General features: G+C 36.1%; 1 protein-coding gene and 1 non-coding gene across 3 annotated transcripts; both read right to left on the reverse strand.

Annotated features, from left to right (window-relative positions):
- Window positions 1–22,301: 22,301 nt before the first annotated feature.
- On the reverse strand, window positions 22,302–29,589 carry LOC112796611 (oxysterol-binding protein-related protein 4C). Of its 2 annotated transcripts, XM_072235494.1 has the most exons (8): window positions 29,362–29,432; window positions 27,699–27,756; window positions 26,455–26,622; window positions 25,527–25,772; window positions 24,426–24,522; window positions 23,637–23,931; window positions 23,431–23,533; window positions 22,302–22,627 (listed from the first exon to the last, which is right to left on the reverse strand). In XM_072235494.1, exons 3-8 carry the CDS (start codon window positions 26,572–26,574, stop codon window positions 22,376–22,378), a joined length of 1,113 nt encoding a protein of 370 aa, XP_072091595.1. In that variant the 5' UTR covers window positions 26,575–26,622; window positions 27,699–27,756; window positions 29,362–29,432; the 3' UTR covers window positions 22,302–22,375. The 2 variants fall into 2 exon arrangements, with proteins under 2 accessions (XP_072091595.1, XP_025694942.1); XM_025839157.3 differs by lacking the exon at window positions 27,699–27,756 and having other exon boundaries at window positions 29,362–29,589.
- Window positions 29,590–45,262: 15,673 nt separating this feature from the next.
- LOC112798642 (small nucleolar RNA R71) lies at window positions 45,263–45,366 on the reverse strand. The gene has a single exon (XR_003200245.1). It is a non-coding gene; the product is annotated as a small nucleolar RNA R71 (small nucleolar RNA).
- Between the last annotated feature and the right edge of the window lie 26,723 nt (window positions 45,367–72,089).

The following is a 72,089-nucleotide window of genomic DNA, read 5'->3' on the forward strand; positions in this document are numbered from 1 at the left end:
CTCCAGGTCAGAGATTGTAACGCCTGGGTAGTAGCGGCAATAGTGGTTATTCCACTCGCTCCAGGTTGAGCTTTTAAACACCCGCCTGGGTAGTAGCCGCAGTAGTGGTTATTCCATTGGCTCTGGGTTGAGAGGGTAGTAGCAAGGGAGTTATAGTTCAAACCTACTTGCTCCGCGATGGGTGTTTCTGTCCATGATTAGCTACCAGGACATGTCGAGTTGGCTATATAACCGACAGATGATATCATCAGCCATAGGACAGGCATACATCATATACATATGTTTGATTTGTTTGGATTTGCCTATTTATTTTGGACTACTATATCATATATGCTATGTTACCTGATTATGTGCTACTTGTTCTACTTGTACCTTATTGTGTATTACTTGCCTGTATTGCTTGTGTTTGTACAACTGAGAGGTCCCTCATGCTGGTGTCGGTTGACGTTGAGGGCTGTTCTTGTTGAGATGGAGTAATGATATGATTAATTTAAACTGATGATTATTGAATGAGGTAATTTAAGCTCCCTTGGTAGACACAGTGAAGTGATCTCACTTGCTCTAGGTGAGGATATGAGGTAATGATATATAATTGTTGAGACAGAATAGCTGGGGATGATTTTGCTTATAATTCTGATTGTGAATTGTCGGAGAGTTAGAAAGCTGGGAAGCATGAGGAATATGAATTAGATTTAGCATTCTCTTATGATAGTTGCCTGTTTATGAATTAGCGAGAACATAGGATGAATATTTGGTGAAAGGAATTTTAGGATGCTTAGTGAGTTTTTATTACAATGCATTGTATTTATTTGACACTTTTACCGTACTGGGAACCCATGGGTCGGGGGTTCTCATTCCGTATATATCTCTTGTTTTTCAGATGCAGGTCCAGGTGCTCAATAGTGAGTTGTGGGTTGTCTGAAAGACGACGAAGACCTCTAAGATCTCTTATTTACTTTTTCTTAGATTCTCTCCACTTTTGTTTTTAAAGAACTCATGCTATGTATTTAATCCTTTTGAAACTTGCCTATAGAGGCCCTTGTGTATCATTTTGGAGAGATTAGAAGATATGGTTGTCAAACTGCTTTTATACTATACTCTAGCCAGCCTAAACTTCGTGGGTCGCGACTAGTGGCTAATTATATATATATATATATATATATATATATATACAAATTTTTGTCTTTTTAAAATCTGCTGTAGACACATGCTGTTTTTATGTGGCTGAGCAAGTAACTCTCAGAAAGCTGGGAAGGTTCATGGAAGGGCTGGCTGAGCCGGTTAGATAGATCAGCTCAGAACGGAGTTCTCGTTGCAGAGGGTCCCGTTAGTGCCGTTGTTGGGCCTTGAGGTTTGTCCCAAAAAAGAGTGGGGGTAGGTAAGGTAGTTGTTGCTATGGGTCAAGCATGAGAAATGAACGCAAGCTTTATTCCCCATGTGAAAGACTATGAATGGTTAAACCAACGCAGGCCCCAAAATAGTTAACCGTTGAGAAGGTAAAATTAATTTACTTGCCACAGTCTTCTAAAGCAAAATGGATTAGTAACACAACTCGGGCCCAAAAAAAGAAAATTCGAGCCATTATTAAAAATGGATTACATAGTTTTGTTGTTGTTTTTAGACATTATTAAAAATAATAATAATAAAATAATTATAAAAAATTATTTTACTAAAAATAATTGCAAAAAATTATTTTCTATAAATAAAAATAATAATAAAACACTAATTATAAATACAGTTAAAACATTATTTTTCTGTATTTTTTTAAAAGTTATTTTTTAAAATTATAAAGATAACTATAAAAAATAATTTTGATAAAAATAATCATATATAAAAAATTATAAGAGAAAAATTATTTTTACTTTAAATTTAATTTTTTTATTATGTGTTAATATTTTATTTATAAGTCAAATTTTTACCATTTTTAATCACCAAAACTAATGGCATAATAAAACTTCTCTAATTACTATATTTTAAAGTTGAAATACTTTACTTTCTTTCTGTTACTAGAGTTACTATCATTAGAAGGGTCAAAGCTTACATCCTCTTTCAAGTAAAATACTGACGAAAATTATTAACGAAAAATGTTAACGGAAAATGGTATTTGTACAAAAAAAAATTCAAATTTAGGACCAAAATAATTTTCTTTCTCTCTCTTATAATTTCTTATGATTACTTTTATCAAAATAATTTTTTATAATGATGTTCATAATTATATAAAATAATTTTAGAAAAACAAAACAGAAATAATGTTTTTAATTATATTTATAATTATTATTTTAATTTTAAAAAATCTTTTCTTAAAATTATTTTTCAAAAATAATTTCTTCCAATTATTTTACTAACATGATTTTCTTGTAATTATTTTTATTTTTACTATTCTTAATAATTTCTGAAATAACATCAAAATTATTTATATTTTTAAAAAATAATTTCTTATAATAATTTTTATTATTATTCTTACCAAAAAAACTTTTTTATAATTTTTTTCTCACAATTTTAAAAAAGTAACACTTGTCTCTTATAATTTTTAAAATTTTTTTTAAACTGACACCAACAGACAAAATATCATTTTGATGTTAGGTTCTCAAAACAAAAAAATAATTATAAAAAAATTATTTTCATAAAAATAATAATAAAAATTATTATAAAATAAGTTTGGTGTTATTTTATAAATTATTCAAAATAATAATGATAAAAATTAATTAAAAATAAAATAAATATAAAAACAAAATAATTATGATAAATTATTCTACAAAAATAAAAGTAATAATAAAATAATTATTATAAATATAATCAACAAATTTATGTTGGTGTTATTTAACTTTTTTTAAAATTTTTTATAATTTTAAAAATAATTATGAGAAATTATTTTAATAAAAATAATCATAAAAAATTATAACAGAAAGAGAATTCTATTGCTCATAGATTTATTTTGCCATTTGCCAGTAGGGGTGTTCGTGGTGCAGTTTGGTTCGCTTTTAAGGAAAAAAGTCATCCAATCCAAACGCTTAATTTATGTGCGGTGCGGTTTGGATTGGATAAAATTTCTTTGAAAATCCGATCCGATCTGATCCGATTACAAGCGGTATGGATCGGTTTAGATTTACGAGTTTTTAAATAAAACAAATTAACTACATATAACAACTCTTAACATCAGATTTTAAATAATCAACAATGGCATAACAAGTCTTAACATATCTTAAAAAGTCAAGGATAACCTAACAATAGAAATAAAATTATAGGTTACTTAAAATAAATAAATTTATAAATAATATTTTAAACATAAAATTCTTATTAAATAATAATAATACAAGAATAGTGGAAAAATGTATAACAAATTGAACACGTTATAAATATAACTGTAAATATAATAATAAATTAATAATACTATAGCACATTGTGTGGTTTGGATTGGATTGGATTGATTATGAAAAGTAGATCTGAAATCCGATCCAATCCAGCGGTTTGCAAAAAATAGAATCCAATCAAATCCGAATTAGTGCGGTTTTAATTGGTTTTCGGTTTCGATTTGATTGGATGAGCGGTTTAATTTGGATCGATTTGAATTTTAACATCCCTATGTGTCAGTATTTTACTTGTAGGTCAAACTTATGTCATTTTTAGCCACCAAAACCAATGCCACCATAGAACTTCTTTTTAATAATTATACTTTGTTATTATAAAATGTAATTGCTCTGTAATTTATTTCTTTAAGTTACATGAATTTTTATTCTAACAAACACAACATCATAATTATAGACGACGTACTCATAAACCAGAATCTAAAATACTTACATTCAGTGTGATAACAAACATCCTACATATTTAATATGAAAAAATACTATACATTTATAATATTCTTTAGTGATAACTGAAATATAAATTCGTGAAAATAAGTTACTAAAGTTAGAATGTACTGGCAAAAATATTACTGAACGCATCTATCTTAAATTTTAAATTCACAATTTTGACTATTTTATCTTCTTTATCCAAGAAAAATGAATTTGTCGGTTCAACAAGTAACTTATCGGTTAAACCAATAAAATTATGAACCAATAACTTTGCCGATTCAACCCTTTCATCTATGATTCAACCTACTCTACTAACGGGTTTATCGAATCCTGGTTTAAGATTAACAGAATTTGGAATACGAATTCCGATTTACAAATTCGGGTTCCAAATACACATCTCATTCTACACGGTTCAAGGTTCACGGTACAGCATACAGGGTTATGGTGTTCTTTCAACAAACGGGATAAACAAATCAACTGCGATTTCAGATTTCAGGTAGGGTATTTATGGAAGTTGGTTCTCCGGGTCCCACAACATGGTTCGCCATTTTCATGGTTAGAATTTTCTGAGTTTGACATTCGGGGTTCAGCTTCCGGAATTTCTCTCGTTGTGTACTGTCCCAGAAAAGAATAAGTAAATCAACTGAATTTTTATGGTTCAAGATTCCTCTCCTACGAATTTGTATATAGCGTTTCGTCTTTCACGGATATACGAATTCCTATTCGTGGATTAGGGATACGGTTCCTGTTTCTTAATTTTGAAAGGAAAAAATTAATTTTAATTATTATAAAAAATATCTAATGACACATTTTGATCTTTCAAAATACTAATATAAAATATAAATTACAAATTATATATAGAGTGAGAAGAGTAGAGAGAAATAGAGACAGGGAGAGAGATACATGAGAGAATTTAAGAAGGGAGTTTATTAATTTTCGAAGTACATGTTTTTTGTCAATTTGAATAACAGAACATCATGTGACACATTTGGTTGTTAATTTGAATTCAATTACAATGAAAAAATGACAGGTGGTACATTTTAGTTGCAAAATTAGATATATACAATAGACAAGAAGGTATCAGGGTAATGTAATGTTAATGGCCCAGTTTTCACCCGGTATTTACCCAGTATAATCGTGGCCCGAAAGTAGGCATGACAACGGGTACCCATGGGGGCGGGGACATGCCCCCCGCCCCCGCCTCCATATCCAGTCCCCGTCCCCGTCCCCGTCCCCGTCCCGTCCCCACCACGGGTAACGGGGACCCCGTATCCGCCGGGAATCGGGGACTCCACGGATATCCGTGGATTTTTACAAAATTAAAAAAAATTGAAAAAATTAGAAAAAAATGAAAAAACCATACCAATCATCATGTTCCTTATCTCCAAAGCATTAACAACAAAGACATTAACAACATGTTCCTTATCTCCAAAGACATTAACAACATTAACAACAACAGAGACATTAACAACATTAAAGAAATAAAAATAATTGGGTAATTTTATCAATGAACATGAGTAGATTATGTGGCAGAAATATTCATTTGATCAAAATAAAATATAAAAAGAATTATTTCATGGATAGTAATTGCAGACAAGAGTAAAAACTTCATCTGCATCAATGTCAAACAAGCTGGTGCATCTTTTCTGTCTAAACACGTTGTTTTGCCTGATGAAATACTTTTGAGCGTGACTAACCACCTGAGTAGGGGTTCTTGATATAACATAGTTTTTTGCAATTCCACGCCAATCACCTTTGCCCAACTTTTGTAATCCAAGTAAAAATATTCTGTTCCTCCTCAGTTCATGGAACCTACATATTAAAAATTATAATTTAACTATAAGAAAATGCTGCATGAATGTGTTTGCTTGTCTTCATTTAGGATATATGGTAGCATTGTTGGAGTTATGTGCAATGTAAAAATGAAATTAATTTAGAACAAATAAAAACAAAACACCCATTAAATCATAGCTAAAACAGGCATCTCAGCTAATGCTTGAACGCCATTTAGAATCTAATTACCCTAATCACAAAACAGAATCAGAAGTTCATAAATTCAGAAATCAAAATCTAATTACCCTAATTCAGAAATTCAGAATCTAATTACCCTAATCACAAATCAGAACTCAGAAATTCAAAAATAAAAATTTAATTATCCTAATTCAGAAATTCAAAATCTAATTACCTTAATCACAAATCAGAATTAGAAGTTCAGAAATTCAAAAATCAACTTACCTGAGGTAGAAACCGCAGGGAAGACCGGCGATTTGGCAGACGAACGGCGAAGATGAGAAGATGACGACCAGCGACGGTGAGCTCGGGATCTCCAGTGAGAGACCGAGCCACTCAGGAGGTGGGAGGCGGCGCTGGGTCGTGGGAGGTGGCGGTCGGCAGTGTTTGGGAAGGAGACAAAAGGGACTGAGGTTTTGAACTTTGAGGAGGAGTGGAGAAGAGACGAGACGAGACTGCAATGCTGAGGGACACAGAAGGTGGGAGGCGACGGTCGGCGGTTGGTGGTCAGCAGTCGGCACTCAACGATGTTTGAGAAGGAGAGGGACTAACGGTTTGAGTTTTGAGGAGGAGCGGAGAGAAGAGGAGACGAGATCACGAGACTCTCACTTTGTCTCTGAAGCAGGGATTCAGGGAAGCATATGTGTGGCTAGGGTTGCTGTCCAATGGCTCTGTCATATATTATATATATAAGGGCATTTCCGTCATTTCATCTAAACGGGGATTTAACGAGTCTTTACGGGGCGGGGACCTCTACTCCTGCCACCGCTCCGTTTATTATACGGGGCCCCATCCCCCGTCTCCGCATGTATAAATCACCCCATACCTGCCCCCCGGTGGGTAAATCCCCGCAGATACCCGCCCTACCGGGGATTTTTGCCATGCCTACCCGAAAGTGTCTAGGTTTCATCGGGTCTCGGGTCGGGTTCAGGTCTCACAAGTAGGCCCGGTACATATTTCGGGTTGGGCCTGAATCACATCAAACCCAGTTTCACCTGACTCATGAACACCCCTAATGTATGGCACAAAAGATTTATAAAATCAAAGTACTTTCACACAAAAAAGGCCTAGGTTAACAAAAGTCTCTGACTAAGAAGACCAACGTATCTATAGATAAAAAATCAAATAATCAGATTTTTAGTTATTATTTTTATATCAAAATGTCTAATTTATTATTAACAATTAATTTTAATATTCGTTATCTAAAATTTGAAACAACTTAACGTGTATACCTTTATATTTAATTAGGTGTTAAGTCTGTTGCACAAATACAAATATCTAATTTTTATACTTGTTATTTAGAGATAATATTTTTCTCTCTATGTATATAAAAATATAATTACATATTAGCATAAAAAATTATATTGATAGTTATAAAATTAATTCAAAATTATTTTTTTTAAAAAATAATTGAATTTTGATTCTCACTTTTAATTATAACATTAGTATTCTCTCCAAATTATATGTAATAAATATTTGAAAATATTTGAGAGAACTCTTTAATTTTGGAAGGAAAGAATTTATTTTAATTGCAATGAGGGAGTGACATGTGGCACCTTTTTGTTGTAAAATTAGTATGGAGGAAGGGTGGACTCTTTAATTTTGGAGGAAAAGATTTAATTTCAATTGCAACGATGGAGTGACATGTGACACATTTTGGTTGTAAAATTAGCATGGAAGAAGGAAGAATTCTTTAATTTTGGAAAAAAATATTTAATTTTAATTATAATGAGAGAATGACATGTAGCACATTTGGATTGTAAAATTAGAAATATATAATAGATAATAGATTTTTTTTGTTCCATTTGATTCATAAGGCCTTCAACTATATATTCTTCATACAACATCATCTCATCACTCTTTTGTTGTCCGGCCCAGTCATTGCAAGGCCATCCGTTCATCAAATTAAAACCAAACGGAGCCATCCCATGACCCAGCGTAGGAGGCTCGGCTCCGTGGTGGGCACACCTCTTGCTCCACTCAATTCCACGCTGCACCACACTTATGGCTCACGGACACGTATTGCTGCTGTGTTCTTCCAATCGAAAATCTGTACATCTTTACACACTTGGGATCTGTACATTATAACTGACATATATATATATATATATATATATATATATATATATATATATATATATATATATATATATATATATATATATTGTTTTATCTTATTCTTCTCGATGAAATTATCTTTATATCGTCTCAGTTCATGCTTTATCTTCTTTTGTCGATACGTGAGCGTTACGAATTCGCGATTTTATTTTTACTTCTTTTCAGACTTCTCGATTAATACTCATTTCAATAATACTTATAAATTTTGTATTAAAAATCTACCTTAAAATTTGTACCACTTTATTATCATTGACTTATAATTCGAGTATAAAGATTTGAATATTAGAGTGTTACAAGGACTATCACTTTTTTTTCAGTTAAATATGGCGATGGCAGCCCTCCACACAAAGCTGTGTTTCTTCTTTCGTATTCCTAAAAGAAAGAGAGAGATACTTATAAGTCTCTAATCATCGAAAAAAAAAGACATACAATTATTTTTACATACAAATAAATCTTTTTGTGAATTTTTTTTAAATATTAGAGAGAGAGAGAGAGAAAGAGAGTAGTATTATACCTTAAAATTATCAACACGTCGTGTAATACGCTGTTGTGGTAGTCATTAGAAATAACGGACAAAACGGCGACGCCATTGTGATACAAAACAGCATTGCCATTTTTCACAAAAGATCATTGACATTTTGTGTATATGCACAACATATGTCAAACTCTCTCTCACTCTCATGTGTTACATTAGTTTTCCTTTTGTTCTACTCATTGGAACACTCATTTTTTCCAGTTCTATCTTTTTTTTTCTTCGGTCCTTTTTTTTCTTCTATTACTTTCTAAAATTTGTTCCAACTCCACTTACAAATCATCAAAGTGGAGTAGTAATTGCATATAAATAAGTATTTTAATTTATTTTACATAGTTATTAGTAGGTAGTTAGTGTTAGTGAGTGGATTTACTGAAATGTTAAAAAGAAATAAGATTAAATCTGATTATTAATATTTATTTTGATTTGTGTTAGATTTATTGAAATGTTAAAAATATATAGGATTAGAGAGTTATTAGTAACTATTATTAGTTGTTGTTAGTTATTGTTAGTAAGTAATATTAGTTTGTTTCATTTTATTTTAATGTTTATTTTTCTAAAATAAATTTATTGGTAATTATTATCAGTTATTTTAGCTTAATTTAAAATATTTAAAAATAAAACTAAATTATTACTTGAAAAAAAATATAGAAATATGATTATTAATGTTTAGCATATAATTTTACTAATTTTAGATTTATTTGAAATATTTATTAAAAAACAAAATTATTATTAATGCTTAGTATATGTTTTTAGCAAGTTATCTTTTCTTTTAAAAATTTAATTATAAAAAATATTAATAATTAATAATTATAAAAACAACAATATTATTTTATTAGCATATGTAATAAACTATGTTTAAAAAACAATAATATTATTAATTAACAGTTATATTATTTTAATTTTGGATTTATTTGAAATATTTAAAAGAACACGGATGTATAATAATAATAATAATAATAATAATAATAATAATAATAATAATAATAATAAGTTCTAGGATATATTTTTAGTAAATTATATTTTATTTTAAATATGTAATTATAAAAAATATTAATTACTAATAATTACATAAACAACAATATTACTTTATTAGCAGCATATGTTATTAGCTATGTTTACAGAAACAATAATATTATTAATTATTAGTTAATTTTATTTTTAATATTTGTTAAAAAATAGTATTGTTATTAATTGTTATTATTAACAATAATTAGTATACATTTTTAGTAATTTTAGTTTTATTTTGTATAACAATAATTAATAATTATTTAATTATGTGATTTGTAATAATTTAGTAGTTCTTAATTACAGTTCTTACTAAACTTAGGAGTTAGTAATTAATAGGGTTAAGTACTGAAATCATCTCTAAGGTCTGGGGTAAAAATCAAAATCGTCCTCGACCTTTTTTTGTTATTAAAATCATCCTCAACGTTACAAAACGTTATAAAATTGTCCTTTTCCACTTCAATTTTATTTTTTTACCATATTACCCTTCATTATTAATAAAAATAATTAAAAATAATATTAAAAAAAATTAACCCCCAAAAACCCCTCAACCTCACCCTCCCCCCTCCCTAAACTCCCTCACTCACTCCCTCACCCCACTCCCTTACTCACCCTCCTGTAACCCCCTCAGTCCACTCCTTCACCCCTACCCCTCATCCCTCACCCCTCACTCGACTCTCGACTCCTGACTCCCAACTCACACAGAAAATCAAACTGTTCCAAGAGATCCAAAGGAGTAAAATACTGGTGGCCAACCAAACTGATGAATAAAAAAGGGTGAAAAGGCCAACCCTGTGACCGATCCAAGGTACATGCCGCTGTAGACCAGTGCCAGTGACCTGCTTCTCTCTGCCACAGGAACCCATTTTGACAGGATATTATTCATGGCTGGCATAATAACACCCTAAGAAGGGTAAAAAAAAAAAAAGTAAACTCCTTATGCAAAAAAAAGGAACATCCTACTATGTTATCACTAATCAGATAAATCAATGCATTACTAAAATCAGAGACAATTTTTATTACAACAAAATAAACAGTTCAATTATTTTCTTTATAATCCTTTATTTTTCCAACAAACTAGAAACTATAGTTTTTCCTCATCTCACCGATCCCCATGAATGCACGAGCAACAAGTAGAAAAGGCAACCCAAGTTTAGCAGCAATAGGAGTCAGGACTGTTGCGACAGATCACCAAACCACGCCAAATCCTAAAACCTGCTTTCTACCTACTGTGTCTGCCCATATTCCACCAGTAATCTACGAGAAATTTCTATCTATGATTTGGAGGTGCACCTTCAAGTACGAAATTGTCAACTATGAAACAAGTTTTTAATCAAACTTAGGCTTTTCAAGGTGAAATCAGATCCACCTGGGTGAGGAGGTATTCCCAAAAGAAAAAGGATTGTATCAAGCCGACAATGCTGGGGCTCCAATTGTACTCAGCTGACATTAGAGTACTTGCCTTTTGTGAATATTGCTGTTAATTTGTTTTGTTATGAGTAATGAATGGCTATGGTGGCAGTGGTGATGGTGGTGAGAAAATGGAGAGGGAGGAGGTTGGGGAAGAGTGAGAAGAGGAAGGGGAAGAGGGGTGGATTCTGCAACAGACAGTGCGAACAGAACTGAAAGAAGGTGGAGAAGGAGCCACGGAACCAGACGGTGGTTTGGAGGGTGAGAGAAGAAAGGGAAGAGAAAGGAGTGGGGGTGCAGGTGGAGGGGGAGAGAAGAAAGGGAAGAGAAGGGAGTATGGGTGGGGTTTTTTTTAGTTTTTAATATTTTTTTATTATTTATATTAATTATTAATTAAGGGTAATTTGGTAAAAAAAAATAAAATTAAAGTAGAAAATGACGATTTTATAACATTTTGTAACATTGAGGATGATTTTAATAACAAAAAAAAAGCTCGGAGACGAATTTGATTTTTACCCCATACCTTATGAACGATTTCAGTACTTAACCCTAATTAATATGAATACTAATTTATATTATTAGTCAAAGTAATTTGTAATTGTTGACCGTTAATTATGATTTTTGTTTTTAGAGTTCAAAAAATCTACACAATAGATACTTAAATCAAGTATACTCATATAATGTCAGAGTGGAGAAACAACTGAGAGAGAGCTGATTTTCTCATATATCTCATATTGGAAGGATGATAACTTACAGTCTGACTGTAAAAACATTAGTTGAAAGGTGGCATCCTGAGACTGTAGAACCTATGCACAATTACTCAAGAGGGGGGGGGTGAATTGAGTAAACCAACAACAATGAATCTTTTTAATAAATTTAAAGATAATATGCAAAAGTGTTATTGTACTAGTATTTTTCCAAGAGCTTAACTCAATTGCTAAGCATTTATAAGGAGCTTTTACTTTCCAATAGACACCAACTCAAATAAATTGATCAAGTTTTTCACCAATCGGACTTAAGCCACTCCTTAAGTACTTACGAAGCTACTTCACGATCACAATTTATTTGCTTTAACGGTAAAAGACAATAATATTGAAAAGATGAGTTTGGAGAGATGCAAACGCTATTTAGAGTGGTTCGGCACAATTCTTGTCCTACGTCCACTTTCTTTCTCAATCGCAATTGAGAAGTTCCACTATTGCCAAGCTTCAAGGTGCTCGCGCAAAACCTTTTACAATCCGAGTCCTTAGTTTCTAACACCTCACGGTATATGATCACCACTCGTATACTAACCCACTCCACTTAGAGATACTTTCTCTAAGATTTGCCTTGAGTACTTAGTATACCTCTTTGGTATCCTCACTGACTATAGTGTTTGTAACTCTTGACTCAACCTTGGAGATCACACTCCAATTTACAATGTGTATAAGAAAACAATTCTCAAAGAATTGTTGAGATGAAAAGAGTGCTCTCTAGAAGAGTGTGTGATTACAAGTTTTGCACTATTGAACCAATTGATATTGCTCTCTCAAATTGTGTATTATATCACTTAAAAATGTGTAGAATGAAAGAATATGAACAAGATAGTTTCCAAATACTCAAAATTATGAAATAAGGCTTCAATCCATCCATTTATAGATTCCCCAAACCTTAGAAACGTTGGGGAATTAATGGGATGGAGCATTTATGTCAAAACTAGCCGTTTTTTATGTTTTTGAAATATTTGCATCGATGCATAACACTTTGAATCGATGCAAATGTGTCTTTGATGCTGAAATTTGAATTTTCAGCTAGGTTGCATCGATGCAAACATCTTTGCATCGATGCAACAAGTCGTTGCATGCTTTGCATCGATGCAAGATGAGTGTGCATCGATGCAAACCTTAAAGAATGGCTTAAAATCACTTCAAAATGCTTAGGATTGATCTCAAACTTGTTGGAGTCAATTCCTATGCTTTTGTACCTTTGAAAACAAGTTTTTAAACCTTTTGGCTAGCATCGAATTGTAAGATGTGCATCAAAACATTTTGTGAGTGTGTGTTGAGAGATTTAGCAATTGGTTCTTAACAAGAAGTTACCTAAGTCCTAAGACTCTATACTTGTCTTCCAATGTTGTGGACTTGAGTTTCTTGTTGTTGTTGTGTTCGCTTTCAACTCTTCATGCTTGTTCATTCAAGTTGTTTGTTGGTATGTCTTTTCATGTCGTTTGTTGGTTTGTCATTCATCAAAACCTACGAATACAAACTTCGCATACAAGCAGCATGATTTACAATTTCCCCCTTTTTGATAATGACAAACCAATTTTGAGGATATGCATTTATAAATGATTTTGAAAGCAACAACAATGCACTTTGTTTTTATAGAAGCAGGAGTTCCCCTTAAATATGTGCATTTGTTCCTTTAAAGGGCGTTTATCAAAGAAAACGATTTAGATATCAAAGTTTTTGCTTAGCGGAAGTCTTTTTGAAATCATTGTTTCGCAAACTTATTTCTTCTTTTTAAAACCTCAAACTTCTTCTTTTTCAAAAGTTCACAACTTCAAATATCCTCAAACTTTTCTTCCCCCTTTTGACATTATCAAAAAGAAGGGAGTTTGAAATGTGTCATAGAAGCATGGATGAGATATTCCCCTTTTCAAAAAGAATTTGATTTCCTCTTTTTATATATAATAAACATGCATAATTCCCCCTAAAATATATCAAGACATGCATATTAACTTAAAATAGGGGTACCAAGCCTATTTTGAGTTATTCACCAAACAAGCATACAAGCATTAATCGTTAAACAAAATTATGAAGGAAATATCAAAGTATTTAAACCATAATAGAAATCCTTAGCTTACTAGGAGTTAGTTTAACAATTCATATAATCAAATAAAGCAATAAAAAAGTGACTTTACTCAAAAAAGGGGTTTTGTTGCTCAAAAATGCCAAATTCACTTGTTTTTGTGTAATTTGGTCGTGTTTGCATCGATGCAATAGTCTTTGGTTGCATCGATGCACATAGCACGTCGTGTGCTTTGCATCATTTTGCCCAAAATCACCAAATTTTCATCCTTTGGTGGTTCTTTCTTCAGTCCTTTGAGTTCCATCATGTATATACTCACTTAAACCATTATAAACTTCAACTTGTTGATCCTCCATTGTTTATAATCTTCAAATTCTTCAATCTACCTCAAGATTAATCACTCATTCATCAACTCATAAACTTTTCCAACGCCGATTACTTTGCCGGTGTTGTTGTCTCCATAGATCACGTTTCCTCCGTTTGTAGGCTCTATTGCGGTGAACTTTGATTCATCGCCGGTCATGTGTTTGGAGCATCCACCATCAACATACCAATTTGTATCCTTAGTTCCAACACATACCTACAAAATAATTAAAATTTGGTTTTAGGTACCCAAGTGAATTTGGGTCCTTGATGGTTAGTATGAGCATAATGCCCGTAAGGTGCCCATCTCGTATCTTGACTACGAAAGTTTATATGTTTAATTCTAGTAAAGCATACGGGTGCTATATGACCTACTTTATTACAATAATGACATATGACATTTGGATTATGCATCCTATGCATATTTCTAAATGGTTGCCTAGGTTGTTTCCTAAATGCAACATCTTTTGATCTATATACATTGTGATTATAATTTCTAAATGAAGCATGTTGAGGAGGATGTTTAAAGGCTTCATTCCTTTTAGGCATGCTTACTTTTTGGGCTTGCGGTTGCCTAATAGGAGTTTTAGCATTTTCAAATTTTCCTTTTTCAAAACCCAAACCTTCCTTATTATGAACATGCTTTTGGTTTTTCAACATTTTATCTAAGTTCTTTGAAGATTCATTGAACTTAGCTAAAGTGTTCTTAAGATTTGTAATTTCATTTTCATGCATTTTACAAGATTTGTATGGATCACTACTTGTGCTACACTTATCTTTTCCAAGATTGATATTCTCGTTTTTCAACATCTCATTTTGTTTTAAAAGTTCCATATTCTTTTTCTTTAGGAGAGAATAATCTTGGGTAAGTTTTGTGTACACCTCAAGTAAGGCATCATATTCATCTTGTAAATTAAAAAAAGTGGGGTTGTCATCACTAACCTTTTCTTCGCTTGCCATTAAGCAAAGATTTGCAACCTCGTTGTCATCGGAGTCGGATTCATCCTCGTTCTCCCGTGATATGTATGCTTTCTCCTTCTTCTTAAATTTCTTGTTTTTGTCCTCCTTTTGAAGTTTTGGACAATTGGGTTTGATGTGTCCAACTTCTCCACACTCATAGCATTTTGGTACCTTTGTTTTGCTCTTGAAGTTTTTCTTCATTGCAAACTTATTGAATCTTTTTAATAAGAGTACAAATTCTTCATCTCCTTCTTCTTCATTATCATCACTCTCTTCTTGCAGTGATGTTGTTTTAAGGGCGAGACTTTTCTTCTTGCTTTCTTCACCTTTTTGTCTATTTAGCATGGTCATTTCATAGGTGAGAAGATTTCCTCGCAGTTGATCAAATGTAAGTTGATCATAGAGCCTTCCTTCCACAATGGCGTTCACTTTGGAGTTCCATTTTGGTGTAAGGCTTGTAAGCACCTTGGTCACAATTTGTTTATCATTGTATTTTGTGCCAAGCATGCTTAGATTGTTGAAGATCTTGGAGAGTCTTTCAAGAGCTTCTTCAATGCTCTCTTCATCTTTCATTTTAAAATTTTCCCATTCATGAACCAACATAAATACCTTTGATTCTTTAACGTGGTCGGTTCCTTCGTAGGTGATTTGGAGTTTATCCCAAATCTCTTTAGCAGTTTCACATGTAGAGATCTTCATATAATCATGCTCGTTAAGTGCACAATGAATGAAGTTGATGGCTTTATCATTCATTGCCACTTTCTTCCAATCATCGTCACTATATTCATCTTCTCCTTTCGGTACTTGCTTTAAGACGGAGACTCCTTCTTCTTTAGCGCTTGTTGTCTTTGTTGGAATGTGATTTCCATTCTCAATTACTTTCCAAATTCTCACATCTTGAGAACGGATCCAAATTCTCATCTTATTTTTCCAATAAGAGTAATTTGTTCCGCTAAAAAGAGGAGGTCTAGCGGTTGAGTTACCTTCGCTAGTGTTGTTGTTGTTAAAGCCTGTGCTTGCCATGATCTTTTCCCTTAAACGGTTAAGTCTTTCAAATGGTTAAGCTCTGATGCCACTTGTAGAACCTATGCACAATTACTCAAGAGGGGGGGGTGAATTGAGTAAACCAACAACAATGAATCTTTTTAATAAATTTAAAGATAATATGCAAAAGTGTTATTGTACTAGTATTTTTCCAAGAGCTTAACTCAATTGCTAAGCATTTATAAGGAGCTTTTACTTTCCAATAGACACCAACTCAAATAAATTGATCAAGTTTTTCACCAATCGGACTTAAGCCACTCCTTAAGTACTTACGAAGCTACTTCACGATCACAATTTATTTGCTTTAACGGTAAAAGACAATAATATTGAAAAGATGAGTTTGGAGATATGCAAACGCTATTTAGAGTGGTTCGGCACAATTCTTGTCCTACGTCCACTTTCTTTCTCAATCGCAATTGAGAAGTTCCACTATTGCCAAGCTTCAAGGTGCTCGCGCAAAACCTTTTACAATCCGAGTCCTTAGTTTCTAACACCTCACGGTATATGATCACCACTCGTATACTAACCCACTCCACTTAGAGATACTTTCTCTAAGATTTGCCTTGAGTACTTAGTATACCTCTTTGGTATCCTCACTGACTATAGTGTTTGTAACTCTTGACTCAACCTTGGAGATCACACTCCAATTTACAATGTGTATAAGAAAACAATTCTCAAAGAATTGTTGAGATGAAAGAGTGCTCTCTAGAAGAGTGTGTGATTACAAGTTTTGCACTATTGAACCAATTGATATTGCTCTCTCAAATTGTGTATTATATCACTTAAAAATGTGTAGAATGAAAGAATATGAACAAGATAGTTTCCAAATACTCAAAATTATGAAATAAGGCTTCAATCCATCCATTTATAGATTCCCCAAACCTTAGAAACGTTGGGGAATTAATGGGATGGAGCATTTATGTCAAAACTAGCCGTTTTTTATGTTTTTGAAATATTTGCATCGATGCATAACACTTTGCATCGATGCAAATGTGTCTTTGATGCTGAAATTTGAATTTTCAGCTAGGTTGCATCGATGCAAACATCTTTGCATCGATGCAACAAGTCGTTGCATGCTTTGCATCGATGCAAGATGAGTGTGCATCGATGCAAACCTTAAAGAATGGCTTAAAATCACTTCAAAATGCTTAGGATTGATCTCAAACTTGTTGGAGTCAATTCCTATGCTTTTGTACCTTTGAAAACAAGTTTTTAAACCTTTTGGCTAGCATCGAATTGTAAGATGTGCATCAAAACATTTTGTGAGTGTGTGTTGAGAGATTTAGCAATTGGTTCTTAACAAGAAGTTACCTAAGTCCTAAGACTCTATACTTGTCTTCCAATGTTGTGGACTTGAGTTTCTTGTTGTTGTTGTGTTTGCTTTCAACTCTTCATGCTTGTTCATTCAAGTTGTTTGTTGGTATGTCTTTTCATGTCGTTTGTTGGTTTGTCATTCATCAAAACCTACGAATACAAACTTCGCATACAAGCAGCATGATTTACAGAGACGAACACTTTTCATCTTCCACATGGTGAATGCATGATTACTTTAGAGGATGTCGCTATGATCTTTGGACTCTGGACTCATAGTTTTTCAGTGACTGGATCTACTGACCACGGTACAAGCGAATTAGAGATCGAGTGTAAGAACTAGTTTGGTTTTGCTCCTGGACCGCACGACCATAGAGGAAGCGGAATCATGATGTTATGGTTCCGCCAACTAAAGCGGCGCCAACATTTAACAGACCGAACAATTTAAAAAGTATATATAAAATCTCACATAATGTTGTTATTTGGTACAACATTATTTACTGACAAGTCTGGAATTACTGTGCGCTGGAAGTATTTGTCATTTTTTTTCCGATTGTTTGTGTTACAAGCTCGACGCAAAAGGAAAAAAGAGTTCATGAGGTGACATATATTTAGCTAATTGATCTCCTTCGACATTGCCATCAAAGACAATTAGCCTCCTATATGCCAATACCTTCCATAATACCTGTACTACAATAATATATCACCATATAATACAATTCAAGTCAAGTAATGCATCAATGTTGGACATCATTCCATGTTTTCCACACTTCAATCTTTTCTGTCATCATTTTGTTCTCAATTGCTTCTTTCCTTGAAGCACCCTTCCACCTTGTATTCAAGATGAATAATATGAAATAAATGCTTCATGCACTTTGTTTTATTTCTCCAGAACCTTAGTTTCTAGTTTGTTTCTTCCTTTCCTTTAATACAGTCAATAATAGCTTTGTAATCAATGATCATTTTTAACTCTTCTTCTCCCGCGTCAAACTCCTCAAGTAAAATTTGTGTAGCTCCTTGCATGCCTTTAAGTACCGCCTCACTTCTTGAATATTTAGATACAAGATTTTCATATAACATTTCACTTGACCTGCATAATTTGTTATATATCCTCCAACTGTATATATATTAGTATTGGACATATAATTGACACATTGCCACCATATCAATTTTCTCTCATCCTCTTTCTCAAATCTCATCAATCTATCAATCTTAATATTCTTTTTCTTCCTTTTCTATTACACCACCAGTCCCTGAATCTGTTCTCATGCACTATTCTAAGGTATTATTTTCTTTTCAAATATCACCTTATTTCTACACTTCTATACAACTCATATAATGTTAAAAAAATAAATTATCCATTTTCTTTTTTCTCCTATCTACATTCTGAGACATCCAATATTCAAACTAAGTTTTTATCTCTCTACTACCTATCCAACATACATTTTTCCAACACAAAGTATTCCACCATATATTTCCAACATTGCAAGAACAAATGGTTCATCGTCTCTGATTTACCACCGCACATCACACACATTTTATCACCTTGATTTATGATACATCTCATCAAGAGAATATCCTTTGTATTTAAGGCTCCCAATATCACGAACCACGATAATATTTCTACTCTTGGTGGAACCACTCCTTGCCAAATGTTGTCAAACACATACTTCATTGTTGGCTCGCCATATATTTTTCCTGTTGCAATGTCAGTTAATGACTTTGTGGTGTACTTTTTATTTAATCTAAATGTCCACGCCAAGCTATCACTGTAACCTGCACAAAGAAATACATTATCCAATATATTTTGTAATTCTATAATTTGTATTTTTTCTCTCTCAAATAATTTTCTTCGTCATTGGAAGTTCCACATCCAGGTTAACCCTTTCCATACACCACAGTCACAGATTTTACTCCCCTTCATGTTTGACACACTGAACAGTCTAGGGAACCTTTCTTTTAAAGTTTTGTCCCCAATCCACAAATATTCCCAAAATCTTATCATTCGACCATCTCCTACCCACATTTTTCATCCAACTTTACTTATTTCTCTCCATATGTCACTATTCTTTACAATATTCACTATATCTTTCCAAGGCCCATTTGAGCCTTTGCCATCATGTTCAGCCACCTTGGTGTATGTATCAACATTATAGCATGAGCTAACTACCTTTTTTCACAAAGAATTATTCTCATCAGAAAATCTCCACCACCATTTAAATAACATTACTGCATTTTTTATTGTCATGTCTCCTACACCCCAATCCTCCATGCTTCTTTGATTTTTGTATGACGCTCCATTTAATTGTTGGCATTACTTTTCTTTCCCTTTTAACCCCCCTAGAGAAAGCTAGATTACATTGATATAATCTTCTTTTTCACTTTTTTCGGCATCTTGAATAGCCCAAAAAATATATAGAAAGGCTATTGATCACCGATTTTATGATAACTGCCATATCCGCCTTTGACAACAAGCTTGCTTTTCCAACTCCTTAGTTTCTTCTTAATTTTGTCTAGAACTGACTTCCACATACTTACTCTTCTTGGACTTGCTCCTAATGGGATACCAAGGTAAGGGATTAGTAGCTCTCCAACCTTACATCTCATAGCCATTCTCATTTTCAGCACTATTTCTTCCTCACAATTTACTAAAATGATGGTTGATTTATCAAAGCTTTTCTCCAACCCATACATCGTGCCGAAACACTTCAATATTTTCATATATCTCCTTTGAATTTTTGGACTAGGTGGATAGAATAAGATCGTGTCATCCACAAACTGAAGGTGTGTAAGCGACACTTTTCTTTTGTCCACCTCCAACCCTTCTATCATATGCGCTCCTCATTCACAGTCAATAAGCTTGCTTAACACCTCCACAACAAGAACAAAAAGGAAGCGTGACATTGGATCTCCTTGTCTAAGTCTCCTTTCCATCCTAAATAGCTTAGTTGGGGAGTCATTTATCATAACTGACATTGTTACTGTTTCAAACAATCCTTGTATCCACCTTCTCCACATCACCTCAAATCCCATTCTTTTTAACACATGATCGACAAAACTCCATCTTACCGAGTCATAAGCTTTTCTGAAGTCTAATTTAACTACAACCCGGCCGATTTCTTCCTTTTTAACCATGCAATCGTCTCACAAGTTATCATGGCTCCATCAAGTATCTAACGTTTTTGTACAAATGCAGTTTACTCTTCAACCAAATCACCCATAAGTGGTCTCAGTCACGCCACAAGCACCTTTGACACAACCTTATACACGCTACCCACCATGATAATTGGTCTTAGATCCTTAATCTCACTGTCGCCTCCTGGTTTTGCCGCCAACGTCACCCATGTGGTATTGACTTCTCTCAGCATTCTTGCTTCTATAAAGGATTTTCTAACCATCTCCGTAAACCCCCCCAATTGTCTCCCACATCATCTTTATAAATCCTAAATTGTATCCATCAAGCCCTGGTGTTCTTGTTGATTCACAATCTTAAACTACTGTGTTTATCTCCTCAAAGGATAAAATATCTTCTATTTTTGCTGCTTGCTCTACTTTAATTTTCTTTACAATACTATCTTGAAACAATATATCTGGCATTAGTTTCTATGAGTATAAGTCTCGAAAGTATCTTCTTGCTATTTGCTTTATCCTTGTTGGATCCTTCACCATTCTTTCTCCCTCCTTGACCTTTTCAATCCTACTTTTTTCTTTGTCTAATAGTAACCTTCACATGAAAGTACTTGGTGTTTTTGTCGACATCCTTTATGAATTTATCTTTTGATTGTTGCTTCCAATAATCCGCTTTCCTCTTATACCATAGCTTCACTTGACTTTTCAAAGCCTCTCTTCTTACCAAATTTTCTTCTTCTTTTATCCCATCTTCCAATTCTTTCTCACTCTTCTCAATCTAGTCCTCAAAGGACTTGATCATTGCTTCTATGTTGCGAAACTTTTTCTTATTCCATGCTTTGATTGGACCCTTTATGTTTTTCATTTTTTCTGTCACGCTACTACCCTCCACTGTCCTCCATTCTTGGATGAACATCTTCTTGAATTGCGGATGAGAGAACCACACATCAAGAGACCTAAAATGTTTAGGACCTCAATCCACTAACTCCTCTTCTAGAATAATTGAAATGTGATTGGACTTAGGGCACTTCAGTGCCTTTACCTTTAGAGTAGGAAGTTTTTGAATTCAGTGTAGATCCAAACAGAATCTATCAATTTTACTAGCGTTCTTCCCACTTCTCCAAATATACCTACGTCCCCCCTATGGAATGTCCACTACACCCAATTCCTCCATCCACAGTTTAAATTCTCGCATACCAAAACAATATTGCTGTATTCTATTTTTCGGTTTAAAAAAAACATACCAAAACATAAAATGGCTTTGCCATTTTTAATTTTAATTTTTTTAAAATAATTTCTTCACAAAATGGCATTAACATGTTGTACTTAATCGATTAAAAAAAATAATAATAAAATGCCAATGATGTTTTCCATCTTCTAAAAAGTAAAACTTTTTTCATAACAATGTTAAACTCATAAATGACAAAATAACGATGAAAAATATACATCTCTTTGCAATATTAAAAAAATTGAGCCTCGTTCTATTGTTAACAAAAAAAATTAATATAATTTATTTTTTTAATAATCAACAATTTATAAGTATAATTTTGGTTAAAGACTTATGTGGTGCTTGTTTGGATAACATTAAAATTGATAAAAAAAAAATTTAACAAAAAAAGATTTTTTTATATTTTTTAATGTGTTTGTTAAATTTTTAGTGGTAAAAGTAAAAATACTAAAAAATTAAAAATATTTTTTTGAGATTATTTTTATTTTTTTATAAAATTTTTTAAAAAATAACTCAAAAATGATTTTTGTTAAAAGATCATCCAAATAAATGTGATCTTATGAAAAATAATCAAATACCTATTTATTCTTTACTATAATGGAAAAAGTTGTACTGAATGCTTGAAAAAGATCGAGATATATAATATATAGACAGACTTTAGAATATAAATTTTAGTGAAGATTATTGTGCTATGATGGGGGCATTTGATACAAAGTTATGTATAGGTGAACAGTCCCAGCCATGTTCTTTGGTATTAGACACCAAAAAATGGTTAGGAATCCATGTTTGACCCTTTGACTCTCTTTCTCTTAAGAGTTCCCTTTGTCTCTCTTCCACTGCATGCTTTGCTTCTCTTGCTTTCTCCCATTCTTTCTTCATTATGGCTTCACTCACTTCACTCCAAACATAAGCCGATTCGGTTGGCCACACACTCTGATCATAAACAACACAGTCTCATGTGATACATATTTAAGAAAAGGTTTAATTATTCTATGGTCTCTATAATTTTATTGAATTTTCAATTACTTCTTTATATATTTTGTTTTGATTGAGTCTCTATATTATATTAGATTTTGTAATTAAATTCCTACCGTGACAAAAATACTGGAGTTAACAAAATATTTCGTTAAACAAAACGAATATGCTTAATATTTGACTGAATATTCTATATAGTTTAACAAAATATTTCGTTAATTTTAACGTTTCTATCACGGTAGACACTTAGTTATAAAATATTATATGATATAAGGACTTAATTGAAAAGAATAAAAGTATAAAAACTTAATTAAATATTCGGTAAAACTATAAGAACTAATAGAATAATTAAATCTTAAAAAAACGTGACATATTATTATTTAAATCACTATCTAAAAACACTATATTATCGTTTGATGTTTTTGTGATTAGCTTTATAGTTTAAGAAATTTGTAACCTAAGTTTCTATATTTTTCTTTAGAAAAACAATATATGAAAAGAAAAAGAATAAAAAAAAGAAAGAAAATGTAATTGTTTTTGTGGTGGTTCAATATGTAAAAATTAAAATGCTACGTAATGAATTATAAGTTCTTGGGAGAATTATTACCACAAAAACTAGCTAGTATGATGAAAAACTATAAGATCTTATAAAACTCATTTTCAGGTGTTGCCTATACAATGTGAATCTTACGAGACAAATAACATGCAATATTATCATAGTGAAGAGAAATAGGGGTAGAGAATAGTCTCATATATGTTACCTCTGCATCCTTAACAATTGGTGTTTGCAGCCCATTAATGACTTCTTTTGCATCATATATCACTTTCACTTTTCCGTTATTTGTATCCTTTACTTTTATTGTACTGCACCATCAAAATGGTTATGAAATTAGCATAAATCTAAACATAGAATAAAATTAATTGTTTAAGAATCGATAAGTGAAAAATTTTAAAGACAATAGAATACCTATCCCAATGACCATCAACTTCATACAGAACATTCAAAGTTGATGAATTAAGGATCTTCCCTTTAACCACTTTCTGATTTCCACCAAATCCAAGAAAAGAAGGAGTTGATTTGTAAGATAAATCAGCTTCAAGTCCTGTCTCTATGCATTTTATATTAATTTTGCCAATCCAATCAACAGCAGGCACTGGAATTATTCTGAATAAAAGATGAGGACAATTCATTTCATATGTTTCTCCATGATTCAAAAGCTTCAATTGCCGTTTACCATGTACTTGAGCTTCAATTGATGTTCCTGCATATTTGTTACATTTGTGATGAATCTATGTGACTTATTAACATTTTTAATTTGTTAAGAATTTAGTAAAACTAGTGAATAATACCAAAGTTATTATCAAATTCAGGCATTTTGAGCTCCTAGTAAACTTCATTATTTGCTTGAAATTATCAAATTCATAGCACTTGATTAAAAAGCTGAGAGAACTAATTGTCTAACAAATGTTAAAAATCTTGCATTTTGACATGGACAGATTTAATTCCCTGTTTTGACATGTTAGAAAAAAATAAAAAAAATAAAAAGCCAAGCAAATGTGTAATGTGAAAAATTTTGTCCCTTAATTTGATTAATTCTTTAATGGCATCCAGTTAGTCATTAATATGAAAGAAATAAGGTTAATTATTTTTTCCTTGGCAAAGCTCAAAACATGGGAAAAACTTTTTGTTGTGACGTTATAATTCATTTTGGTGTAGCTAAATGATATTTGTTCTTTATCATGGGATAATTAATACCATAAAATTTTGGGATAGGTCGCTGGCACCAAATTATTTCTATGTTTTCTTTTTTATCTGTTGCATGAAGGGCAGTTACTGGAGGGTGGTGTGAAACCTGCACACATGAAAACCAAGAATATATTTATTTTAACTAACAAATAAAAGGTCGTGCTTACATCATGGTTTTACATTTTTTGTTCTAGAGTAACACTTGGATGATGCATTAGAGCTAACGCTCAATTTTTTTAAGAATATTAATATTGCATTTTCATAGAATACTTAGATAAATTGTACTTTATCTAATCATAAAATGACATTTCAAATAGAAATATGTATCCCATTATAATAAATAGTCATAATTGTCATTCTAATAGATAAAACACATTTTATCTAAAAAAAAAATGGATTTTGGCACAGTTGTTAAATATTTAGAAAAATAAAATCTTTGATATTTCAGATTTAATGATTTTACAATAAGTGTTTTTTTTTTCATTTAGCTTTTACAGAAATTTCAAAAATTCTCAAAATTCAGGAGGAAAAAAACAAAATAGAGATCTAAAGATAGGGCTAACAACCCTAATATTATCCGGAAATAGACAACTCCACCTACAAAGGTCAGATTGAGCAATGAAGAGGGTCGAATGTGAATTTAAGCCTAACTCTACTATTCAACCTATTAGCGCCTATTGTTAAAAATAATTATACATGTATAATGACATCGATTACAATCAAACCCACATCCTTTTTCTATTATAATTTTGTTAATTTTAGGTTTAAGTATAATTTTGGTCCCAACGTAAAGACTGAAAATCGATTTTATCTCCGACCTTTTTTACACTACAAAATGGTTCCAAAGTTTCAGTTTGTTTTAAAATAGATTATACATATATGTAATTTTCAATAAGAATAATTATGTAATATCTCCATAATAAGATGTTTTATATACCTGTAAAACTTTTGAAAGCTACAAATAGTTATTTATCATAATTTATCTATTTTGACATAGTTGCTAACTTTTTTTTACCATAACATGCAAACTCTTATTCACTTTTGCTGTTTCACTTTCACATATAAAAATAAACCAAGTAACGTAGAATTGAGAAGTGATTAATCAAGTACCTGTTCCAATAATACGTTGAGAGTTCCCTTAGAGACATGATGAGTCTCACCAAGAATGGGATTATAGGGAGCAACACCAAAAGTAGCAGGGCGAGTGGTGGAAATGGACCATGCCATCACTGCTATCAACCTATCCAATGGACTCTGCCCTCTGTTGCATTCTCTTATTAACTCCATTCCTGTGCTGTACACTGACTCACCATAGCACTGAAGTTGCGACTTCGGCAAATTAAACAATGCTGGCACCTTCAAATCAATAACAATAAGGTCAAACAATTTTATATTCCTTTATATATAAAAATATAAAATCATTCATGTTTGTCAACTTAATACCTTAAATATTTAAAAAAAGATATTTTATATATCTATGGCCAAAAGTTTAAAAATATGTCTTTACTATTCTATTTCGCTAAATAAAAATAAAATAATTAATACAGTGTTTACAATTTATTTTGGCTTATGTTAATGGTACACATACGAATGCCATTGACAAAATCATTCATGTATATAAAATTTATTATATTGTACTATTTTTCATATGGATTTTTGAGAATTTCTATACATTCTAGATAACTACCAAATTCTTATTATATTTTGCAATTTCTAAAATTGTTGTATCCCAACATACGCTGTACATATTTAATATCATAGTTATCGGATCCAAGACGTAATTGATATGTTGAACAAAAAGGGTAAAAAATAGAGGCTTAATAGATTATTAGTATTTGCAAATTGCAATTACAATATATACAACTAGATGCATGATTGAATGTTCCTTAGTTTTAAAGGCAAAAAAGTAAACTTTAATTATATTATAATTAATCAAGTGAACCTAACTCATTCATGTAGCTAACTCATCATAGGAAGAGAATGACAAAGAACAAATAATAAAAGTTATCTTTAGGCTATTAATAATTTAAGTATTTACCTGAAAGCGTGAGAGATCAGATCCTGGCCGCACATTCTTAAACAAACTTAATATGCGTTGCAAAAGATTAGGGGCTTTATAAGAATCAGAATCAGAATCAGATTCCCCTTCTAATGTCATTGGCTTTGTGAGCACAATTTTGGTCTCTTTCTTCTCCCCATTACTTACCTGCCACCAACATATTTCATATTCTATTACTATTAATAATTTTCTAATGCAGTAGTTAGTTTTTACCCTTTGCTACTAGATAATGCATTCATCAAGTAATCAACATTCAACAACACTAATATAGTTGAGCGTATTAAGAAAGGCCAACAAATAATGTAGCAGAAAAATAAATAAAATTAGGAGTACTTGTTTAATTGATAGTTTCTCAATCTTGTATTTATAATTTTGAGTAAATACCCAAATTATTTTTTAACAAATTTTAGATTGGACATTTTGATATCTAATAAAAGTTTTAATAATTTAGAAGCCTCCGAGAATTATCTATCACGTATTAATTATTGAAAGGTGAATAATTTGTTTTATTGTGATATTTTTCAAAATCGAATTATCTTATAAATAAAATTTGTTAAGGACGACAAAAAGACCAATTTGTCTAATAGAAATAGTTTTAGAAATTTAAGAGTAATAAAATATAATTAGAAGTCAAAATATTTTATCTGAAATTTATTAAGAATTAATTTAAATGTTTACTGTTATAATTTTACAAAGAATATAGTTAATCACTAAAATAAGAAAATATCATTTTCGAGTTTTATTATATCTTTTACTAAAATTTCAATACAAAAATAACAAAAAAAAAGAAAAGAAAAAGAAGTTATAAAGTATAAATAATCTGATCCTATAAAGATTTTAAAAATGATCAAGTGTCTGTGTGATGTGTAACATTTTTAATACTCATACAAGTCGAACCAACTTACCAACCCACATTTTCAAATCTTTTTCTGTTTTAATGTAAAACGAAGAAAAAAATTATAGAGACTTTGAGCACAATTATTTGAAAATTTAAAAACCAAAAAAAAATAATAGTTGGATGCAAGGTAAAAACACAATAGTTGACAAAAAATTAATTGATCAAAAAATAAATTTTATCAAGTTGGATGCAAGGAAAAAACACAGCAGTTGACAAAATTAGTTTCCCAACACCAAAGAACTGATTTAAACTAAAAGGAAAGATATTCAAGTCCAAAAGAAAATGACAAAGCACGTAAGTAGTAGAGGTGAGACTGAGATAATACGGCTTTAACGATAATTCCTATGCTATTGCTACTGCATTTGCAATAATGCTGCCTGGGCCTGCAAAAGTGCAAATTGAAATAAAGTAGAGTCCGCTAATTGGACAAATATTTCTCACATAACGATGCCAGATAACACTCTTTCTTCCCAAATAGAAACAAAATTAAGGTCCAATTTATTAAATTATTTTAGTTTCAAAATAATTTAGAATATAAAAAAGATGAAAACTTAGGTGCAGTTAGAGGATTTGATAATTTAATTAAATTTTTATCTAACAATTTTCAGTTATCAATTTTATGTAAAATTGACTGCGTTCATTTCATGTAAAAAGGTCTCATTTTAAATTGTTTCGAGACCATAATAATTTAATTAATTGTATTATTATTATTATTATTATTATTATTATTATTATTATTATTATTTAAAAATCACAGTCAATGATGCAATATAATTAACAAAAAAAGCACATTATTCATAAGAAAGAAATAATTCAGAGTTATATATGTATTCCTCGGTTATTGTTTTTTTCATAAGTTGTATATAGTAAAATTAATCTTCAATATAAAATATATTAAAAATAAATTAAATTATATATATGTATACGACTAATTTTGATAGTGAGTTTGATATGTACATCATAATTTTTTAACACTTATTACGGGAATCCAAATTATTCATATAACAGATGAGCAATAACAAAAACGGGAGAAAAGAAATTCCACATTGATATTTGCATTGATTGACTTAAGGGCTAAGCGTATAAGGGATCCTTGATACGCGTTAAGCGATAAAATTTTAATAGAACAATTTGGGAAGAAAGAGCCAGAAATTAATCATCATAAAGGAAGGAATCAAGTACCAAAATGGCAAAGGGGTACGCTATCGTCATTAATACACGAAATATATTCATTATTTATTTAATAAGACAAATTTGGAAGGTGCATATTAATACATAATAACACAGATATCAATGTGTATTTACTATTTAGTATTTTATTAAAAAAAATAAAACTAGATATTATACGCATAAAATTATATAGTTTTATTTTCAAAATTTTATTTTCTACATTTATAATTTATTGTCTTCGTCACTAACAACAGTAGGAATAAAGGTAATTTTTAATGAAAGTATGTTAATATTTTTTATTATTTTAACAGTCAAATAAAGTAATAAACTACATAAATTTATATATTTATATGTTTTTGTTTTGAGACAATAAATAAAGATGGGAAACGGAAACACATAGAATACACCCATTCTTGTTTCTTCTTTACACCTTGCGTTGAAGAGTAAAGGCACCATCCACATTCCACATTGTAAAATATTCCATTCACACAATCCGTAAAATGCATTGCGATTAATTAATTAATTAGGTACCACCGAATATGTGCGGTTAATAGTTAATACCGTACCCCTCTTTTCGCCGTCTCAAAAGCCAATTCATTATCATCATCATCATCATCATCATCATCATTCATATAATTAAACTAACGCAGAACAAGAAATCAATCATTTTGTTGTGATCAAAATGAAATTATAAATCGTCGTATGGTAGGTAAGAAACACAATAAGAGAGCATCGCAGGTTCAACCATTTCTTCAATGGAACAGTACTAAGAAGTAGGGCAAAATAAAAAGATTAAGAGAGAAAGAGAGAGAACATACCATGTCTGTTGAAGTATAGAAGCTACGGCGTGGTTGAGAGAGACAGAGAGAGAGAGAGAGAGAGAGAGAGAGAGAGAGAGAGAATGTGAAAGGTTTGGTAATGAGTGATGAGTGATGAGAGAGGAGTATTTAACTAATTTCAAAATTTCAACGATGAATTGAAAGAGAAGAGCGCTTTGGTTTTGGTTCTGAGAAACTTTTACGTTGGGGGCGAAGTTTAAGTGAGAGGAGCCAAGAAGAATTAATTAATTAATTAATTAATAAGAATATTTATTTATTATTGGATCAGGTGCACTTTCTCAACAATTGACCAACACCAACACGGTTTCACATTTTATGATTCTTTTTTTTTTTCTAGATTTTTTAGCAAATTGATCCAAATGAAATAAGAAACTGTGGAATTACTTACTCTTACTTTTGTTCAATCATGTTTAGCAAATAATTCTTGGTCTTTAATCAGATTTTAGATTTAAAAATTAATTATGTTAATTTTGTATATATTCACTTTTCGGTTTTTATAAAATTAACCTCTAACTCAAATTAAATTTAATTTTCATTTCTAAAATTTGTCTCACTCACCAAATTTCCTAAAATTAATTATATAATTAATTAACATTTATTATTATTATTATTATTATTATTATTATTATTATTATTATTATTATTATTCAACCATGCACTATTAGAGTAAAATGTTAAAATAAAAAATATAGTGACAAAATTTAATATTTAGAACTTGTTATTTTTGTTTAAATTGTGTTTTGTTTTAAAATCTATTAATTTTTAAAGAGGCTGATTTTGTATTTTAAATATCAATCTTACGCTTTATTTTTTACGATTTTTTCTCATTTTTTTATTTTGATAGTTATTACAGTATTATTTATTTATTGATTTTTTTATTTTTATTCTTATTAAAAAAATGAAACAAAAAGAGAAGATAAATAAAAAAAAGTGATGATAAAGAAGAAGAAGAGGAGGATGAGAGTTTTAAAGTGTACATAATTTATCAGAAAAATAACACCAAAATTTTTTAACGGTAATATAAGAAGTTTCTTAATTTTGATACCGAATAACTGTTGTTAGAAACAAGAGAGCAGTCTAAAGAAAAGTGGTTTGTGTATAATTCAATCTAAGGAAAAGTACAATGTACAAGTGGTATATATAGCTGCTAGAAGAATCAAAGTAATAAAAGCATATAATCCTACAATTAATATACAGATACGCTATATAAATACAAATAATACTAATTTGATTCTAATTATTCTCTTAACACCCCCCTCAAACTTAAGTGGGGGCTAAGGATACCATCTTGAGTTTGGATAACAGAGTCCGAAAACAAGTCGGATGATGAACCTTCGTGAAGATATCAGCAGTCTGGTCCAGTGTGCCAACAGCGATGAGACGAACAGCATTAATAAGGATACGTTGCCGAACAAAGTGACAATCATTCTCAATGTGTTTGGTGCGTTCATGAAACACATCATTATGAGCAATCTGAATAGCACTGCAGTTGTCACAAAAAGTATCAGTTGGGGATGATTGAGGAGTACTCAAGTCTTCAAAAAGCCAACGAATCGAGATAACTTCAACAGTGGTGTCAGCGAGAGCACGGTATTCAACTTCTGTGCTCGATCGAGCAGTAAATTTTTGCTTCTTAGCTCGCTAGGAAATGAGAGAGTCACCAAGAAACAAACAATAACCAGTAGTGGAATGACGATTAGTGGGATCACCAGCCCAATCAGTATCTGAGTACACCTGAAGGGATAAAGTTGAATGGGCAGAAAAATAAAGTCCATGGAATAGGGTGCCTTTGATGTAGCGAAGAATGCAAAGAACTGCCACATAGTGAGTAGTACGAGGAACCGACAAGAACTGGCTAAGAAAATTAACTGGATAGGCGATGTCCGGTCGGGTGACAGTTAAGTAGACGAGTTCTCCAACTAGATGATAAAGAGTATGATTATCCAAGTGCCATCCATAGGAGTAAATTGAACATTAGGCTCAAGAGGAGTAGACTCAGTGCGACTCTGTAAGTCCGACTCGAGCAAGAAGATCTGAAGCATATTTAGCTTGAGAGAGATAGATGCCATCATTGGTGGATATGACTTCGAGACCAAGAAAGTAGCTGAGAGAACCAAGATCTTTCATCTCAAAAGTACGATGAAGGGACACCTTGAGATCAAAGATACCATCAACATCATCTTCAGTAATGATCATGTCATCAACATACAAAAGTAGAAGAACAACTCCATATTCACTTTTACGAATGAAAAGAACATTCTCATGAGGGCTGCAAGTAAAACCAAGATTGCATATGGTAGTGCTGAACTTGTCAAACCATTCACGAGGAGCTTGCTTAAGTCCATAAAGTGCCTTGCGAAGGAGACAGACCTTACTAGAAGGACAAGGATATCCCAGAGGTGGTTTTATATAGACTTTTTTTTAATCCCCATTAAGAAATACACTCTTCACATCCATCTGACTGAGAGACAATTTTTTAACCACAGTAATGGCAATGAGAGCTCGAACTGACGTAAGACGAGCGACAGGAGCAAAAGTCTCTTCATAATCAATACCATACTCTTGTGTACAACCTTGAGCAACCAATCGTGCCTTATAACGATCAATAGAACCATCAGAGCAAGTCTTGATCTTGTATACCCATCTACTACCCACAACTTCTTGATCAAAAGGAAGATCAACTAAATCCTAACTGTGTGCCTTTTCAAGTGCCTGAATTTCTTCCTGCATTACTTGCTGCCAATTTGAATTGATAGAGGCTTCTCGGAATGACCGAGGTTCATGATGATGAAGAATTGTAGAAAAATTGTGATAATCAAGAAGATGAGGAGGTGGATTTCTTACCCTAGAAAAACGGATGGAGGAAGGAGGTATGACAGCAGGAGCAGGAGCGTCGTCTAGTCTGGAAGCATCGAGAGATGAAGAAGACGAAAGAGGAGGGGCCTTGAGGGGTGGGCTTGAGGTAGACCCTGTAGTATCATCACTAAGAAAGAGATCAATATCATGGTTAGTAAAAAACGGTGACGGAGTAGAAGAATGGACTCAAAAGAGAAAAAATTAGAGAACATGTGATGCTCCCAAAAAATAACATGACGAGATATACAAATGCCTCGAGAGATAGGATCCCTACAACAATAACCCTTATATTTAGAACCATACCCAAGAAAACAACACATGCGAGCTGAGGTTCAAGCTTATTGTGTTCATGAGGCTAAAGAAGGACAAAACAGACACGACAAAAAACATGAAGAGAACTATAATTGGGAGGAGTATGATAGAGATGCTCAAAGGGTGTAGTGTTACCAAGAATAGAATAAGGGAGTCTATTGATAACATGAATAACCATGAGAACAGCTTCACCCCAAGCACGTTCAGGACAAGAAGAAGAAATAAGCATCGCACGAGTAGAATCAATAATATGACGGTGTTTATGTTCAGCTCTGCCATTTTGTTGAGAGGTACCAGGACAAGAAAATTCAGACAAAGTACCTGTTCAGCGAGAAAATTTAAAAGTTTGGAGTCATAATATTCTATAGCATTATCCTATCTGAAGATTTTAATGACTTTTGAAAACTGAGCTCGAATTATAGTGGCAAAATTAATATAAATCTGAGGCAGCTCATGACGATTAGTCATCAAATAAACCCAAGTAAAACGTGAATAATCATCAATAAAGACTACAAAGTATCGAGCCCCTCCCATAGAAGCGGTGGGAGCGGACTCCCAAACATCATAATGAATAAGATCAAAAGGAGAGCAAATAATAGAGGAATTATTATAAAAGGATAAGGAAGGTTGTTTTATAGTTTGACAAGAAATAGAATCAAAAGACTCATTTTGAACTTGACCTAAAAAATATGTAGACATAAGAGGACGCAATTTTCCTAAGAAGATGTGGGCAAGACGACGGTGCCACAAGTGAAGAGTAGATGGAGAGAAAACAGCATAGAGATTTGACGTAGAGGGAACATGAAGTTTCTCGAGCTCAAACAAACGTCCGACCTTACAAGCAGTCCCGATAATCTTTCCCATCCAACGATCCTGCACACGAAAACCAGAAATAGAGAAAGTGACATAAAAATCGAGTTCAACAAGTTGACCGACAGAAATAAGATTAAAATTCAATTTTAGAATAAAATAAGTACCAAGAAGATGAATATTGGACTGTGAAATAAACCCTTGATGTGTTGCATGCAGGAGGGAACCATTGGCGGTGTTGACAGAAGGTGCATTTGTAGTGGTAGAAAATGATGAGAAAAGATGACGCAAAGGAGACATATGATTAAAACAACCAGAATCAAAATACCATTTAGAATTACCTGGAGGGGTGGAAAGAGCAGCAGGGGTAATACCAGAAAAAGAGAGAAGTTGCTTAAGAAGAGATTTAATGTCTGATGGAGAGACAAAAGGAGTGCTGAGAGAGGTAAAAAGGGTGGACTCAGTAGCAGCAACAACAGTAAAAGCAGGCACATGCGGAGAGTTGTTGGGATGAGGTTAATACTTGTGCTGATCTGAACGTGGTGGTCTAGTAGGACAGGTAGTAATCAAGTGACCCAAGAGCTTACAATAATGGCAGAACAGTTTCGGGCAATTGGACCCAATGTGACCTTTTTGTTTGCACTTACGACATTTAATAGAGGGACAGTCGGAGAAGGAATGCCCAAGACGGTTATAGTTTCGATAGATTTTGCCCTTTCTATCGATGGCAGCAAAGGCAGTTTCACTCTTAGAACGAGTCAAACCCAAGCACGTTTCTTTAGACTTAAGATGAGGAAGAGCATCTTCAAGACTAGGCAAGGGATTCTGATGAAGAAGAGAAGCCCTAACCGGCTCATAATCATCAGTAAGTGCCATAAGAAACTGTATGAGACGTGTTCGGTTCCTATAGTCCTCATATGCCTTAGCATCAGTAGGATCTTTAAGAATAGGCTCACAAGAAGTCAATTGATCCCAAATAATTTCTACTGAGCAAGAAAATCAAAAACCGCTTGGCAACATTCTTGCTTAAGGCTATGAAGCTCCTTTAGCAGTTGGTACTGATGAGAGAGATCAGAAATAGTGTAACGCTTGGCCAAATGATCCCATACCTCTTTAGTAGTTTCAAAATGTCCAAACTATAAATAAATGTCAGTAGTAGAGGTGTTGCAGAATGTAATACCTGGTCTAACCGAAATTAATTAAATAATGAGTTAAGTAGGAGCGAATATGGTTGAAAGATTTGGCAATTGGAATTTGATGATTTAAATATGATATTTGGATTCAGTGAATTTTTCCGAGTCGGAAGACATAGTTTTCTGCGTAGAAGCGCGCAGTGAAATTTTGACCGGCAGTACCGGCTGAGACCTGTCTGGTACTGCAGCTGAGAAAATTGATTATGAGTAAATAGGATTAAGAAATGAGGAATTATGATTAGGGGAGGTAGAAATATTTGAAGTGCGATTTAGAGCGCTAATCTTAAAGGTTTTGGTCCAAAATTGGGCCAACGGACAAAAATAAGTGAACTGGGCCTAAGTGGGTCCAAGACCCAACATATATAAACATTAGTTATGAGCATTTCAGCTCATTTTACCCTAAAAAGAAGGGTTGGGGCGCTGAATTGAGAAGAGAGAAGAGAAGAGAGAAAACTTAACTCTCTTTGATCTTCAAACCACCATAACTTGAGCTACGGAGCTCCGATTGACGAGCCGTTTGCGGCCACGCATCACTCTTATCATCCTCTACATTTCTATCTAAGTTTTGTGGTGAGTATTCCATTCATCTCTGCCCAGTTTTTAAAATTCCCCACTGTTACACGTTTTTGGGAAGTTAGTGTTGAAATCTTGTGATTTTGGGTGTTTAGGGATACTCCAACATGGATTCTAAGTGGGTTCTATCCCTACTTCATATGGGCTGAGGTAAGAAGTGCTCAAACCCTTGTGATTTATCATCTTTATGAGCCCTAGGTTGATGTATGAATGTGATATTGGTTATGTTAGTGCATTTGATGGTTTTGGTGCACAATTGGGAGATTGGGGTTGCTTGAGGAGCTTTGGTGAGGCTTAGGGCTAAGGTTGGTGGAGACTTCCAAAGAAGAAATTCAATTGATTTGGCTACAAGAGGTACGGTTTAAGTTTCATTTAAGTACCGTGTGGTGTGATGAGAATTCCTAGGCTAGATGCCCCTAGGATTAAGTTTGGATTGTGTAAATGGTTGGTGCTAATATGCATAGTTGGTATGTAATGTGAAATTAATGATTGGATTGAGAATTGTGTGGCCTTGTATGTTTGGTGTATTGAAAATTTGATGTACTGGGTAATGAGTATTGATTTGTGATTTATGCATTTAAATTGTGAAATTGGGCCAGAAGCCGTATATTTTGGGCCGGAGGCCGGAAAGAGGTAAGGAAGGTAAGTTGATGTGTGCATTGTATGATGACACAAGTGATTGGATGAATTTCAGATAATGAATATATGAATGATTGAGTTGGTTATTGAATAATGAGGTTTGAGGAGTTGAAGTGTGGAAATTGGTAATTTTGGGTGAAATTGTATAGATGAGGTATGTCTGATTTTGGTTGAGATATATTATGTGGTCATATATGTGAGTATAATTATTGATGCCTTGATGGTATGATAATGCATGAGAGATATGTATGTTGTGATATATGCTTGAAAAATGATTAAGGTTGATTTGGGGGTGAAACCACGTGATAGTGAGTATGATATTGGTTATGTATAATGATGGTTGATTGGAAATAGTATTGTTGGAAATTGGGATGAGGAAGGATGTATGACATGTTGATACGTTTGTAATTTAGCCATTTGCTTGAAATGGGTAAAGATGGTTATATGGCGATTTTGTGAATCGTGGTAAAGTGTTAATGTATGAGTTGATGAGGCTTGATGTTGATTTTGGTATATTTTGATTGGTTTCAAAAAGGGTTGAAATTGGCATGTTTTGGTTAATTTTGAAAAGAGTTGAAAATGGCTTGTTTTGAAAATGGCACTTTGTGATTTTGTACGAAAAACATTGTTTTTGGGCATACTTTGACGGGACATAACTTGGACTACGGATCTCTGTTTTGTGCCAAATCTGTTTAGAAATGAAATTGGATCCGGGATGTCCATGCCGTTCGAAGAACGGGTGAAAAACGATTTAAAATGAGAAAGTTATGTCCGTCGGAAGATTGGGGGTTGAATCTGTAAATTCTGCAGCTTTTAACTTAGAAAATTTTTAGCAGAATGACCCTCCACGCGTAGGCGCACTTGGCGCATACGCGTCGTTCTTCAAAAAGGCACCATCCACGCGTGCGCGTGGTGTGCGCGTGCGCGTCGATGCGCTGCACCCAATGCCCAGCCATTTTCCCGAGAGTTGTGCCAGAGTTGTGCCAGTTTTGTGCCTGGGGCGCAAATGCACCCACGCGTACGCGTGGCTGACGCTTACGCGTCGTCTGGATGTGTTTCAATCCGCGCGTCCGCGTGTATGACGCATACGCGTCGATGGGCTTTGTGGCCATCCACGCGTGCGCGTGGAGTACGCGTACGCGTGGCCCTGTTTTCATGCCAAAGTTGATTTTGAGTTTTAAAAAAACTAAATCTCATACTTCTAAGCCTCCGATCTCACCCCTCATGTATTAAATCATTATGATATGCTTAGTAATGAGAAAGGAACTAGGGGATGTGGTAACTTGCGAGTGAAGTAAGGGGAAAAGTTATGATCAATGGTGATCAACGATGATTATATGAGATATGGAGGATGATGGTAGGAGTACCGTGTATGCCATGAGCCGAAGGGCTATATCTATTGATAAATGGCTGGTTCTTGATTGAACCATGAGCCGGATGGCTGAGTTATTGCCGGGTCACGGCAAAGCCATTATTGATTATGGTTGAGTATAAATGCATATATGATTAATGGATGAATGTGTTGAATGGATAATGAAAATGTTGAAATGTGATGTGTAACCCCGGGTAGTAGGCAGTGGCGTTATCCACTTGCTCCGGGTATGAGACGGAAAAGGATGTTTATGATAAATGAGTTAATTATGGAGTTTTGAATGAATGTAACTCTTATACCTGGGTAGTAGTAAGGGTTAGGGTTCGTCCCACTTGCTCCAGGTTAATGTTTGAGATTTGATAACAATGAGGATTGATAATATGAATTGAGATTGAATGAATATATGCTTGAGATACCTGGGTAGTAGCAAGGGTTGTGGTTCGTCCCGCTTGCTCCGGGTCAATGCTTGAGATACCTGGGTAGTAGCAAGGGTTGTGGTTCGTCCCGCTTTCTCCGGGTCAATGCTTGAGATACTTGGGTAGTAGCAAGGGTTGTGGTTCGTCCCGCTTGCTCCGGGTCAATGCTTAAGATACCTGGGCAGTAGCAAGGGTTGTGGTTCGTCCCACTTGCTCCAGGTCAGAGATTGTGACGTCTGGGTAGTAGCCGCAGTAATGGTTATTCCACTGGCTCTGGGCTGAGCGGGTAGTAGCAAGGGGGTTGTAGCTCAAACTTACTTACTCCGCAAGGGGTGTTTCTGTCCAATGGTTAGCTACCAGGACATGTCGGGTTGGCTATATAACCGACATATGATATCATCAGCCATAGGGCAGGCATACATCATTTGCATATGTTTGAATTGTTTGGGTTTGCCTATTTGTTTTGGATTTCTATATCATATATGCTATGTTACCTGATTACGTGCTACTTGTTCTACTTGTACCTTATTTGTGTATTACTTGTCTGTATTGCTTGTGTTTGTACAACTGAGAGATCCCTCATGATGGTGTCAGTGGATGTTGGGGGCTGTTCTTGATGAGGTTAATTGATAATGCGATTGCATGATGATGATGATTTTTGAATGAGATCATTTGAGCCCCCTGGGTAGACGCAGTGATGTGATTTCACTAGCTCCAGGCGAGGGTATGATGTATTGATATAGAGTTGTTGAGGCAGAACAACTGGTGATGGTTTTGCTTATGATTCTGAGTCTGATTCGTGGAAGAATCAGCGAGTTGGGAAACATGTGTAACATGAAATAGATTTAGTATTTCCTTACAACAGTTGCCTATTCATGGATTAGTGAGAATCTAGGCTGGATAATTGGTGAAAAGGAGTTTAGGATGCTTAGTGAGTTTTTATTGCAGTGCATTGTATTTATTTAGCACTTTTACCGTACTGGGAACCCATTGGCCCGGGGTTCTCATTCCGTATATATCTCTTGTTTTTCAGATACAGGTTCAGGTGCTCAGAAGTGAGCTGCGGTTCGTCTGAGAGACGGCGAAGATATTTATTTTCCCTACTTTGTGTTTTGCTTAGAATCTCTCCACCCTTGTTTTGAAAAGATTATATTATGTATTGAACTCTTTTGGAACTTGCCTATAGAGGCTCTTATGTTTCCTTTGAGAGAGATTAGGATATGCTGTTGTCAACTACTTTCATACTGTACCCTAGCCGGCCTAAACTTCGCGGATCGCGACTAGTGGCTATTACTTATGTTATATATATCTATCCGTTATCTATCTCTTAATCTCCTTTATGCCTTGTCCGTATATCGTTTTCGGCTTCACAGTTTAACTTTTCGTTGTCGAAACGTGAGTGATACGTCTTCGCGATTTTATTTCTACTCTTTTCAGGCTTCTCGATTAATACTCCTTTCAAAGTTATCTATATTTATATATTAAAAATCCACCTGAGAGTCGTATCACCGTAATATCATTGACTTATGACTCGAGCATAAGGATTTGAATATTAAGGTGTTACATAGAACCAGGTGATAATTTGATGGTTTTTACTATCCCAATCTTCCAATTTCTCTGTAAAGTCTTTCTCAATGTCCTTCTTGGATTTGGAAGTCTCATCTTTAGATTTGTCAGTCACAGCTTGCTTAACAGGACAAACAATATCACCAGTCACATATCGCCATAATTTCCGCCCTTTAAAAAATTCCCGCATAATTTCAACCCAATGAGCATAGTTGGAGCCATTAAGGATAACAGGAATAGGCTGAAAACATCCAGTTTCTCCATAATAACAGGAACAAAGGCAAAAAAGGGTAGAAACTGCAGATTCGGGTCCAAAAACGAAAAAATAGAGGGCAGAATTGAAAAGAGCTCACCAAAAAACCTTAGGGAGGATCACACTTGTCTGCCACGTCAGCGACACGTCAACACCACATCAGCAAAAGGATGACACGTGGCGACGTCTGAATGGAGGGAAGAGACACGCTGGCGCTGAGATGGAACGCAGGTCAGAATGGAAGGTCGGACCGGGTCACACGCGGGCGGGTTGCTGGGAGGGCTACGGCGCGACACGTGGAGGCTTGTGGAGCGTGCGATCTGCACCAAAGATCTGACGGCTGTTGAAGCGTCTAGGTAGAGAAACAATGGATGTGGCCAGGGATGTTTCGGCGGCGCGTGGAGGCGCGTGCGGCGGTGCCAAATGGCGTCGCAGAGCTCTTTGTTCTCGTGAGAATGAGACGAAGACAATGGCATGGTCTAGGACAAATAAGAGGGTCAGGAAGGCTAGCAAAATGAGGATGAAAGAGGCTGCTAGGAGAAAAAAAGAAACTAGAACTATGAATAAAAAATCATGGAAAAAAATTAAACCTAAGCTCTTGATACCATGTTAGAAATAAGAGAGCAATCTAAAGAAAGTGTTTTGTGTATAATTCAGTCTGAGAAAAAGTACAATGTACAAGGGGGTATATATAGCTTCTAGAAGAATCAAAGTAATAAAAGTATAGAATCCTACAATTAATATACAGATAGGCTATATAAATACGAATGATACTAATAGATCTAATTTGATTCTAATTATTCTCTTAACAACTGTGACATATATTTTTGTCAAAAAGATGAAATAAGAACTATGAGAATGTGAAACAAGATGATGATGATGATGATGATGATGATGATGATGATGATGATGATGATGAGGAGGAGGAGGAGGAGGAGGAGGAGGAGGAGGAGGAGGAGGAGGAGTATTTTGACACCAAAATTTTGTAACTGTGTCATTTCAACTAAATGATATACTTTTCTTATCATTTAACTAGTTGAGTGGTATTAAATTTATATATAAGAGGTCTAGCTATTCCTATGTCATTTAGCAACAAATTGATGTATTTTTTTAATTCTAAAATACATTTAAATATATTTTATTAATTGAGTGACATAAGTTCTTGGACTTGTGATTCTTTAAATACTTTTAGTGTCATTTTTTAAAAATTTCTGTGTCATTTCTAATTAAATGATATGTTTTTATTATTACTGAATTAATTGAACCGGTCGAGTAACTGGTTCAATAGTTCAATAGTTCAACCGTGGTAGAACCGTGGTCGAATCGGTTTCGTTAAATATAAAATAAAATTATTAAAAATACAATATAAATCTTTTAAAATTTGAATTCAATCATTCATATAATAATAAAATTTAAAATTTCATAATCCATCAACTAACTAAACTATATCTCATCTCATCATTAAAATTCGACATTCGAATTCAAACGTGAAAATTTATAACTAAAAGAAATCATGACATAAAATACTATATCCATATTCAATCAACAATTACCAACATCATTAATTACTTAATTAGAAAAAACTCACTCAATTAATGCCAAATTACCAATTAGAAATAGCTATGAACCAATCTCAGCAGTAACATTTTTTCAAGATGTGCAAAACAAACCATGCCCTGCCCCCTAAAAATCCAACTTCATGTTTCAGCCATTATAGCAATTATAGTAAAATAAAACCCCAGCCATTATAACAATGACGGCAAAATTCAAAATTATAACCATTCAAAATCTAAAATTATATCAATTCTGTTCAACATTGATGAGCGGATAATTTATATGATTTTTGGCATTGTTTTTAGGTAGTTTTTAGTAGGATCTAGCTACTTTTAGGGATGTTTTCATTAGTTTTTATACTAAATTTATATTTTTGGACTTTACTATGAGTTTGTGTGTTTTTCTGTGATTTCAGGTAATTTCTGGCTGAAATTGAGGGACCTGAGCAAAACTCTGATAAAAGGCTAACAAATGACTGCTGATGCTGTTGGATCCTGACATTCCTGCACTCGAAATCGATTTTCTAGAGCTACAGAACTCCAAATGGCACGCTCTCAACGGCTTTAGAAAGTAGACATTCAGAGCTTTCCATCAATATATAATAGTCTATACTTTATTCGTGATTAGACAATGTAAACGGGCGCTCAACGCCAGTTCTACACTACATTCTGGAATCAAACGCCAGAAACACGTTACGAACCAGAGTTGAACGCCAAAAACACGTTACAACTTGGCGTTCAACTCCAAAAGAAGTCTCAGCTCGTGTAAAGCTCAAGCTCAGCCCAAACACACACCAAGTGGGCCCCGGAAATGGATTTATGCATCACTTACTTATCTCTGTAACCCTAGTGGCTAGTTTAGTATAAATAGAACTTTTTACTATTGTATTTTCATCCTGGATCCTGAATTGTATTTTTGATCCTATGATCACATTTTGGGGGCTGGCCATTCGGCCATGCCTGGACCTCATCACTTATGTATTTTCAACGGTGGAGTTTCTACACACCATAGATTAAGGGTGTGGAGCTCTGCTGTACCTCAAGTTTTAATGCAGTTACTATTATTTTCTATTCAATTCCGCTTGTTTTTATTCTAAGATATTCGTTGCACTTCAACATGATGAATGTGATGATCCGTGACACTTATCATCATTCTCACCTATGAACGCGTGATTGACAACCACTTCCGTTCTACCTTAGACCGGGCGTATATCTCTTGGATTCCTTAATCAGAATCTTCGTGGTATAAGCTAGATTGATGGCGGCATTCATGAGAATCCGGAAAGTCTAAACCTTGTCTGTGGTATTCCGAGTAGGATTCTAGGATTGAATGACTGTGATGAGCTTCAAACTCGCGATTGTTGGGCGTGATGACAAACGCAAAAGAATCAAGGGATTCTATTCCAACATGATCGAGAACCGATAGATGATTAGTCGTGCCGTGATAGAGCATTTGGACCTTTTTCCACTGAGAGGATGGGATGTAGCCATTGACAATGGTGATGCCCTACATACAGCTTGCCATGGAAAGGAATAAGAAGGATTGAAGGAAGGCAGTGGGAAAGCAGAGATCTAACAAGGACAAGCATCTCCATACACTTATCTGAAATTCCCACCATTGAAGTATATGAGTAATTTTATCTTTATTTTCTGTTTATTTACTATTATTATTCGAAAACTCTATCACCATTTATTATCCGCCTGACTAAGATTTACAAGATGACCATAGCTTGCTTCATACCAACAATCTCAGTGGGATCGATCCTTACTCACGTAAGGTATTACTTGGACGACCCAGTGCACTTGTTGGTTAGTTGTGCGGAGTTGTGACTAAGTGTGATTCACGTTTGAGAGCGCTACCAAGTTTTTGGCGCCATTTTTGATGATCACAATTTCGTGCACCAAGTTTTTGACGCCGTTGCCGAGGATTGTTCGAGTTTGGACAACTGACGGTTCATCTTGTTGCTCAGGATTAGGTAATTTTCTTTTTTATTTTCTTTTTAAAAAGTTTTCAAAAATATTTTTCAAAATTTTTCCCTTTGTTTTCAAAAATTATTCCAAAATTTTTAAGAATAAATTCTAGAGTTTCATGGTAACATGTTGAAGCCTGACTGGCTGTAAAGCCATATCCAAATCCTTTTGGATTGAGGCTTCCACTTGTCAACATAACGGGTATGTATATGGAGTTGGATGAAATATCACCTGTTGCATGCCTGATTTATATCTTCTAAAGCTGGCTGGCTATTAAGCCATGCCCAACCCTTGGATTGGAGCTTTAGACTAACATTGAAAGATTCTTGGAATTCTTATTAAAAATTTTGAATCTCTTAATTTCTTTTCCTATATGTTTTTTGAAAAAAATAAAATAAAATACAAAAAAATCATAAAATCATAAAAACCAAAAATATTTTGTGTTTCTTGTTTGAGTCTTAAGTCAAGTTATAAGTTTGGTGTCTATTGCATGTTCATCTTATTCTTGCACTTTTTTTTTCAAAAATTCATGCATTCATAGTGTTCTTCAAGATCTTCAAGTTGTTCTTGGTAAGTCTTCTTGTTTGATCTTGATGTTTTCTTGTTTTGTGTCTTTTATTATTTTTCATGTGCATCTCTGCATTCATATTGTCTAAGCATTAAAGATTTCTAGGTTTGGTGTCTTGCATGTTTTCTTTACATCAAAAAATTTCAAAAATATGTTCTTGATGTTCATCATGATCTTCAAAGTGTTCTTGGTGTTCATCTTGACATTCATAGTGTTCTTGCATGCATCATTGGTTTTGATCCAAAATTTTCATGTTTTGGGTCATATTTATGTTTTTCTCTTTTATCATTAAAAATTCAAAAATAAAAAATATCTTTTCCTTTTTTCTCTCAACATTTTGAAAATTTGGGTTGACTTAGTCAACAATTTTTAAAATTAGTTGTTTCTTGTAAGTCAAGTCAAATTTTCAAATTCTAAAATTCTTATCTTATTAAAACTTTTTCAAAAATCAAATCTTTTTCATTTTTATTTAATTTTCGAAAATTTAATGTTTTAAAATATTTTTTCAAAAATCTTTTTCTTAGTTTTATCTTTATTTTCGAAAATTATGCTAATAATTAATATGATTGATTCAAAAATTTGAAATTTGTTACTTTCTTGTTAAGAAAGGTTCAATCTTTAAATTCTAGAAACATATCTTTTAGTTTTTTGTTAGTTAAGTAATTAATTTTAATTTTAAAAATTAAATCTTTTCTAACCATATCTTTTTAATCATATCTTTTCATTTTATCTTTTATATCATAGTTTTTTTTTTCAAAATTTTATCTTTTTCCAAAAATTTGATTTTAAAATATCTTTTCTAACTTCTTATCTTCTTATCTTCTTATCTTTTCAAATTTGATTTTCAAATCTTTTTTAACTAACTAATTAAGTTTTTGTTTGTTTCTTATCTTTTTCAAAATCACCTAACAACTTTTCTCTCTCTAATTTTCGAAAATACCTCCCTCTTTTTCAAAAATTCTTTCTTTAATTAATTAATTGTTTTAAATTTTAATTTTAATTTTATTTCTTATCTTTATTTTTTGAAAATCATTTAACTCCTTTTTAAAATTTATTTTCGAAAATTTCTCCCTCTCTCATATTATTCTATTTATTCATTTATTTACTAACACTTCTCTTCATCTCAAATTACTGCCCTTATCCTCACCCTTGTGTTTGGATTCTCCTTTCTTTATCCCCTTTCTTCTTCTACTAATAATAAGGAACCTCTTTACTGTGACATAGAGGATCCCTCTTCTTTTTCTGTTCTCTTCTCTTTCATATGAGTAGGAACAAGGAAAAATGTATTCTTGTTGAAGCTGATCCAGAACCTGAAAGGACTCTGAAGAGAAAACTAAGAGAAGCTAAATTACAACAATCCAAAGACAACCTTGCTGAAATTTTCAAACAAGAAAAGGAGATGGCAGCCAAACCCAACAACAATAATGCAAGAAGGATGCTTGGTGATTATACTACACCTACTTCCAAGTTTGATGGAAGAAGCATCTCAATTCCTGCCATTAGAGCAAACAATTTTGAGCTGAAACCTCAACTAGTTGCTCTAATGCAACAGAACTGCAAGTTTCATGAACTTCCATCAGAAGATCCCTACCAGTTTTTAATTGAGTTCTTGCAGATCTGTGAGACTGTTAAGACTAATGGAGTAGATCTTGAAGTCTACAGGCTCATGCTTTTCCTTTTTGCTGTAAGAGACAGAGCTAGAGCATGGTTGGACTCTCAACCTAAAGATAGCCTGGACTCTTGGGATAAGCTGGTCACGGCCTTCTTGGCTAAGTTCTTTCCTCCTCAAAAGCTGAGCAAGCTTAGAGTGGATGTTCAGACCTTCAAACAAAAAGATGGTGAATCCCTCTATGAAGCTTGGGAAAGATACAAACAGATGACCAAAAGATGTCCTTCTGACATGTTTTCAGAATGGACCATGATAGATATATTCTATTATGGTCTATCTGAGTTATCTAAGATGTCATTGGACTATTCTGTAGGTGGATCCATTCACTTAAAGAAAACGCCTGCAGAAGCTCAAGAACTTATTAACATGGTTGCAAATAACCAGTTCATGTACACTTCTGAGAGGAATTCCATGAATAATGGGACGCCTCAAAGGAAGGGAGTTCTTGAAATTGATGCTCTGAATACCATTTTGGCTCAGAACAAAATATTGACTCAGCAAGTCAACATGATTTCTCAAAGTCTGAATGGATGGCAAAATGCATCCAACAGTACTAAAGAGGCATCTTCTAAAGAAGTAGCTTATGATCTTGAGAACCCTGCAATAGCAGAAGTAAATTATATGGGTGAACCTTATGGAAACACCTATAATTCATCATGGAGAAATCATCTAAATTTCTGATGGAAGGATCAACAAAAGCCTCAACAAGGCTTTAATAATGGTGAAAGAAATAGGCTCAGCAATATCAAGTCTTATCCATCATCTTCTCAGCAACAGACAGAGAATTATGAACAGAGTACCTCTAACTTAGCAAATTTAGTCTCTAATCTGTCTAAGACCACTTTAAGTTTCATGAGTGAAACAAGGTCCTCCATCAGAAATCTGGAGGCACAAGTGGGCCAGCTAAGTAAGAAAATCACTGAAACTCCTCCTATTACTCTCCCAAGCAATATTGAAGAAAATCCAAAAAGAGAGTGCAAGGCCATTGATATAATCAATATGGCCAAACCTAGAGAGGAAGGAGAGGACGTGAATCCCAATGAGGAAGACCTCATGGGATGTCTCTCAAGCAAGAAGGAGTTCCCTATTGAGGACCTAAAGGAATCTGAGGCTCATATAGAGACCATAGAGATCCCATTAAACCTCCTTCTGCCATTCATGAGCTCTGAAGACTATTCTTCCTCTAAAGAAGATGAAGATGTAACTGGTGAGATAGTTGCTCAATATCTAGGAGCCATCATGAAGCCGAATGCCAAGTTGTTTGGTAATGAGACTTGGAAAGGTGAACCTCCCTTGCTCATTAGTAAACTAGATACATGGGTTCAGCAAACTTTGCTTCAAAAGAGACAAGATCCTGGAAAATTCTTAATACCCTGTACTATAGGTACCATGACCTTTGACAAGGCTCTGTGTGACTTAGGGTCAGGCATAAATCTTATGGCACTCTCTGTAATGGAGAAACTGGGGATCATTGAGGTACAGCCTGCCATATTCTCATTACAAATGGTAGACAAGTCAGTAAGACAAGCTTATGGATTGGTAGAGGACGTGTTGGTAAAGGTTAAAGGCCTTTACATCCCTGCTGATTTCATAATCTTAGACACTAGGAAGGAGGATGATGAATGCATCTTCCTTGGAAGACCCTTCCTAGCCATAGTAGGAGCTGTAATTGATGTTGACAGAAGAAAACTAGTCCTTCAATTAAATGGGGACTACCTTGTGTTTAAAGCTCAAGGATCTTCCTTTGCAACCATGGAGAGGAAGCATGAAAAGCTTCTCTCAGTGCAGAGTCAAACAAAGCCCCCACAATCAAGCTCTAAGTTTGGTGTTGGAAGGCCACAGCCAAACTCTAAGTTTGGTGTTGGGAGTCTACAACATTGACCTGATCACCTGTGAGGCTCCATGAAAGCCCACTGTCAAGCTAGTGACATTAAAGAAGCGCTTATTGGGAGGCAACCTAATTTTTATTTATCTAATTTTATTTTTCTTTTATTGTTCTTTTATGTTTTATTAGGTTCATGATCATGTGGAGTCATGAAAAAATACTAAAATTAAAAACAGAATAAAAAACAGCAGAAGAAAAATCACACCCTGGAGGAAGGATTTACTGGCGTTTAAACGCCAGTAAGGAGCATCTGACTGGCGTTCAACGCCAGAACAGAGCATGGATCTGGCGTTGAATGCCAGAAACATGCAGCAATCTGGCGTTTAAACGCCAGGATTGCACACTGAGGAAAGCTGGCGTTCAACGCCAGAAACATGCTGCAGATGGGCGTTGAATGCCCAGAACAAGCTTAGAGCTGGCGTTTAACGCTGAAACAAGCTTAATCTGGCGTTAAATGCCAGGATTGCACTCAGATGGCGTTTTACATGCCTCATTGGTGCAGAGATGTTAAATCCTTGACACCTCAGGATATGTGGACCCCACAGGATCCCCACCTACCTCAATTCACCTTTTCTCTTCTCCACCAATCACCTCAATCTCTCTTCCCCATTACCTCTTCACCACTCACATCCATCATCTCTTTCCCACCCAAACCCACCCTACATAGCCGAATACACACCTCTCCCCCTCTCCTCCATATCTTCTTCTTCTTCTTCTACTCTTTCTTCTTTTGCTCGAGGGCGAGCAACATTCTAAGTTTGGTGTGGTAAAAGCATAGCTTTTTTCTTTTCCATAACCATTGATGGCACCTAAGGCCAGAAAAACCTCAAAAAAAAAAAAAAAAAGAAGAAGAAGAAAAAGGGAAGACAAAAGCTTCCACCTCTGAATCATGGGAGATGGAGAGATTCATCTCAAGGGTCCATAGCTTAGTAGTAGAACATTTGACTGCAAATCAAGAGATCCCTGAGATACCTCAGGGGATACATGTTCCTCCACATAATTATTGGGAGCAACTAAGGATAGGAGCACCAAAATCACTAGGGATCATGCAACAGAAGCAAGGAAGAGACATAAAGAAGCTCAAAAAGCACCATTGGTCCTTCAAAAGGCGCCACCCTCACTAAGGTGGACTCATTCCTTAACTTCCTTGTTCTTATCTCTCTGTTTTTTTATTTTTATGCTATATGTTTGTTTATGTTTTGTGTCTCTACCTCATGATCATTAGTATTAAGTAACTATGTCTTAAGGCTATGAATAATTCCATAAATCCCTCACCTCTCTTAAATGAAAAATGTTTCTAATTCAAAAGAACAAGAAGTACATGAATTTTGAAATTATCCTTGAATTTAGTTTAATTATATTGATGTGGTGACAATACTTTCTGTTTTCTGAATGAATGCTTGAAGAGTGCATAGTTTTGATCTTGTTGTTTATGAATGTTAAAATTATTGGCTCTTGAAAGAATGATGAACAAAGAAAAATGTTATTGACAATCTGAAAAATCATGAAAATTGATTTTTTGAAGGAACAAAAAGCAGTGAAAAAGCAAAAGCTTGCGAAAAAAAAAAGAGTGGAAAAAAATTTATTAGAAAGAAAAAGAAAAACAAGCATAAAAAGCCAATAGCCCTTAAAACCAAAAGGCAAGGGTAAAAAGGATCCAAGGCTTTGAGCATCAATGGATAGGAGGGCCCAAGGAAATAAAATCCAGGCCTAAGCGGCTAAATCAAGCTGTCCCTAACCATGTGCTTGTGGCATGCAGGTCCAAGTGAAAAGCTTGAGACTGAGTGGTTAAAGTCGTGATCCAAAGAAAAAAAGAGTGTGCTTAAGAACTCTGGACACTTCTAACTGGGGACTTTAGCAAAGCTAAGTCACAATCTGAAAAGGTTCACCCAGCTATGTGTCTGTGGCATTTATGTATCTGGTGGTAATACTGGAAAACAAAATGCTTAGGGCCACGGCCAAGACTCATAAAAGTAGCTGTGTTCAAGAATCAACAAACTTAACTAGGAGAATCAATAACACTATCTGAAATTCTAAGTCCCTAGAGATGCCAATCATTCTAAACTTCAAGGGAAAAAGTGAGATGCCAAAACTGTTCAGAGGCAAAAAGTTACAAGTCCCGCTCATCTAATTAGAATTAATATTCATTGATATTTTGGGATTTATAGTATATTCTCTTCTTTTTATCCTAATTTATTTTCAGTTGCTTGGGGACAAGCAACAATTTAAGTTTGGTGTTGTGATGAGCGGATAATTTATACGGTTTTTGGCATTGTTTTTAGGTAGTTTTTAGTAGGATCTAGCTACTTTTAGGGATGTTTTCATTAGTTTTTATGCTAAATTCATATTTCTGGACTTTACTATGAGTTTGTGTGTTTTCTGTGATTTCAGGTAATTTCTGGCTGAAATTGAGGGACCTGAGCAAAACTCTGATAAAAGGCTAACAAAGGACTGCTGATGCTGTTGGATTCTGACCTCCCTGCACTCGAAATGCATTTTCTGGAGCTACAGAACTCCAAATGGTACGCTCTCAATGGCGTTGGAAAGTAGACGATCAGAGATTTTCAGTAATATATAATAGTTCATACTTTATTCGTGATTAGATGACGTAAACTGGTGCTCAACGCCAGTTCTACGCTGCATTCTGGAGTCAAATGCCAGAAACACGTTACAAACCAGAGTTGAACGCCAAAAATACGTTATAACTTGGCATTCAACTCCAAAAGAAGTCTCAACTCGTGTAAAGCTCAAGCTCAATCCAAACACGCATCAAGTGGGCCCCGAAAATGGATTTATGCATCAATTACTTATCTCTGTAACCCTAGTGGCTAGTTTTAGTATAAATAGAACTTTTTACTATTGTATTTTCATCCTGGATCCTGAATTTTATTTTTGATCCTATGATCACGTTTTGGGGATTGGCCATTCGGCCATGCCTGGACCTTCATCACTTATGTATTTTCAACGGTGGAGTTTCTACATACCATAGATTAAGGGTGTGAAGCTCTGCTTTACCTAAAGTTATAATGCAGTTACTAGTATTTTCTATTCAATTCCGCTTGTTCTTATTCTAAGATATTCGTTGCACTTCAACATGATGAATGTGATGATCCGTGACACTTATCATCATTCTCACCTATGAACGCGTGACTGACAACCACTTCCGTTCTACCTTAGACCGAGCGCATATCTTTTGGATTCCTTAATCAGAATCTTCGTGGTATAAGCTAGATTGATGGCGGCATTCATGAGAATCCGAAAAGTCTAAACTTGTCTATGGTATTTCGATTAGGATTCTGGGATTGAATTGCTGTGACGAGCTTCAAACTCGCGATTTTTGGGCGTGATGACAAATGCAAAAGAATCAAGGGATTCTATTCCAACATGATCGAGAACCGACAAATGATTAGCCGTGCCATGACAGAGCATTTGAACCTTTTTCACTGAGAGGATGGGATGTAGCCATTGACAACGGTGATGCCTTACATACAGCTTGCCATGGAAAGGAATAAGAAGGATTGAAGGAAGGCAGTAGGAAAGCAGAGATCCAACAGGGACAAGCATCTCCATACACTTATCTGAAATTCCCACCATTGAAGTATATGAGTAATTTTATCTTTATTTTCTGTTTATTTACTATTATTATTCGAAAACTCTATCACCATTTATTATCTGCCTGACTGAGATTTACAAGATGACCATAGCTTGCTTCATACCAACAATCTCCTTGGGATCGACCCTTACTCACATAAGGTATTACTTGGACGACCCAATGCACTTGCTGGTTAGTTGTGCGGAGTTGTGACTAAGTGTGATTCACGTTTGAGAGCATTACCAAGTTTTTGGCGCCATTGTTGATGATCACAATTTCGTGCACCAAGCATTATAAAATTATACCAAAATTCAATTCAGCATTCAAAATCCAGAATCTAAAATTATATCAAAATTAGAAGGATTATTAGAAGAATACATTACAGAATATAGAATTCCACAATATGTGATCACTAGTTTTCAACATTTATTCTTTATACTCTGTTACCACTATATTCCATTAACAGAAATATGGAGAAGATTATGAATTTTCATAAACAATGTAGTGAAGCAATGCATCATAGCACTATCAACTGATAATAAAAAAGGGTAAAGTATACTTTTTGTTCCTAAAGTTTTCGAAAAGTTTCAAAAACACCCTTAAGTTTTAATTCATTTCAATTTTATCCTTGATATTTTAAATATGCTTCAATTATATCCTTTTTGTTAATTTTTTTATAGTCAACCAATAGTCAACTTTTTGTTTCCAATTTTAACCCCTAATCCTAACAGTGTTTGGCAGTTGGCACTCTGCCTAATCCATCCCATCCCTTTCTTCCCAATCTCATTCCATTCCAACAGACCAACACTTCCACTTTTCTTCCCAACCATCGCTCATCCTCTCATCCATCTTTGTCACTGTAACCACTGGCACCACCACCAACCACCACTACCAACCACCACCACCAATCTCCATCTTCATCTCTAACATCATTCATCCATCTCCCTCACCACTCACCCATCTCCATTTTCATGATCATAAAGTAGCAAAAGACAGGGTCTGAATACCGATCACTCACACGTTTCTCTTCTCCCAGTCCCACACACTCAAGTCTCACACAGCATCCACCATTCACGACGCCTCAAGCTCATGCTCCACCGTCCACGATTAACTACACCTGAAGCTCCGCCGCTCGCGATTCACCATGCCTAGAGCTCTGCCGTCCGCGTTTCACCGTGCCTCGAGGTCCACTGTTATGTCCGCTATGGCTTCCCTCTCCAACAGCCTCAACTCTCCCTCTCCCTCTGCCTATGTCCATATCTTGAACATTAACTGGTTTCAGAAACAACCGAATGGAAACGACAAGGTTTAATTTCTTGTTCAGATCTAAAATTAGGGTTTAATTGCCCAAATAGTTGTTATTAATTTGTCAATATCACTCTTTTATATTCAATTTTGGTGTTTTCAACTCATTGCTATTGCTGTAGCTTTGGCACTTCATTCTGCCATTGAGCCAAATGTGTGAATTGATAAAATGTGCACGGTGGTTGGTGAGACAATGAGGAGCAAGGGAGAATGAGAGTTGGCATGAGAGAAAAGAGAGTGAGAGACAGAGATAGAGATTGGTGGTGGTGGTTGGTGGTGGTTCCAGTAGTTGCAGCGAGAGAGATGGATGGGAGGATGATCGATGGTTGGAAAGAAAAGTGGAGGTATTGGTCTGTTGGAATGGAATGAGATTGGGAAGAAAGGGAGAGGATGGATTAGGCAGTGTGCCAACTGCCAAACACTATTAGGATTAGGGGTTGAAATTGGAAACAAAAAGTTGACTATTGGTTGACTATCAAAAAATTAACAAAAAGGATATAATTGAAGCATAGTTAAAACATCAAGGATAAAATTGAAACAAATTAAAACTTAAGGGTATTTTTGAAACTTTTCGAAAACTTCAAGGACAAAAAGGATACTTTACCCTAAAAAAAATCAGCAACAAGCAAGTGAAGCAACTCCGAAATCAGAATAAATAAAGTTAACAAATAATCAATGACTTCGCAACAGAGGAAACAAATCAAAAACTAAAGTGAAAAAGGAAGGAAATCAGTGAAAATAAAGAAGACCACCAAGAAGATGTTGAAGGACGGTGAAGATTGAAGAACTCACGGCGACGGTGAAGAGTCCATGGTGGCACGGGTACATTCGCACTTCGCACAGAGAGAGGTGGCTCGGAGACAGAGGTGTTTTTGACGATGAGAAAGAGGCGGCCGACGATGGCGAGGACAGAGGCAGGCTTCACGACGAGCACAGAGACGGTGAGGAGGAGAAGAGTGGCGGCGGCTGAGACAGAGAGTGAGAGAAACTACAACAATGCGAAAAAGCCATGCACATCATCTTCATACACAGCTTTACTGCATCCTTCCTCCGCCGCTGCCGTGCTGTGACAAGGGCTTCGCTCATTCTTCCGCTGCTCTCCAAAGTTGCCGCCACCTTTGAAATTAGGGATTTTGTGCCATTTTGGTGAGTGAAACTGATGAGAGTGAGCGAGAAGGGAGAAGCAAAGGGAGAAGGGAGAAGGGAGAGGGGATTGGGCATTTGGGGGGTCTTCATGCATTCTTTTTTTTTTTAACAAAACGGCCCCGTTTTTATGTTGAATGGAAGAACATGACGTTCAAAAAAATTAGACGGTTCATCTGATTTTCCGGTTAACTACCGGTTCGACCAATTTTTCACCAGTTTTTTGCAAACTGATTTTGAATGTTAACCGGACCGGCCAACTGATCGGTTCTGGGTTAACCCAGTCGAACCGGCCAATCCAGTCCAATTTTTAGAACCTTGTAATACACATACACATACAAAGAAGAAAAAACGTATACACAGTAATTTGATTAAAAAATTATTTAATTATTATTTTTTGTAGTATAAAAGCGATAAAAATATGAAACATTAAATTTAAAGGTGTCCTTTTTTACAATCATTAATGAGTCTTAATAATCATTGGCCGAATAAAGGTTGAGTTTTATTGATTGATGAGATAAAATTTTGTGTGGTATAGAATCTCACTAATGAAGTCTCGTTGCAAGTATAATTTCTAGACCAACAATAATCTTTTCCTACAAAATTTTGTTTGTCACAAGTACAAACCCCTAATAATCCTAATAACCGAAGTATTTAAACATTGGATCGTCTTCTCAAAGGAATTACAGGGTAGTGTTCTTGTTATTGGTTATGAGTTGTATATTTTAGAGTTTTGGATAAGAGACATGAAAAGTAAATGGTAATGGAAATCAAATGTGTAACACCCTACCATACAGAGTCTTATGCTTAAGTCATAATCCAGAGATGGCAAGGTATTACAACCTCTAAAATAAAAGTTTAGTACGTATAGTAGTATGAATAATTGATTATAACTAGGAGCCTTTGTAGAAAAAGGGGTAAACAAAAACCATCGCAACTCTAAAGCGCAACACTCCGATCGCTAACGTAATGAACAAGGATAACCAACGCGAGAATTATATATATACGAAGGAGTGTCAAAAACAGGAATATCAAGACTCAAGATCCGGCTGCGAAGATAACCGGTTCGAGCATAACAATATATATATACATATGATAGAAATAAGGAAAACCCCAAAGGAAACCCAAAGGGACACAAATACATAAGACCTATTCTCCAAAATCTCCCATAAGAGGAGTCATCACAGTTTGTATTATTTAATGGAGATAAAAGTATCTAAGCAAAACATATAAACCAAAACATAGCCCCGAGAACAAAGGATCTTCGCAAGTATAGAAGTCTCCAGCATGCCTCAGCGGGAAACCTCACGTCCTGCATCTGAAAACCACAAAATCCGCATGGGTGAGAACCAGAGGTCCCCAGCATGGTAACAGCTTCCACATATATAATACATAATAATGGAGGAAAGCCGAAGGCAATCCTAGAACTTCCTCCAAATAATATCAAAGCTTATAAACAAGCTAAACCATAAAGGGCATCTAACTAAAGATTCTTCAGTCTAACTAATACTTCCCTTTCCAATTCCTTCAGACCTCCCAACCACCAGCAGGAGTATAATATAGCAAACACAGTTATATCAAGCAAGGAATATACAAATAGGAGCAGTTAAGGCATTTAGACAATTAGCAAGTAATATGCAGTCAAATAGGCAATCTCAAACAATTCACATAGTATGCATATGATGAATGCCTGTCCCTAGTGGCCGATGATATCATCTGTCGGTTATAGAGCCAACCCGACAAGTCCTGGTAGCTAACCATTGGCTGTCCCTCTGTCATGCATCCCCAACTCGAGTTATACTCGTCATAAACTTGATCATAATCATGATCTATATCCATCACCCTCACTGGTGAATATATACGGGGGCGAGCTCATCCGGGTCTTTCACAGTGCCCGGCCACACTTATGACATAGGGTCAAAAGAGTATCAAGTCTCAACCTGGAGCACGTGGTGGCTAGCCACTGCTACTACCCAGGGAAACTCGTAACTCCGATAGTGGAAGTGCAAATCACAATTATCAATAATTCAGCATAAACATGCATGAATTCTCATCCATGGATCAACATCCATATCAGCCATTCCGGCTCACGGTTAAATCCATAACCAGCCAATATCCATAGCATACACAGCTATTCCGGCTCACGGTTCAATCCAGAACCAGCCAATATCCATAGCATACACAGCTATTCCGGCTCACGGTTCAATCCAGAACCAGCCAATTCATAAACAATTACGGCCCTTCGGCCAATGGCATAACAAGCACTTCCACCACCATCCTCCACATCTCACATAATCATCAATGATCCTCATTGATTATTCATTTTCCCCTTGCTTCACTCGCAAGTTACCTCATTCACTAGCCCATTTCTAATAGCTAGGCATATCATAATGATTTAAGATATAAGTGGTGAGATCGGAGGCTTAGAAGTATGAAATTTGGCTTTTAAAACTCAAAAATCAACTTTGGGATGAAAACAGGTCCACGCGTACGCGCACTCCACGCGCACGCGCGGATGACCTCAAAAACTTCATCGACGCGCAAGCGTCAAGCACGCTAACGCGTGGATTAAAAATTTGCCAATCGACGCGTACGCGTCCACCACGCGTACGCGTGGGTACTCTCGTGCCCCAAGCACAACACTGGCACAGTTCTGGCATGACTCTCTGGAAAATGGCTGGGCATTGGGTGCAGCACAATCGGCGCGCCCGCGCACATCACGCGCACACGCGGATGGCATTTTCGGGAAGAACGGCGCGCACGCGCCAAGTGCGCCCACGCGCAAGGGGTCATTCTGCTAAAAATTTTCTAAGTTAAAAGCTGCAGAATTCACCAATTTAAACCCCAATCTTCCAACGGACATAACTTTCTCATTTTAAATCGTTTTTCACCCGTTCTTCGAACGGCATGGACATCCCGGATCCAATTTCATTTCTAAATAGATTTGGCACAAAACAGAGATCCGTAGTCCAAGTTATGTCCCACCAAAGTATGCCCAAAAACCATATTTTTCATAAAAACCACAAGGTGCCATTTTCAAAACAAGCCATTTCCACTCTTTTCAAAATCAATCAAAACATGCCATTTTCATCCCTTTTCTTTGAAATCAATCAAAATATATCAATTTCAACATCAAGCCTCCTCAACTCACACATTGAGATTTTGCCACAAAATACAAAAATCATTATCTCATCATTCTAACCCACTTCACCCAAGTGGCTCAAACTCAAACATATTGACATATCATATACTCTTCCTCATGCCAATTCTCAACAACACCAATTCCAATAAACCATTATTGTACACAATCAATATCATACTCACCATCAACATGGTTCAACCCACAATTCAACCATAACCAATCATCAAGCATATATCACAACATGCATATTTCTCATACATCATACCACCAAGGCATCATTAATCATCATCACATATATGACCACATCATATATATCAATAATTCAACAACATCAACAATTCAATGCCTATCTTAGGGCCTCTAGCCTAAGTATTTCCTACCACATTACATATTAGATACGGGAAACCGAAACCATACCTTAGCCGATTTTCCCAAGCTCCACCGGAGCACTTCCAAACCACTTATCCACAAGCTCTCAAGGCCTCAACACCTCCAAGAACAGATTTTTCACCACCAAACCCTTTCCAAGCTTTTCAAAATCACCAAATCAAGCTCCAATATTCACATATACACAACCTAAGCCACAATCATCATATCCATACACAACATCTCAAAACCCAAACATCATAAAACAACAAAATACACTAGGGTTGAGAATCTTACCACACCCAAGGTCCAAGGAGACAAGATTAACCTTCTCCTTCAAGAGAGTTGGGTCCTATAACATCAAAGAACCCAAAATCTCAACATTTCACCCATGAAACTCGAAAATAAGGACTGAGATTTCGAACAGCAACACGTGGCTTACCTCAAGATTGGTTGTATGGGTTTTGTAGAGCTCTCCGTGGTGAACGCGTGGCCGCAGACGGGGCGGCAGTCGGAGCTCTAGATCAAAAGTTATGGTGGTTTGAAGATCAACCAAGGGAGAGAACTTGAGAGAGTGTTCTTCCTCCCTTTCTCTCTAATTTCAGCTTGTGTGTGTAACAAATGAGGAGAGAGAGTGCTGAAAACTAGGGTTTTGGTTAAGTTATGTTGGGCCAAGGGCCCACTTTGGGTCCAATTGGCCCGGTTTGGCCCGTTCGGTCCAATCTTGGTCCGAATTCTATAAAATTGGTACCAAAATTCTCGTCTCAATCTCCTCTATCACATTTAGCCATAAAAATCACATTTTAGGCTTTCTAGAATAAATTCTCATTTATGGGTTAATTAGCCGTTAATTAACCGGGTTTTACATTCTACCCACCTAATTGGGAATTTTGCCCACAAAATTCAAATGCAATTACCTGAGAATAAATGCGGATAATCCGTTCGCATCTCCGACTCAAGTTCCCAAGTGTGTTCCTCAACACCGCCTCGACTCCATGCCACTTTGACCAATGAAACCTCTTTTCCACGCAACCGTTTGATACTAGTATCATCAATTCTGACCGAAGCCACTGGAAGCGTCAAATCTTCCCTCAACTGAACCGACTCAGGTTCTAACACATGGCTAGCATCAGGGGTGTACTTCCGAAGCTGTGACACGTGAAACACGTCGTGCAGATTCGAAAGATGAGGTGGTAGAGCCATCCGATACGCCACCGGCCCAATCCTCTCCAGGATCTGAAATGGACCAATGTATCTAGGATTCAACTTCTTTGCCTTAATCGCCCTACCTACTCCCGTAGTCGGAGTAACCTTAAGGAAAACATGATCTCCTTCCTCAAATTCTAAGGGCTTTCGCCTCTGATCGGCGTAACTCTTTTGACGACTCTGCGCCGTAAGCATCCTGTCACGGATTTTCTTGACTTGTTCAGTAGTCTCAGCTATCATTTCCCGCCCCAACAAGCTTTTCTCTCCAGCTTCATACCAACATAGCGGAGATTGACATTTCCTCCCATACAAGGCCTCATACGGAGCCATTCCATTGCTCGCATGATAACTATTATTGTATGCAAACTCCACCAATGGCATATACCGATCCCAACTCGCCGGTTGGTCCAAAACACAAGCTCTCAACATATCCTCTAGTGTTTGGATCGTCCTCTCAGATTGACCATCGGTTTGAGGATGGTAAGCCATGCTCAAGCTTAATCGGGTTCCAAAAGCTTTCTGAAATGCACCCCAAAACCTTGAAGTGAAACGAGGATCTCTATCAGAGATTATAGTAGCAGGTACACCATGAAGTCTCACAATCTCCTTTATGTATAACCGTGCTAGCTCCTCAAGGGTGTAAGTCATCCGATTGGGCAAAAAGTGAGCTGACTTCGTTAGTCGGTCCACAATCACCCAAATAGCATCAAAACCAGCCCTAGTCCTTGGCAATCTCGACACAAAGTCCATTGCAATACTTTCCCACTTCCATTGTGGAATCTCTAAAGGTTGCAACATCCCGGAAGGTCTTTGATGTTCAATCTTTACCTTTTGACAAGTTAAGCACTTTGATACATATTCCGCCACAGCATTCTTCATACCCGGCCACCAGAACATTGCCTTTAAATCATGGTACATCTTAGTACTTCCCGGGTGAATGGAGAATCCGCTTTTGTGTGCCTCCTTTAAAATATCTTGCCTCAAAGTGCCAACATCCGGCACAATGATCCTACCCTTGAATCTCCATAACCCATCTTTTTCTTCCGACACTCTCCACCGTTTTCCTTGCTCAATAGCCGGTAACACTTTCCATAACGCTTCATCATTTTGATGAGCCTTTAGGAGTTCGGACTTAAAGTCACTTGAGATTTCTAATCGGCTCAAACACAAAGTTCCGGATACTTCTCAAGCACCGATTTTTAGACTCTCAAATCCCTTGAGCAATTTCTCCTCTTGAAGCATCATCCAAGCCGCATATAATGACTTTCGACTTAAAGCATCCGCCACTACATTCGCTTTTCCCGGATGGTAATACAACTCAAAGTCGTAGTCCTTCAACAATTCCATCCACCTTCTCTGCCTCATATTAAGTTCTTTCTGATCAAAGAGGTACTTCAAGCTCTTATGATCAGAGAAAACTTGGAACTTAACCCCATAGAGATAATGCCTCCACACCTTCAAGGCAAACACAACCGCAGCGAGTTCCAAATCGTGCGTAGGGTAACTAACTTCATGAGGTCTCAACTGTTGTGAGGCATACGCCACCATATTACGATGCTGCATTAGCACGCACCCTAGACCCTTCAATGAGGCATCACAATACACCTCAAATGGCTCGTTCGGCTCAGGTAACACTAACACAGGTGCAGTGGTCAACTTTTCCTTCAATGTCTGAAAGCTCTCCTCGCACTCGGGAGTCCAAACAAACGGAGTGTCTTTGCGGGTTAACTTTGTCATTGGCAAGACTATCTGTGAAAAGCCCTTGATGAACCTTCGGTAATAGCCAGCTAAACCCAGAAAACTCCTTACCTCTGTTACGGTGGTTGGTTGCTTCCAATCCATCACAGCCTCCACCTTAGTTGGATCTACGGCTATTCCCTTCTTACTCACCACATGGCCCAAAAACTTCACCTCACTCTTCCAAAACTCACACTTCGACAGTTTTGCATAGAGTTTCTTCTCCTTTAGAATCTGCAATACGGTCCTCAAGTGTTCCGCATGCTCTTCTTCAGTCTTGGAATAAATCAGTATGTCATCAATGAAGACAACAACGAATTTATCCAAAAACGGACGGAAAACTCTATTCATGTAATCCATAAACACTGCAGGAGCATTCGTCAACCCAAAAGACATTACAGTGTACTCGTAATGACCATAACGAGTCCTGAAAGCGGTCTTAGGGATATCCTCATCCCTCACCCTTATTTGGTGATAACCGGATCGCAAATCGATCTTGGAGAAAACTCCAGCTCCTTGTAACTGATCCATGAGATCATCAATTCTCGGCAATGGGTACTTATTCTTTATTGTAACCTTGTTCAGTTGCCTGTAATCCACACAGAGCCGCATACTCCCATCCTTCTTCTTCACCAGTAACACTGGAGCACCCCAAGGAGAGACACTTGGTCGTATAAAATTCTTTCCCAACAGATCCTCTAACTGAGACTTTAGCTCGTTCATCTCTAACGGTGACATCCTATAAGGAGCACTTGAGATTGGTCCCGCCCCGGGCACCAATTCAATAGCAAATTCAACCTCTCGGTTAGGTGGAAACTCATCAATATCATTAGGAAACACTTCCGAAAACTCACACACAACCGGAATCTGCTCCAACCTTTGATCATCACCCGAAACGCCCGCGGTTAACAACATGATACCCTGACATTCGGTTCCGGAACAGTTCACCATCATCGAATTCAAATAATAATTATTCGCCACGACCGGCCCTTCAGTATCTTCCGGCATAAAGTACACCGACTTTGTAGAACAATCTAGCAGAACATGGTTCTTAGATAACCAGTCCAATCCCAAGATAAGATCGAGACCGATCATCGGCAAGCAGACTAAATTATGAACAAAATCACGCTGCTTGAACCTAAAGGAAACTTCCGGGCATCCTAGCCTAGTTACCATGGCTTCATGGGTAGCATTGTACACTCTTAGATCATAACCTAAAGTTACAATCTTCAGTCCTAACTCATGGGCTTTCTCAAATGCAATGAATGAATGCGATGCTCCTGAATCAAATAAAGCACTTAAAGTTTGTCCAGCCATTTCACAGTTACCTCGAATAAGTGTCTCGGATCCCTCAGCTCCTACAGCTGAAGTGGTGAACACCCGACCAGTCTGTTGTGCCTTTCCAGCACCTTGTTTTTGCTTCTCAGGACAATTTACAGCTTTATGCCCTGCCTTTCCACAAGTGTAGCACAAACCCCATCCGGCCTTGCATGGTGTTCCCGGATGGTAACTTCCACACCTAGTAAAAGCTTGATCATTCTGAGGCTGCTTCCCATACCTTTTTCCTTGGAAATTGTTGTTGTTGTTGGGCCTTCTGAAAGAGCTTCCCCTCTTGAAAGACGGACCTCTAGGTGCAAAACTCTTCCCTCGGTTCTGTGGGAATGATCCTCTGTGAATCCCTTTCTCAGCAGTTGCCCTTTTCACACACTCCTCAGCAACCCTACACTTGTTTACCAGCTCGGAGAAGGTCCTAATCTCCATTGGTCCCACTGAACTGAAGATATCACTCCGGAGTCCTCCTTCATACTTAACACACTTCCATTCCTCATATTCCACCGGAGTCCCTTGGCACATACGAGAGAACCTGAACAGCTCCTCAAACTTGTCAGTATACTCCGATATGGACATAGTACCCTGCTTCAGCTGTAACAATTCAAGTTCCTTTGCCGTCCTAGCAAAAGTCAGAAAGTACTTCTTATAGAACTCTTCTTGGAAGACATTCCAAGTGATATAGTCATCACCCTGCTGCAGAAGACGTCGGATACCTTGCCACCAATGGGATGCTTCACCGACAAGCATATAGGTAGCAAACTCGACACGCTGTCCTTCAGGCACCACTTGTGCTTGCAGTGCTCGCTCTATAGCCTGAAACCATGTATCGGCCTCAGTCAGACTAGTAGTTCCCTTGAACTTAGGTGGATTAACCTTCAAAAAGTTTGCCAACGTCATCGGGCCATGAACTCCACCTCCATCATTACCATGGTTGTTCATCTGTTGACCAAGAGCCTCAGCAGTGGCTTGCATAGCTGATGAGCGGATATTTTATACGCTTTTTGGGGGTAATTTCATGTAGATTTTAGTATGTTTTAGTTAGTTTTTAGTAAAATAATATTAGTTTTTAGGCAAAAATCATATTTCTGGACTTTACTATGAGTTTGTGTGTTTTTCTGTGATTTCAGGTATTTTCTGGCTGAAATTGAGGGAGCTGAGCAAAAATCTGACTTAGGCTGAAAAAGGACTGCTGATGCTGTTGGATCCTGACCTCCCTGCACTCGAAATGGATTTTCTGGAGCTACAAGAGTCCAATTGGCGCGCTCTCAACGGCGTTGGAAAGTAGACATCCAGGGCTTTCCAGCAATATATAATAGTCCATACTTTGAGCGAGGATAGACGACGTAACTTGGCGTTAAACGCCAAGTTCATGCTGCTGTCTGGAGTTAAACGCCAGAAAAACGTCATTATCCGGAGTTGAACGCCCAAAACACGTCACAACCCGAAGTTTGACGCCAAGAAGGGCCTTTGCACGTGGAAAGCTTTAGTCTCAGCCCCAGCACACACCAAGTGGGCCCCAGAAGTGGATTTCTGCACCAATTATCTTAGTTTATTCATTTTCTGTAACCCTAGGTTACTAGTTTACTATTTAAACAACTTTTACAGACATTTCTTGTACCTCATGACATTTTCAGATCTGAATTACATACTTTGTGACGGCATGAGTCTCTAAACTCCATTGTTGGGGGTGAGGAGCTCTGCAGCGTCTCGATGATTTAATACAATTCCTTTGTTTTCCATTCAAACACGCTTGTTCTTATCTAAGATGTTTATTCGCGCTTAACTGTGGAGAAGGTGATGATCCGTGACACTCATCACCTTCCTCAATCCATGAACGTGTGCCTGACAACCACCTCCGTTCTACATCAGATTGAATGAATATCTCTTAGATTCCCCAACAGAATCTTCGTGGTATAAGCCGGATTGATGGCAGCACTCATGAGAATCCGGAAAGTCTAAACCTTGTCTGTGGTATTTCGAGTAGGATTCCAGGATTGAATGACTGTGACGTGCTTCAAACTTTAACCTGCTGGGCGTTAGTGACAGACGCAAAAGAGTGATTCTATTCCAGTAGGAGCGGGAACCAACCGGTGATTAGCCGTACTGTGACAGAGTGCGTGAGCATAGTTTTCACTGCGAGGATGGGAAGTAGCCACTGACAACGGTGACACCCTACATAGAGCTTGCCATGGAAGGAACCTGCGTGTGAGAAGAGGATCTCAAGGAAGAGTTGAAATCAGAGGACAAAGCATCTCCAAAACTCCAACATATTTCCTAGTACTGCAAATCAAAGTAACATTGTTCCCTCTTTTATCAATTCCAATAATTTCACTTTTAATCCAAATAATCCTATTGATATCCTGACTAAGATCAATAAAATAAATATTGATTGCTTCAAACCAATAATCTCTGTGGATTCGACCCTTACTCACGTAAGGTATTACTTGGACGACCCAGTACACTTGCTGGTCAGTTGAACGGAATTGTGTCCACTCATACCAAAAATCCTAAGTTCCACAATCCTACAATAAATATATTAATGCTATATTGATGTGATCACAATTTCGTCCACCAAGTTTTTGGCGCCGTTGCCGGGGATTATTGAGTTTGGACAATTGAAGGCTTATTTTATTTCTTAGATTAGGAATAATTTATTTTTATTTTTATTTTTATTTTTATTTTTATTGTTATAGAGTCATTAAATTTTGATAGGATAGTTTCTTTTCAAGAACATCTGCATCAAGTGTCATATTTATTCCCAATTGGCTAAAGCATTGGCTTATATTCTTGATAAGGGAGCACCAGTACTTTTGAAAATCTTTTTCAAAAATAATTTTTCTTGATTTAATCTTGTGCCAGACTCCAAGTTTGGTGTTTTATTGTTAATTTTTATAATTTTCGAAATTTTCTTAAAAGTTTTCTAAAAATTTTAAGTTTGGTGTTCTTCCTTGTGTTCTTGGTGTTCTTGTGGATCTTCAAAGTGTTCTTGAGTTTTTCTTGTGTCTTGATCTTACAATTTTTAAGTTTGGTGTTCCTTGCTGTTTTCCCTCCAAAAATTTTCGAAAAATAAGGAGCATTAGATTTAAAAATTTTAAGTCTTGTGTCTTTTGTGTGTTTCTTTCTTTCATCATAAAATTCAAAATTCAAAAATTTTATATTTTCCAACTACTTTTTCGAATTTTTTTTTTAATTTTTAGATTTTAATTTCATTTTTTTCGAAAAAAAAAATATTTTTTTACTTCTTTTTATTTATTCCATTTTTATTTATTCCATTACTATATTTCAAACTATAAATTCTCAACTTGTATTCCATTATGGAAGTAAGTATGAGTGAACAGTCCAAGAGGACTCTGGGGTCATATGCTAACCCCACTACTGCTTCATATGGGAGTAGTATTTGTATACCTTCCATTGGAGTTAGTAGTTTTGAGCTGAATCCTCAGCTCATTATCATGGTGCAGCAAAACTGTCAGTATTCTGGTCTTCCACATGAAGAACCTACAGAGTTTCTGGCACAATTTCTGCAAATTGCTGATACAGTACATGATAAGGAAGTGGATCAGGATGTCTACAGATTACTACTGTTTCCGTTTGCTGTGAAAGATCAAGCTAAGAGGTGGTTAAATAACCAGCCTAAGAACAGCATAAAAACATGGAAACAGCTGTCAGAAAAATTCCTGAATCACTATTTCCCTCCCAAACGGATGACACAGCTAAGGCTAAGCATCCAAGGCTTCAAACAAGGAGATAATGAATCCCTTTATGATGCATGGGAGAGATACAGAGAGATGCTAAGAAAATGCCCCTCTGAAATGTTTTCAGAATGGGTGCAATTAGACATCTTCTACTATGGGCTTACAGAAAAAGCTCAGATTTCTCTAGACCACTCAGCTGGTGGATCTATACACATGAGAAAAACAATTGAAGAAGCTCAAGAGCTCATTGATACAGTTGCCAGAAATCAGCATCTGTATCTGAACAGTGAATCTTCCATGAAAGAAGAAGCTAAAACAGTAACTGCAGAACTCAGTCCGGTGGATCAGGCTAATGAATTCAATCAGCAATTAGATTTTCTAACTCAGCAGCTAGCCGAATTCAAGGAAATATTACAGGAAACAAGAATGGCTAACAGGAACATGGAAGTACAATTAAAGCAGACAGAAAAGCAACTGTCAAAACAAATAACAGAAGAATGCCAAGCAGTTCAATTAAGAAGTGGGAAAACATTAAATACCTCACCTCAAAGTAGCAAGAAGACAGGAAATGAACAAATGGCTACTAAAAATCCCTCTGAGGACAAGCAGAGCCCAGAAAGGGATAAGGCTGGCGCTGAACGCCCAGACCATGCTCATTCCTGGCGTTCAACGCCAGAAACAAGCATGGATCTGGCGTTGAACGCCCAAAAAGAACATGGTTCTGGCGTTCAAACGCCAGTAACAAGCAAGGAGGTGGCGTTTAACGCCACTCCAGCTTCCACACCTGGCGTTCAAATGCCAGTGGGTAATCAGTCACATACAAGTGCTGACCTTTCTAAAAAGGCCTCCCAACCCACTTCTGTAGGTAATAAAACTACAGCAACTAAGGTTGAGGAATACAAAGCCAAATTGTCTTATCCTCAAAAACTCCGCCAAGCGGAACAGGATAAGCAATTTGCCCGCTTTGCAGACTATCTCAGGACTCTTGAAATAAAGATTCCATTTGCAGAAGCACTTGAGCAAATACCCTCTTATGCTAAGTTCATGAAAGAGATCTTAAGTCATAAGAAGGATTGGAGGGAAACTGAAAAAGTTTACCTCACTAAAGAATGCAGTGCAGTCATTCTGAAAAGCTTACCTGAGAAGCTTAAAGATCCTGGGAGCTTTATGATACCATGCACATTAGAAGGTGTTTGTACCAAGCAAGCTTTATGTGATCTTGGGGCAAGTATCAACCTAATACCTGCATCTACTATCAGAAAGCTTGGTTTAGCTGAAGAAATTAAACCAACCAGGATATGTCTTCAACTTGCTGATGGCTCCATTAAATACCCATCAGGCGTGATTGAAGACATGATTGTCAAGGTTGGGCCATTTGCCTTTCCTACTGACTTTGTGGTACTGGAAATGGAGGAGCACAAGAGTGCAACTCTCATTCTAGGAAGACCTTTCCTAGCAACTGGCCGAACCCTCATTGATGTCCAAAAAGGGGAAGTGACCTTAAGAGTCAATGAGGAGGAGTTCAAGTTGAATGTTGTTAAAGCCATGCAACATCCAGACACCCCAAATGACTGCATGAGTGTTGATCTTATTGATTCTCTGGTAAGAGAGGTCAATATGGCTGAGAGTCTCGAATCAGAGCTAGAGGACATCTTTAAAGATGTTCAGCCTGATTTGGAGGAATCAGAGAAGATAATAGAACCTCTGAAAATCCCTCAAGAAGAGGAGAAACCTCCAAAACCCGAGCTCAAACCATTACCACCATCCCTGAAATATGCATTTCTGGGAGAAGGTGAAACCTTTCCTGTAATTATAAGCTCTACCTTAGAGCCACAGGAAGAGGAAGCACTAATTCAAGTGCTAAGGACGCACAAGACAGCTCTTGGGTGGTCCATTAGTGATCTCAAGGGCATTAGCCCAGCCAGATGCATGCACAAAATCTTGTTGGAGGATGACGCTAAGCCAGTGGTTCAACCACAAAGGCGGCTGAACCCAGCTATGAAAGAAGTGGTGCAAAAAGAGGTCACTAAATTATTAGAGGCTGGGATTATTTATCCTATTTCTGACAGCTCCTGGGTGAGCCCTGTCCAAGTTGTCCCTAAGAAGGGTGGCATGACAGTGGTTCATAATGAAAAAAATGAACTGGTTCCTACAAGGACAGTTACAGGGTGGCGTATGTGCATTGATTACAGAAGACTCAACACAGCCACCAGAAAGGATCATTTTTCTTTACCATTCATAGATCAGATGCTAGAAAGACTAGCAGGTCATGAATACTACTGCTTCCTGGATGGATATTCAGGTTATAATCAAATTGCAGTAGATCCCCAGGATCAGGAGAAAACGGCCTTCACATGTCCATCTGGAGTATTTGCATACAGAAGGATGCCATTTGGCCTGTGCAATGCACCTGCAACCTTTCAGAGGTGCATGCTCTCAATTTTCTCCGATATGGTGGAAAAATTTCTGGAAGTCTTCATGGATGACTTTTCAGTATTTGGAGACTCATTCAGCTCCTGCCTTAACCATTTAGCACTTGTTCTGAAAAGATGCCAAGAGACTAACCTGGTTTTAAACTGGGAAAAATGTCACTTTATGGTGACTGAAGGAATTGTCCTTGGGCACAAAATTTCGAACAAGGGGATAGAGGTGGACCAAGCTAAGGTAGAAGTAATTGAAAAACTACCACCACCTGCTAATGTTAAGGCAATCAGAAGCTTTCTGGGACATGCAGGGTTCTATAGGAGGTTTATAAAGGATTTTTCAAAAATCGCCAAACCTCTGAGCAACCTGCTAGCTGCAGACACGCCATTCGTCTTTGACGAAGAGTGTCTGCAGGCATTTGAGACTCTGAAAGCTAAATTGGTTACAGCACCAATCATCTCTGCACCAGACTGGACATTACCATTTGAACTGATGTGTGATGCCAGTGACCACGCCATTGGTGCAGTGTTGGGACAAAGGCATGACAAGCTTCTGCATGTCATTTACTATGCCAGCCGTGTGCTAAATGATGCACAGAAGAATTACACAACCACAGAAAAAGAACTACTTGCAGTGGTTTACGCCATTGACAAATTCAGATCCTACTTAGTAGGATCAAAAGTGATTGTGTACACTGATCATGCTGCTCTTAAATATCTACTCACAAAGCAAGATTCAAAACCCAGACTCATTAGATGGGTGTTGCTTCTGCAAGAGTTTGATATAGAAATAAGAGATAGAAAAGGGACAGAAAATCAAGTAGCAGATCACCTGTCCCGAATAGAACCAGTGGAAGGGGCGTCCCTCCCTCTCACTGAAATTTCTGAAACCTTTCCGGATGAGCAATTACTAGCCGTCCAGGAAGTGCCATGGTTTGCAGACATTGCAAACTACAAGGCAGTGAGATTCATACCCAAAGAGTACAGTAAGGTGCAATCAAAGAAATTAATCACAGATGCAAAATACTATCTTTGGGATGAACCATATCTCTTTAAGAGATGTGCAGACGGAGTAATCCGTAGATGTGTGCCTAAAGAAGAAGCACAGAAGATCCTTTGGCATTGCCATGGATCACAGTATGGAGGACATTTTGGAAGTGAACGAACAGCCACAAGAGTCCTCCAGAGTGGCTTCTACTGGCCTACTCTTTATAAAGATTCCCGAGCATTTGTGCTTAACTGTGATAGTTGCCAGAGATCAGGTAACCTGCCTCACAGTTATGCTATGCCTCAACAAGGAATCTTGGAGATTGAGTTGTTTGATGTATGGGGCATTGATTTCATGGGACCTTTCCCACCGTCATACTCAAACACCTATATTCTGGTGGCAGTGGATTATGTATCCAAATGGGTGGAGGCTATTGCAACACCCACTAATGACACTAAAACAGTGTTAAAATTCCTCCAGAAACATATCTTCAGCAGATTTGGTATCCCTAGAGTGTTAATCAGTGATGGGGGTACTCATTTCTGTAATAAGCAGCTCTACTCTGCTCTAGTACGTTATGGAGTCAACCACAGGGTGGCTACTCCATATCACCCACAAACTAATGGGCAGGCTGAAGTCTCAAATAGAGAACTTAAAAGAATCCTGGAACGGACTGTAATTAACCGTAGAAAGGATTGGGCAAGAAGCTTGGATGATGCTCTGTGGGCATACAGAACAGCATTTAAGACCCCTATAGGGACCTCTCCATACCAGCTTGTGTATGGAAAGGCATGTCACTTGCCAGTGGAACTGGAACACAAGGCCTACTGGGCAACCAGATTCCTGAATCTTGATGCCAAATTAGCTGGAGAAAAACGATTGCTCCAGTTAAATGAGCTAGAGGAGTTTAGACTCAATGCTTTTGAAAATGCGAAAATCTACAAGGAAAAAGCAAAAAGATGGCATGATAAGAAATTGTCATCTAGAGTCTTTAAACCAGGACAAAAAGTTCTGCTATTCAACTCTAGGCTCAGATTATTCCCTGGAAAGTTAAAATCCCGGTGGAGAGGTCCATATGTGATCACAAGTGTATCACCATATGGATACATAGAACTTCAGGATAGTGACTCTAACAAAAAGTTCATTGTCAATGGATAAAGAGTTAAACACTATCTTGAAGACAATTTCGAGCAAGAATGCTCAAGACTGAGATTACATTGAATATCAGTGTCAGTCCAGCTAATGACATTAAAGAAGCGCTTGCTGGGAGGCAACCCAGCCATTTACAAAGTTTATGCACTGATTAAATAAATTTTCTTTTCTTTACAGGTTTAAGTCCAAGTATCTTCAAAGGTGAATTAGTAATTAATTGAAGTCCCAAGAGTTACAGAGAAATTTGGAAGCTCACTGGCATGAAAAAGCCAGTAAGAAATACTTTGGGCGTTAAACGCCCAAAAGAAGCACCCACTGGGCGTTTAACGCCAGTAAGGGTAGCCTTCTGGGCGTTAAACGCCAAGAAGAAGCATCTTCTGGGCGTTAAACGCCAGAAAGATGCACCTTCTGGGCGTTTAACGCCAATCTGCTAGCATTCTGGGCGTTTAGAAAAACGCCCAGTAAAAAAGGACCTCCTGGCGTTCAACACCAGGAAGAAGCATCACATGGGCGTTGAACGCCCAGGAGAAGCAACATGTGGGCGTTAAACGCCCAAACCATGCACCATTTGGGCGTTTAACGCCAGGATGGTGGGAGGAGGTACAATTTCGTTTTTCTTTGCATTTTTTCAAAATTTTTATGTTTCAATTCATGATTTCTTGCATAAACATATTTTAAATTATCACTTTCAATTCCAAAAAGTTTATCCTAATTTCTAAAATCCAATGATTGCAAATTTTTTAGATTTATCTTAACCCAAAAGAACAAATGGCTTTCCAATTCAAGCCATCAGCTTTTCAAATTTGTTTTCAACACATCAATAATTCCTTTTAAAAATCTTCTTCAAAATTAAATTTAAATTTCAAAATTACCTTTTAATTTCTGATTCATATCTTTTCCTTTTTAAAAAAAAAATTATATCTTTTTCTGATCATATCTTTTAAAATTATATCTTTTATCTTATCTCTTTCTTATTTTTTCGAAAATTACCCACCCCCCTCCCTATATCTTGTGTTCGGCGCCCTCCTCATCCTCACCATTCCACATTGCTCTCCTCCTATCCCTCTTCTTTCCTCTCTTTTGCTTGAGGACAAGCAAAGCTCTAAGTTTGGTGTGTTTTCCCGTGATCACAAAAACTATTGTGTCTCTTGATCATGGCCCCTAAAGGGAAACAAACCGCCCCAAGAGGAAAGAAAGAAAGCGTTCCAAAGCCACTTTGGAACCAAGGGAAGTTCTTAACTAAAGAACATTCAGACCATTACTACAAGATAATGAGTCACAGATCAGTGATCCCGGAAGTCAGATTTGATCTGAAAGAAGATGAATATCCGGAGATCCAAGAGCAAATTCGGAACAGGAATTGGGAAATTCTGGCCAATCCTGAAACGAAAGTGGGGAAGAACATGGTTCAGGAATTTTATGCTAATCTATGGCAGACAGAAAGGCAAAGAATCATTGGAGCTGCTATCTTTGACCATAAGACAGTGGTCAGAGGAAAAATCATTCATACCAATTCTGACAGGATCAGGGAGATATTCAAGATCCCTCAACTGAAAGATGACCCAGACTCCTTTAATAGGAGAATGATAAGGGTCAATAAAGGGTTGGACAAGGTTCTGGAGGACATATGCATCCCTGGAGCCAAGTGGACTACCAGTACAACTGGCATCCCAGTTCAACTCAAAAGAGAAGATCTAAAACCAGTAGCCAGAGGCTGGCTGGACTTTATCTGTCGTTCCATATTGCCCACCAGCAACCATTCAGAAGTTACCATCAAAAGAGCTGTCATGATTCACTGCATCATGTTGGGAAAAGAAGTGGAAGTCCATCAGCTGATCTCCTGTGAGCTGTATAAAATAGCAAACAGGAATTCTAAGGACGCCAAATTGGCTTATCCAAGCCTAGTTTCTATGCTTTGCAAAGATGCTGGAGTAAAGATGGGAATAACTGAATATATCCCAATTGAAAAGCCCATTACTGGAACATCAATGATCAGGCAACAGCAACAAGAGGATCCTGCCAGAAGGAGAGCACAAGAAGCCCTCCCAGAACTGCCCCAATTCGAATATTGGGAGCAGCTTGAGGCTTCTGTTTCCAGATTGCAAGAAGCTATGGATCAAATAAAGGAAGAACAGAATAATCAAGGTAGCATGATTTGCAAACTGCTCAAGGAACAGGAGGAGCAAGGGCGTGACCTAAGGGAGCTGAAGCGCCAAAAATTAATCCTTGAACCACACCCAAAAGAATTAGAGGAGCATCCACTCCTCAAAACAACAGGTTGTTGAGTTCCAATTTTTCTGTTTTAACTTAGTAGAGATTATTCCCTTTAGAAATTGACCTTAGAAGATATTTAGTAGTAATTAGGATGTCTATTTTGATTTTATTCCCAATTAAGTTATAATTTATTTCTCTCATCATCATTAGGCATGAATAAAGTAGTAGATTTTCTTTTAGAATAAAGAAGTAAGTTATATTTTTCGAGTTCTTAATAAATAAAATTATAATTAATTATATGTGGTGGCAATACTTTTTGTTCTCTGAATGAATGCTTGAACAGTGCATAAGATGTACTTTGAATTTGATGAATATTGGCTCCTGAAAGGATGAGGAACACGAAAAATATTGTTGATGATCTGAAAAATCATGAAATTGATTCTTGAAGCAAGAAAAAGCAGTTCAAAAAAAAAAATTTATAACACAATATTCACAAGCCATGGGCACTAGCCAAGAATAAAAAGGATCCAAGGCTTTGAGCATCAATGGATAGGAGGGCCCAAGGAAATAAAATCCAGGCCTAAGCGGCTAAACCAAGCTGTCCCTAACCATGTGCTTGTGTCATGAAGGTCCAAGTGAAAAGCTTGAGACTGAGTGGTTAAAGTCGTGATCCAAAGCAAAAGAGTGTGCTTAAGAGCTCTGGACACCACTGACTGGGGACTCTAGCAAAGCTGAGTCATAATCTGAAAAGGTTCACCCAGTTATGTGTCTGTGGC

This window comes from Arachis hypogaea, chromosome 4, assembly GCF_003086295.3.
Source record: "Arachis hypogaea cultivar Tifrunner chromosome 4, arahy.Tifrunner.gnm2.J5K5, whole genome shotgun sequence".
Taxonomy (NCBI): Eukaryota; Viridiplantae; Streptophyta; class Magnoliopsida; order Fabales; family Fabaceae; genus Arachis; species Arachis hypogaea.

Excerpts from the sequence above, each read along its gene's own strand:
- LOC112796611 (XM_025839157.3), bottom strand. Across the intron at positions 23,932-24,425 it reads ACCTATCCCAAAATTTTATG|GAACATCAATTGAAGCTCAA; the intron begins GTATTAATTATC and ends ACAAATATGCAG. Across the intron at positions 23,534-23,636 it reads GTTGATGGTCATTGGGATAG|TACAATAAAAGTAAAGGATA; the intron begins GTATTCTATTGT and ends TTGATGGTGCAG.